Raw genomic sequence first — 72,089 nt, forward strand, 5'->3', positions numbered from 1 at the left:
TTGTTCAGTACCATTTGATACAGATTGTCAGTACAGATTGTTCAATACCATTTAATAAAGATTTGTCAGTACAGCTTCACATAATGTGACGAATTTTAAACACATACGCAGGAACTATAGAACATTAAAAAAGAATGAAAGGCTTGATTCTACAGCATGAGCCATGACATTCTGTTCTTTTCCCTTGCAACCATTTGCGAAATGTTGTTTCTTGTTGTGTTGAGCTGAGATGGAATGTGTTAATACATTAAAATTGTATTGGGGATTACTAAAAAATTCAGTGTTTGTTTTATTCAGACGAATTAATTCGACTGATGTTTGTCTAATAATGTAAAATAATGAAATAACAAATGAGCCATTCTATAGCGGCAACATGGGACGCTATTGTCATGATAAAGCTATATTTTGATGTACAAGATACCGTCATCTTCCATGAAACAAAACAAATCATAGAAAAAAGACAAAACTCCTTTATAAACGTCCCTCCACAACCGTTCGATTCTTTGGTTATGTGTACTCTTACCCGTTATCATTCCCGAAGGTCCCCTATTAGGATCATATAGTCAGCTACTCTGATATTTTCTAGGCCCTTGTCTGATCTTGTGAGAAAAGGTAACCCAAAGTGATTAACGCCAACAAGAAAGCATTCTAGGATTGTGTCAGATGTATTGTTGTCTGTACATTTTAAGAATGTTATCATTCGACTGAAACCATCAATTTCTCCTACTACCACAAGATGTCATTTGATGAGTTTGTGGTTTGTGTCTATATGCCATAGGTGATTGGCCCCACTTACATTGTATATTATTCGTTTCAGCTTATTTTTCGGTCTTTCTTTCGAGAACACCCTGATTATTCAACCGATGAATACTATCTCTGAATAGTCATCGAGGTATTTTACACCTTTAAGACCTAACATCCGTCTCAACATTTTTTCACCACAGTTTGGATAAGATGACATAATATCGTTCATTATGACATCTAATGCATTATCTGAATATCAGAAAATTCTCTTCTGCCTAGTCCATATAAGCGCATTCTCCGATTCACCGTACTCTGCGACGTTGAAAGAAGTTTTGCAATATCGGATATCAAGAAGCCGCTTTCAATCAGATTTTCCAAAGCATCTTTTGGTATATGGTATTTTGGCGCTCCGCTTTGCTTTCGTTCTTTATGTGGTTGCTGAGATCCATATTTGATACATTCGTTCCTCGGTCTAACCATATTACACGTGTTTAAAATTCCAAGTAACCGAAAGTCGGATGAAGAGTGCATACATATCATATCCGGGGTTATTTTCTCACTGTCAAAATTCTGTATCAAATGACACATATCAAGTTTATCCAAAACGCGCTCCATATTGTTCAAACTAAATAAAGACCTAATTTGAAATTGGGAAATTATATTTGTATAAAGAGAGAATATTAATTTGAATATTGCAGACTTTCACGTGAAAAGCATGAACAGGAAGCAAGTAAAACAGCACATACAACACCCCTCCCCCCTCTCTGTGGTTTACACGACAGTTCCACTCAAATAAACCGAGGATTGCACCATGGCGACGTACCTTTTTATTTATGTCCTGTTCCTCTAGTATTCCCTAAATAACATCACGGCTCCTAAGAATTAATCAAAGTACATTTACCAAACATATTAAATCTACGACTTTGTCTTTGTCGAATTTAGCTCTTCACTGACTGATAGCTACTTAAATTTACCAGTTGTACAATTCATTTTGAGTGAATAAGCCTTAACGTTATAAGAAGCTAAATTTACGTAAATTTTGTAAAAATGAACATATTTTTCATACGTTTTGAGTTTGTAATTCAATGATTATACTCATCACGGCGCAAAAGTGATTTGATGTGAGATGTTTGAAGTTGACGACAAAACAATTCAGTTAAAAATTCATGAATTGAACTTTTCTCTTTGAGTATGAAGCTAAATATAAAAAAAGAAAAGAAAGTATTCTTTTCATATCATTTACAGAATATTCCAAAAATATGATTCATAATTCCGTGATCTCATGTTGACAGTTCATACTACAAATTCAACACGATTCCGTCTCAGTTTTATACCATTCTTTTTTCGGTCATCATTTACCGGTCGAACTTGACAGTGTTGAATTGTCATCCGTATACATTAACCTTACATGTACATGAAATAGGACCACATTATTAATATTAGATTTCACGTTTAATAAAGTATTGTAGCGATGTAAAAACGTCACTTTACCTGCTCTACCTCAAGTTAAGAAAAAGAAAACTCAACTTTACATGTATCAGTTTCAACGGCATATACCACATTGTCAATGATTTGATCTGACAAATGGCCACAGCCTTGTATAAAATGAACTTGACAATTTGAAGTTTGCAAATAGCGTTTAGTACTTATAACGTATCGTTAATCTGATTCAACCGAATATCTCTATATTTCTATTTAACATCATGATATTTCAACTTTATACTTCAATGTATAATTTGGACTATTGTCATTCACCAGTATATGACAGCTACGGCGTTCCATATGATAAAAAGACAAAGTTGCGGTCTCGACGGGATGAATGGAATAATGATATACGAATTATTTTCGTATAAAACCTGGATGGGGTAAGGGTGAATCGATGTTAATTAGACACACATTGATGATAGACAAAACTATACCTTAATTATTGATGTAATATTGTAAAGAATAAAATGATAATAAAAATTAATTTTAATTTTGAAATATGCATAATCTGTGTTCATTATGCAAAAACGTAGGGGCCAATGTGAATGGAGAATGGGAAAGGGGTAATGAGTGATGGCTGTGGAAAGACTACCCCACAGAGGAGCTGTATCTACACTTTGTATCTCACTGGCCGGATCCACGGACCCCCTTCTGCTGGAAAAGTTTGTTTATTTTGTGTAAAACTTGAGGGAAATACATGTAATCAAATGATGGCATTAACCACCCCTTTAAAACTGTCTGTATCAGTTCCTGCAGAAATAAATGTACGTTATATATTTTAACGACAAATCATATTTAAGGTTGCACTATACAGATGAGATTGAGGTACACTGTATCATGCACAAAATTTTGTAAAACTTGACAATAAATGATGAAACTTGATGGAAATACTGATTCTGGGTAGAAGTAAAGCATTTGTACATAAATAGATGCATGCCGAATCGGGTTCTCCTTCCTGCACCAACTGACTGGTTTTTTTTTTAAACCGTAATGTTTATAAATTATACGGAACGTTATTAACCAACTACCCAAAATACGTTAAAATATGACAAAAACTGACCAATTAAACTGACCAACTGTAATGCATGTACAGTATCATGCGATACAAATGTACATGTACAAGTATATAAATTATCTTTTAATGACAAGTATGAAATACCATTTAAACATCAGTTGTCAATTACTACAGTAACACAATTTTGTTTTAATCACAGATTTATACTTCTGTTGGAAAAGCGACACATGTCATTTTATCGTCCGACTGTATTCATTTCATATACGAAATGACTAGAGATTTTTACCTCTCCAGTGACCAGTTCGGAGAAGGCGTTAAGTTTATGGTTAATAAATGTAGGTAAGAAGTACGTAATGTATTTGCGCATTTCTCGTGCATATGATTAACGTTAAACTACGATGTATAGGAAAACGCTTCTTGTGCTGTAAAGTAGAGGAAAATATAAAGATTCTCCGTTTGAATTATTTCTTCTCTCGAGATGGTAAAATTAAAAGTTTCAACATGCGAGTTTTAACGAACATGATCAAATCTTGATTTTATCATAGAGACTAGAAGAATAATTTAAATCAAAGATAGACTGAAGAAGATTAGTCAGAAATCTGCAAAAAACTCAGAAATGTGGAATGGCGAGTAAACTCTCGCAGAAATTTTATCACCAACCGCTTGTTCTATCGCCGGCTTGGACTGGGAGAAAAAAAAGGTGGGATGTGTTTTCCAACATGTAGTCCACATTTCTTTAACTTTATATGGTACCCTCAAGTACATATACATGTAGATGTAAACGGTTTTTGTGATAATGACTTATTGATATTGGATATGCATAAAAAGTGCTAAGATGTGAGTCATTTTCTCAAATTTCAAATGTTAAATATCAGCCTTCGTAAGTTCTGTAATACTTGATAACTGAAAAAAGCTACACACTTTTATTTCATACAGTTGCTTTATGGGTCTTTATGATGAAATGTATTATTATTCATTCCAATTTGTCTGGTCTTAAGATATAATTCACATCGAAAATCCAATAGTTCTTACTGTATTTCAATGTTATAAACTGAGTTATCTCCCTTAATTTTGAATTCTACAGTACTTTTTATATACATGTAATTTATATTTCCTTATACTAAAAGGGTTATATGAAAAGCCACGTGTTAATTTCTGTTTACCAGAACATTTTCAACAAGATATCAAAAATATCAAAATTGTAGGCTTTCAAAGCATGTATCACATTTTGCAAAATTCTTAGCTGTAGTGCTCCCTATTTACGCAGAATTAGAAAACAAATTTTCATTTAATACTGTATATAGAAATGTTTAAATATAGGATTTTAATATAGTGAAAAAAAAAACTATTACATTTTATTGTTAACGGTACACGGGGGGTAACTGTAATTTCCAGAGAAAATTTTGTCTGCAGATTCATTTGTCAAATTAAAATTGAGACCAGCGAGTCCAGCGTAAATTACTACGCATGTACATGTACCTCGTGTTGGGTTTGTCTTGGTGTTCTAATTTATCATACATTAATTTGAAACTTAAATTTCTGAAATAGAGATGTTTGAAATTTTAAAAGTTGTACTTGTAAAATAAATGTCTTCTTTTAAAATTTCGTTACAGGCACGCTTTGACCTCAGGATCATGTGATATTGGTTTGGACGACGACGACACTACCAAATGGGTAGTAGTTGGAGCTTTCGTAGCATTTGGGGTCTTATTTTTCACCGGTTTTATCCTGTTCTGTAAATTTATCAAGGGAGTAAGCGGCGGAGGACCATTCGGGCATAATCATACTGGTTGTGGAGGAGGTGACGGCGGAGGTGGTGGTGGCGGTGGCGGCGGCGGTGGGGATGGTGGCGGAGGTGGCGTGGGCGGCGAACTTTGATTTGGGATTAAATACTAAAAATGTCAATATATAGCGTAGGATCAAGGCTTCACACATTGACAGGCTATGATGGTGGTGACTGCTATATCGTAGTGAGGGATGAAATGAAAATTAAATAAAAGACACCCATTGATCAGGTCAGACTGGAAGGTTTAGGGCGGGAGGTTTTGATTGGGAGGTAGAAATGTAGTTGTTAAATCGTCCATTACCATGCTGGTTGGCGAGGGCATGACAGTGAACGAAACGGCGATTGGGGGATATATATTTTAAAGGAGTAGCACATGTGTAAAATAGATCTCCAAAATGTGCTTGACTCTTATCTTAGTAATATGATTTTACAAAAAAATATATATATAGATATATGCATAGAAGTCGTATAGATAAGTTAATAGATTTATATACATGTAAAGTGGCGAGGACGGTTCTAAAATACATGTACATGTACACTTCATTGTACATCTATCTGTAAATTGATTCTTGTGTAAATATAATTATACCTAGTAAGCTTAGTAATTGTCTGTTCATTAACATGTAATTACATTGTATTTACACATTAAAAACTAATCAGAATACATTTTTTAAAATTACTCTTCAATGTTTTTTTGGAAATAGTCTCATACTGTAAATTATTGCGATGTTTATGAATATTGCAAAACAGGCCAGTGAGGGCCACTTGAAAAGAATATATGATGTCGTATGTAGAAATTACGACCTACTATGCCGTAAATTGCGACATACGACGTCGTAATTACGGCATAACTTTATCGTTATTACCACATAACCTTTTTTCAAGTGGTCCTAACCGGCTTCCGTTGCCAAGTTCTCTCATGTACATTGACCATATAAAGTATCGATGGGCGTTGAATCAACGCGGATATCCATGCTACATGAACCTCAAAAATGTTTCAGTGAAAATGACACGTCGAGATTAGATATTGTTCTGGATGTGTAATGCATTTTCTTTATACAAATGTATGTATATGACTGATAATATTGCAATTCTAGTTTGTAAATTTACATGTAAATTTCATACTTGCACGACATTAATACACGTGTACTTAGTCTAATAAATGTTTCATTATGTTAAACTTTGTACATTTTGTTAAAAAAATATCAGTTGAACTCAAACTTATAACAAAGGCGGATCCAGAATTTTATTTGGGGGAATTCCAAAAAAAAACTTTGAATTCATTGAGATGTTTTAACGCTTATACCCTATCATAAATTGACTCATCGTTCGATCCCACGTACGCATCATTTCCGAACAAAGGTGCAGAGGTATTTTAACTCTAGAAACACCTTTCCGTATCCGCCTTCATGTGCTGAAAATATTTAAGGTAAATCGTCTTAATTTTTTGTTTGGTAGTTTACTTTTTGTAGCTCTTCATTTTCTTCTAGGTTTTGATGGATATTTGCATTGCATTTGTCTCTGTGGAAACTTCTGGTTCACGACATTAACATTACAATATTTTTTTTAATAAAAAACTGTCATCAAATCTGTGGCGTTTCCAGAGAGATGGAAATGTTTATATTGGATCAAATTTGGGCAAAATAAGCAAAATTATAGCCTGGTCCCCTTTTTTAAAAATTTCCGATTGGTCCCAACGTCATCAATTCAAAAATGTCAATAATATAAATCCTAAAATCAACAGCCTCTTATCTACCAAATACGAAGAAAGTTCAAGATTTAATTAGTAGTTTTTGTAAGAATCGTGCAAGTTTTGTAATATGTAATTCACCTGCAAATATGCTACATATTTTTTATTTTTGTCATTAAGTTGCTTTATAGGTCTATATGATGAAATGTACAATTATTCATTCAAATCTGTCTGCTCTTAGGAAATAATCCACATTGAAAATCCAACAGTTTCTATTGTTTTTAGTGTCATTATAGAGTTATCTCCTTTAATTTTGAATTTTACAGGACATTCTACATAACTTTTATCCCATAAGAACAAGGGTTCTATGAAAATCCACATTTTAATTTCTGTTTATTACTAGTATAACATTTTGAACAAAATATCAAAAATAAAAATTATGTAGGCTTTCCAACCATAAATCATATTTTGCATGATTCGTGTCTGGAGTGCTACTAAAAAGTGAATCCTTTGAACAAAAAAAAAAATCTCGAAAAAGGAAAACAAACTCGGCATCGATAACACAAATTGTTGAAAATACTTATTTTGAAAACTTGTCTTGTTCACCTATGCCATGATAGAATTCATACATACTCACCCCTTTTTTGTTCGAAGATTTTGTTCATTTCGGACCAAATTTGGGCAAAATTATAACCTAAAATCCTTTTTTTAATTTCTGGATCGGACTCTAGGACATAATTCAAAAATACTAATCGTATAAATATCAATATTTGCAAATTTCAGTAAGTCGTAAACGTGTTTCATGGAGTAATCTCTAATCAGCAGCATCAAGTACCAAATGCTTAGGATGTACAAGATTCAAAAGTAAATTGTTAACAAGAAGACTTGGTACCAAAAACTAAAACAATACCGACATAGGAAGCCAAATCACGTACCCATACAGTTCTATCAGAGAATGTCAAAGGAGCTTCATGTAATGGTTGTTTTCATGATCATATTTACGGAATGTAAGCCATTTTAGCAAGTTTTTCAAAGGGACATAACCCACCGACAACCTGCTCAGGGTAGTTAAGGTGGTCTCATTATCGTATTAATTTTCTGATAGACTTCTATAGTGAAGTGCATATTTTTAGGATTAAAAATATGTAAATTGATTGAATAAAACCTTCACTTATGTTGCATTTCTAAGGATATGTGAAAAAAATAATTTCCCGCAAAGAAAATAGGGTGAGTCCACGAAGATCGGACAGAAAAGTAGTCTTGAACTATGAATAGCCATTTTCCCTACTTTCACTTTCGTTTTGCACTCATCAAACCAACCATTCCAGTGGAACATGTTTATGTTATTATGTTAGATTTTCTTTTAAAAAAAGTTCTTTATCTTACAGTGTGATGTTTGCTCTATGTTATAAGTCATTGTTCATATCTTTTGACGAAACATTAGTTTGTAGAGAGGCAAAAAGAAAATGCACTATATTTTACAGCATCCATGTTTTGAAGTACACGAACTACACAAACCGAAACGTCCTGCGTGATAATCCCAAAAGATCCATATAACCAATACCTTAAAAATATTTGGCGTTAAAAGTACTTTTAGAAAAGTGCTATGCCCAGGATTATTAACAAGCTTTAATATTTCATTTTTTGATAAAATTCTTTGAAAAAATCGAAAATTTTGACTTCCCCGCTGTTCAATTCGCTCAGCAAACTTTATACTTGGTTGATATCCGTAGGCATAGCAGTTTTTTAATTGCCATATTATCGAGGATTATTGAAACATGAGGAAAGAGATAATCTGTAGGGCTTATTACCAAGGACTTTTTACTTTTATGCATCAAGGTGGCAAAAATCCGTCCTTTCATATTTTGCCAAGCGCACATGTGGTCAGTTTCTAACATCGGATCTCGATATGGAATAACTACGTTGTATGACATAGTAGCATATCCGGCGTATTTCTTCAATATGTTGAAATAAATGTTCACTTTTTTAAAATACCTAATTTTTAATATAAACTCATTAAAAAACGAAGGCAGAAATCAAAGTACTCATGTACTGAATCAATATGTCGCTTGTTTGAAAATTTACTTTAGAATAAAAAAAAGGATAAGATATACATAAGAAACCGGGATCAACGCATCAAAACACAAATTTGTTGTATTAATATATTAATAATATGATAAAAGCGAAATCTTTTAATGCTCCCGAAGAAACATTAATTAAAACAACTTTGATAATTTTTGTCAGCTCTGATTTGATATATTATACTTATAACTTTCAAATATGGTCAATATTGTAATGATATATATCCTAAAGCATTATACTAATCGGACATTGGATTATGGCACGATCATATTGAATATATCGTTAAAAAGCATATGAGCGACTAAACATAATTAGAAACTCAAATTCTCAGTCGATAGATATAATTTGTAGAGAATATATATGAGTTTTATTCCACCTATTTTGGAATATGGAGATGTAATCTGGGATTTTAACAACCAGTCCCTCATCGATAAAGTTTAAAACTTTCAACTGGACGTCGCAAGAATTGTAACTGGGGCTACAAAACTTACCTCAATCGATAGAATATACATGTATAAGGAGATGGTTGGGAAAAACTTTCCGTAAGACGAGAACGGCATAGATTACTATTACTTCAAAAGATTTTGACAAATAATACACCGGCTTATCTACGTAATATCATACCGAACTTATAAATCACAGATCGGCATACCCAAAAACACGCGTCAATCTCGGGATATAACTGAGATTCGTACTCACACAAATTTGTATTCAGAATATTTCGTACCGTCCGCCATTAAATTATGGAATAAATTGCCTCATTGTATACGTGATTCCAGATCTTTAAACGTGTTTAAAGATCACTTACGAAGCTTTAAAAAATGTCCTCTGCCTATTATCATAGCGGATCAAGAATTGGACAGATTTTATATAGTATACTGCGAATGAATTGTAGTTCTTTAAATGAACATCTTTTTTCCCGCAACCTTGTGAATTCACCGAATTGCGTTTGCGGAAGAAGTGAATCAATATCTCATTTCTTATTACATTGTGATAGATATCGAGAACTTTGCAATGAGACTCTATTTTCCATAAAGTTACTAGTTATGTTAAATACCGATATTTTACTATTTGGCTCTGATCAGTTGCCCGATGATCGAAATAAGCCAGTTTTTATCAAGGTGCAGAAATTTATTCTAAAGAGTAAGAGATTTATTAGCTGAATTGCAACTTGATTAATTTCATTTTCTTCCGAATTGAACTCTTCACCATTTCCTTTTACACAATTTGTTAACAGATTAGATTATGTTATCAAGAGCATGCAATCCTTGTATTACATTCCTGTCAATATCGCAGGTGATGGACATGTAAAAGCCTTGAAGCTTGTTTCAGATTCTGTCACATATATAATTGTTTATTATTAAATGACGTGATTTTTTTGCTAAATAAACATGTTTAAACTATGGTATGATGTGTCTATTGGCCGAAAAGTCAGGCATTCATAAGGAATTATTTGTTGGAATGGTCGGAAATGGCTTTGGGTCGAATTGTCCGGCACGGGTTTGCATTATTGTTTTTATAATATGCGAAACGTGTTAAAGATTTCTTTTATTCAATTTACTTTCGCTTCATTCTGTTTCATTTTGTATCGTTTAATTACGTTTTTGTTAGGAGTTGCTTCATTTTACCGCATTGTTTCGTTTCGATTCTTTTTTTTGGGATTATTTTCGTTTCATTTTGTTTCGTTTTCGTTTCGCAATTTTTTTATGACAGAGAATTATGTGTAATATTGATTACGTAATTTTCGTAAACATCTGGCGCCATACTGCAGGCTTTTATGACCAACCCTATCTTGGAAAAGCTATAATTCGATTTGTATTTAATTATCGTAACTAGCGATTATTTTCTGAGACTGGTTTCGCTCCCAATCACATATATACAAGTATACACAAATGAAGCTGCCATTATGCTGTTTTTCAGCTCCTGGAAATGAAGGTACAAACTGGATATTGATGCTATTTCTTGGCATAAGTATACAGAAACAAGTTGATAATACAACCATAAACGCTCCCTCCGGGAGCGTACTAACATTAAACCCACTGATTAAATTTCATCATGCTACTCAGCATAAATGACACTAATTTAGTCTTTAAAATAGTACGCAAAAGTTCACGTGGCATCGAAACAGTGCACAATTTTGTGTTTTGTTCAAAGTCGATAGTGTTTACATGGTACACTTTACACTCGTGGACAGCTACATTATCACATATAATACAAGTTACGTCTAGTTTTGAAATAACATAACGTTTCTTAAAATGAGGCCAAATAACGAAAGTAAACGACTGATGTAGTCATGTAAATACATGTAGATAGAATGAACAACTGGTACTGATAAGAGGTAAGACATCAAGTGCTTTTAATTGAAATCTTATTAATTCAAACCGAATAATATGCTATTCCAGGGGTGGACCCAGGTTTTTATATATGGCGGGGGCGGGGGGGGGGGGTGGGGGGGGGCGCACAGTTAAAATTTCTGAAATATTCTTTTAGAGTGGGTCCAATATAGATATCTTTTGTGGTAAAATTAGCGAGAAATTAAACTTTCAAGCTAAAACCGCCTAAACCTACCCTTGACAATCCATTCTTTGCAATTTTTTTTTGGGGGGGGGGCACGCCCGCCACGCCCCCGCCTGAATCCGCCCCTGTGCTATTCAGATTAACAGGTTTTTTGTTTATCTGGGTAAAACATGCGGAAACTAATTTGATATTTTTTTAAATATATGGATCTAAAAAAAAACTTTTTTATACTGAGCTTGGCAAAAAATGGGTTTTTCAAATATGTACATACATGTTTACATGTACATGTATTATAAACTGTGTCTTTATTATTTATTGTTATTTGTTTGAACTTACTTAACTTTGGAAATATTGGCACTGTAATAAACAAATTCACAGTAACCAGGCAGATTGTCAAATAATAGAATTAAAGCTGTAAACATCCTTGGCATTTGTTCTTTACATTAAGATAGTGAATTATAAATGTTGGTAGCAATGTGATAATCATCCAGGTAGTCATATACAACTATTAGTTAACTGGAGGATGTCGTCCAGCTTGTAACTGTTAGGTAACTGGAGACCATCATCCAGCTTGTAACAGTTAAGTAACTGGAGACCATCGTCCAGCTGGTAACTGTTAGGTAAGTGGAGGACATCGTCCAGCTTGTAACTGTTAGGTAAGTGAAGGACATCGTCCAGCTGGTAACTGTTAGGTAACCAGAGGACATCGTGCAGCTGGTATTTATTAGGTAACTGGAGGACACCGTTCAGCTTGTAGCATCAAATAAACTTCTAAGACCCGGTTAAGTTCGCTGTTTTATATAAAAAAAACTACAGACGTTTTATGTCCCTCAACACAATTTGTGTGACAGATACAATGCATGAAGTCTCTAACTCACAGTGAGCATAGGGTTTGTAAGTCTCGTTCTAGTTTCAGTTTTCCTTCCGGAATTTTAGATGTAGAACGTATTGAAATCCGAAGGCCGGTCTGCATTTTATTGTTCACTTCCGGGAAATGAAAAAGCTGTATCACTATGCAAAATCTTCTATTTCTATGTTTTTCTTAACATTTTTATTCAGTAGAACTAGATATTTGTCATTTTTTATCAGTATTTTTTCACAAAAATATATTTTGCTTTTAACATTGAACTCAATGCTATGTTAATGACGAATCTCTATGCATTTGAATGGGAGATGAGGACCCATTCTCATGAAATCACGGAGTCACGTGACGAGACTTACATACCCTATTGACAAGATATTTTCAGTTAGATTTTACCCTTTGAAACACCTTACGTCACATTCGTTTTTAGCGGAAGTTTATATTTCAAGAGATTCAGGTTTTGTGTACTGTATTTCTTTAAGTTTTTAAGCAATTGTATGGTGTTCTGTTTTTTATCCATTTGTATTTATAAGAGTTTGTCTCTTCATTTCCTGTTCTAATATATGCCCGCACTTTCTATGTGTGTTACATACTAATTGTTAGTCAGTCTGATATAAGCCCGGACTTTTTATGTGTGTTACATACTAAGTGTCACAGCCTGACTGATAAAAGCCAGGACTTTCCATGTGTGTTACTTATTCATTATTATAGTCTGGCTGATATTAACCCTGTCTTTCTATGTGTGTTACCATCTGTTATAACAGACTGACTGATATAAGCCTGGACTTTCTATGTGTGTTACATACTAATTGGTATAGTATGACTGATATAAGACTGGACTTTCTATGTGTGTTACCTACTAATTGTTACAATCTGACTGATATAAGCCAGGACTTTCAATTTGTGTTACCCTCTAATTATTACAGTCTGGCTGATATGAACCCGAATTTTGTATGTGTTACCTTCTGTTGTAACAGTCTGACTAATATAAGCCCGGCCTTTTCTATGTTTGTTACATACTAATGTTTACAGTCTGACTGATATACGACTGGACTTTCTATGTGTGTTACCTACTAATTGTTACAGTCTGACTTATATAAGCCTGGACTTTCTATGTGTATACATTAAAAGTTGTACTAACTTTTACTGTTTGGCTGATATAAGCCAGGACTTTCTATGTATTACGTACTAATAGTAACAGTCAGGACTTGTAATGTGTGTTACATGTACCAACTAATTTTTCAGTCTGCCTGATAATAGCCCGGGTTTTCTTTGTGTGTTACATACTAACTGTTACAGTTTGAATGGTATAAACCTCCAGGTCTTTTTATGTGTTACCTTTAAATTGCTACAGTCTGACTGATATAAGCCTGGACTTTCTGTGTGTTACATACTAATAGTTACAGTCTGACTGATATACGCCAGGATTTCTATGTGTGTTACATATCAACTGTTAGAGTCTGACTGATATTAACCTGGACTTTCTATGTGTTTCCATTAATTGTTACAATCTGACTGATATAAGCCGGTTACCGGCACTGTTATAAGCCATGACTTTCTGTGTGTTACCTACTAATTGTTACAGTCTGACTGATATAAGCCTGGACTATCTCTGTGTGTGTCATATTAAATGTTATTGTCGGACTGATATAAACCAGGAGTTTCTATGCGTGTTGTATATTATAATTACACTCTGACTGATATAAACCTGGACTATCTTTGTGTGTAACCTACTCTTAAAATCTGACTAATATAAGCCCGGCCTTTCTATGTGTGTTACCTTCTGATTGTTACAGTCCGACTGATATAAGCCTGTACTTTCTATGCATGTTACCTACTTATTTTCAGTCTGACTGATATAAGACTGGACTTTCTATGTTTGTTACCTTCTGATTATTACAGTCTGACTGATATAAGCCTGTACTTTCTATGCATGTTACCTACTAATTTTCAGTCTGACTGATATAAGACTGGACTTTCTATGTGTGTTAACTTCTGATTGTTACAGTCTGACTGATATTAGCCTGTATTTTCTATGAATGTTACCTACTAATTTCCAGTCTGATATAAGACTGGACTTTCTGTGTGTTACCTACTAATTATTGCAATCTGACTGACTGATATAAGCCCAGACTTTCTACATTGTATGTGTGTTACCTACTAATTTTTACAGTCTGACCAATACATGACGACCTTTTATGTGTTACATACTAATTGTTACAATCTGACTGGTATAAGCCCAGACTTTCTATGTGTGTTATATTCTTATTGTCAGGAAGACTGATATTAGACTGGAGTCAATGCTGTTGATGTTTTCAATGCTTTGTGTTTACAATTTAACCTGTTTCAACTGAAGCCTATTTGAACCTAAAAAAAACCGTTTTTTTTTCAGACAGGTATTTGGATTACTAAGTGTCTAAATACATTTTAACACGAGTGTCTGGTTTAGACAGGTTTCCTGATTATTTGAATTCAGTTTACATGGTTTAGACAGGTGTTTGGACTATTCTGGTTCTGTTTAAACACCAGAGGGAAAGCAGAGGTAGGTCAAAGGTAACATGGCAGCATACCACTTTGTCAAAAATAAGCTAACTTGATCACTCACGGTGAAGCTTACTGGAGATGGCCAAATGCCATATAGCGTTAAGGGCAGTAAGTATACCGGTAAAAACTGTTTTATACTTGATCCAATCAACAAACCTAACAGTTAAACGTGCTAGCCCATAGAAGTAACAAAAGAATGTAATCAAGTGACAAAAACCAGACATGGAAAACAGACAATCACAACAAAGAACATAAAGTAACTAAAATAATACACACTAAGTAACAAAAGTAAATAAGCAACTCGGACGCCACTAAAAACTTGAAGTATCGACCAGGTGCACAGGTAGGGTAGCAATCCTCTGCTTTTCTAGAAAAACCCTGCTGAATTGTTCATAAAAAGTCAAGTCCAGGGTAGATGAAAAAGGAAAGGAAAACTATGACACATTGAACAAATCAGTTTTCATGGTGCCAATGGATATATAGTACATGCAAAACTGCCAATCAGAAAACATTGATCCCATAATCACTCTTACTCAAGGCAAGGATATTGAATTTGCCCCTGAAGGCATACAAATACGAAAAAATGTATATAGTTTCATAAAATATTTTATTTTTTATACAACAGTAGTCAGTATTTAGAGCCAATTACAAAAGTTATTTAAGAATTGGCAATAATAAAAAATTTTGTCTATTGAAAAATAACATAAAGTTTCCATGTGCATATTGTTTACGAAGTGCAATAAACAAAATATGCACATGGGAAATTTATGTTATTTTTCCATAGACAAAGTTTTTATCATAGCCAATTCTTATAAATTAAATTTAAAGCATATTTTTATCTTTAAACATGAGAAAAATAGCTCTGAATATAACTGAATAGGGGCATTGTCAATATTTTTTTATCTATTGAGATATAACAAAATTATTTTAACCAATCAGATTACAGTATTTATCTCAAATTAATTTGTATAAAATTAATTTGAACTAGAAGTAAAATTCAGAATATTTGAAAAATTCAAGAGCAATAACTCTTCTCTTAAAATTTAAAGAAAATAACAATTAGACCAATGATTAAATGTCTTCACAAAGTTTTTGAATTAATAATTTTGAATGGAAACTTCATACATTATCAAATTTAAACTGCCATACCGGCATTTGTAAGTTATTGTCACAGTGACTTTAAATAGGAGTCCATGCAAAGAACCAGGCAGTTGGTGGCACATGACAAATTTTGTTTTCAATAAATTTTCTTCCATTACATGTCACAAATGTATCCTTTCTCAAAATAAACCAGTTAGTTAGATAAACTGCAATAGCTGAAGAGAAACAAATTACATGTACATAGAAAGCATTGAAATTTGTTAAAAAAAGTAGACAAATCTTTATTTCATGCAAAAATTGGTTCCTTTGTTAGGAATTTTTAAAGTCATTTCCTAAGCAATTCAGTGTAGATTTCAAAAAATCTCACGGACATTCATAGGATACAAACATTGAGCCACCAATATCATATGACATAAGATCTGCCTGGGTTTTACATAGTCAGCCTCTTATAACTTAAGGGGACGACATTTGATTCCGAAGGAAGGGGGGGGGGGTTGAGATGTCAGTTTTTGATAATAAACATGACCACTTCTACATAATGTACTAAGCTGAAAATAAGTTACCCAGCTTAATTGATAATGTAAATAAATATTCTGACTCAATCAATCTGGTTTATTGTAAGGACAAAAATATATATATTGGCCTTATTGAAAGGTACATGTATTAAATAATCTGTCCTTTGAGCTCATGAAATAAATAAGTTGCCCTGCAACCTTTTGCAAATAAATATTCTGACTACTCAAAATGTGCACCCAACCCCTTTCCAGAATCAAATGGTCATCCCCTAAACTTGTTTTCCATTACAATCACAAACAAAACTTTATGTATACAAATTAATGACCTTTATTTAATAAGTGTAATAGTTATTTCACTCTTTAAACATATCATAACAAATAACAATAAATAAAAAAGACACAGTTTATAATATATGTACATGTAAACATGTATGTACATATTTGAAAAACCCATTTATTGCCAAGCTCAGTATAAAAAAGTTCTTGCTATACAAAGTCCATCTACACAAAAAATCAATGAACATCATAGTCCAGCCTTTCATCTAAAAACTCAAAAAGCCACAACAGATGATTTCCATGAATTGGCAAAGTCTATCAAAATATATCCAGTGGTTAATAACAAAATTCATATTAAGTCCATCCATATAGATTAATTCATATCAGACTTGTGCATCATAAACATCATGTCTCATCTTTGATGATGATGAAAATGAAATATTAGGTTTGTCATTAGCATTATGAATATCCATATCTATCATGATGAAATGTGTTGGCCTCGTCCCCAATGGAAAAATCTAAATTTACCAAGTGTGTAAAATCCACCATCCAGCAGGCCTTGTCCATCAAGATAAATTAATATTGTCCTTGTCCATCAAGAGAAAAAAATTCCAAATCATTCTACATGCACCAATCAAACTACATGTACAATGTACATGTTATATTCTTGTTAGTCATAAAACTACTACATGTAACTGGCATTGTTCATCACACGCATCATTCAACACAAGATTTTCCTATTAAATTGTCAAATTTCATTAGATTTGAACTAATTATAAAATACAGGTATAAGTGTTAACATAATTACAGTGGCGGATCCAGGGTTTCAGGGTGTACCCCCCTTCCCATCCCCTGATCTTTTTTTTTAAATTCTTCCAATCTACGGACCTTAATGAGCAAATAATAACTCCCCTTTTCAATTTCTCTCCATCCGCCCCTGTTAGTGCTAAATATATAAAAAATAAATACACATACATACATGTACATTGTATATACTGACAACAACTGACAAAAAAAATCAACATTTTATATGTAAATCAATGAATTTGAGATATTTCTATATATTACTGAAGTTGCAAGTACATATGATCACTGTTGAGGGTAACTTAATGTCCTTAGTAGTATGTGTATCTTTCAATAATATACACTACATGCAATTCATATTTCAAGAAAAAAAAAAAAAAAAAAAAACAGAAATAAATCAATCTTTTAAAAAAAAAAATCCATTTTAGTCAAAGCAATGAAGACTTACATGTATAAGGAAATCACATGTTGCCAAAAAAATTCTATTAAATTAATTCAAATCATGACTGAAAAACGCTACATGTACACAAAAAATGTACATTACATGACTGTACTTCTTTTTATTATTGTTTTAAAGAAAGTTACTTTTAAAGACCTACATGTAAATACTGGGTATGAATAAATCACTAATACATGTACTTAATTTATACCACATTCATATTTTGATGTTGTACATGTATGGTGTTAGACATTTACACAAAGTAATACTAGTATTAGAATTTTTGATTCTATAAAAATATTTTAATGTGCTAATTTTTCACAGTCCTTTGCTTCAAAATTCTCAACAACTAGCTGGAACAATAGAGGACTGTGTAAGATTCAACTAGCCCAAAACAAGAAATGTACATATCATTTCAATAGCCCGGCTAAAAGCGATTTCAGTTTGTAAACAAGAAAAATCCATTTATTTAGAAACATGAAAATGCAAGTATATACAACAAAAAGCTAAAATTATTTTCAATGATGACACATCTACTAGATACATGTACATGTATTTGACAATCTTGATGAAGACCAACACTGATTGATCAAAAAATGTAAAATAATTTTTAAAAAATCATTTATTTCACACTGTACTCAATATGAAATTACTGTACTATTTCAAAGATTTGTTAGTAAGTTACTAATGATCAAATTTTTGTAATTTTGTTCCAGGATAAAAGTAGAAAATTCTGTCAGATATTGTTAAGATTTCTGAAAATGAAGTCAAAAATTAAAACATGATTCTTTTCTTTTAATCAAGTTAATTATCACATGAACAAATGTATGTTTATGTCTGACAATTAAGAAAAATGTAGAAATGTCTGATATTATTAAAATTTCTTTTGGAAAACAAACCTTACATGTAAAAAATAAAACATGTTTTCTTAACTTTAAATCAAATTAATCTCAATAATTTGTTTATCTCAGTGTTGGTGCTCCATCAAAAGTAAATATCCTGACCACCCTCGCCTGATCAACAACAGTGAGATGATGGTTCACTTTATCATAATGTACACACCGAGGGCCTAACAACCCATCATCTCCACTGACTACAACTTCATGTTTATCTCCATCCCTTGAAATTAGTAATAAATTATGTTTCCCATTATCACACACAAAAATATTGTTCCTTTCATCCATTGACAATCCTAGAAGCAGTGATATTCCACAAGGCCCTGACATCGTATTCTGACCCTTGAATGTGAAGATAACTCTGAGGTCAGAATCTAGGACAGTAACTGTGTTGTTGTTGTAGCTAGGACAGGTATAACATGTCATATTCTGTTGCCATCTGTGTCTATATATGAACCACCATAAACAGTCTGGTCATCATGGAGTTTGTCTATTTTTTTTGTATTTATATTAATTTTTCGGATCCCTACCTCAGGTACACAGAAGTATAAATGTCCATCACTATGTGTAATTCCAGTGACTTCACTCTTTATCTGAAGTGGTTTAATAATTTTACTCCTGTCTACATCTATGATGGAGATTGTTTCTGGGCCAGGATTAGAAACAGCAACATGGTTCTCATTGATGACTGTTACATCGCATACTGCTACTCCTCCTCCATTAAATCTGACTGATGATTTGTGTTGACCATTACTGTGTAGTATGTTTACTACACCTTTGTCCTCATCAGTCAACACCAGGAGTCCATTAGGCAGCGTACAACAACCACGACACCAACCTTGACGTACTGTAAACTGTTGTGTCAGTTGTCTGGGGAATCTTGTCTTCACCTCCGCCTGACCTATGTTTGGTTTGTTTATGTCTATATATGTTGTTTGTTTTTCTCTTGATACTTTAATGTCACACAGAGTTTTTATTCCAAAAATTGTGTCGTCTGCTGTGATGTTTTCATTCATTCTATGTCTTATTATCCATGGCTCCTTTTTCCGATAATTTGTGTAAGATTTCTTCTGATTCTTGAACTGCTCTCTCCATTTGTTTTGTTGCAATAAATGTTTGGAAATTTGATGCATGTTTCTTAATGAGTTCCTCCTGTCCCAATAATTCACCAAGTTTATTTTTATTTGATTCCAGGATTTTTGTGGTGGCTTTGATTTCATTTACATTTTCATTGACAACTGACTCTAAATCTGATAATGTTTTGTATTCTAGTTTCTTAATTCGATCAATAAGTCTTTGTGTTCTCTTTTTCACCTCTGTTGATAGTTTTTTCTTTTTTTCCTGTAGGTTTTTCATATTGTCTTCCCTATGACGGATCGCATTCACGAAGATTTCTTGAGTCGATTTCATATCTCTCCAAATATCTTCAAAAACTGCTGAAGATTTTACTTTATGGATGACATCGTCTATATCTAGGGTATCATCACATTTTTTATGTGACTTCAGCAAATACTTTTTGCAAATGGGGCAGTCATGAGACCTACAGTAATATTGATATTTTTGCTCGTGTTCTTTGCAGTCGAGTTGATTTTTGTGGATAAAAGATGGCAATTTTAGGTAATCTTCGTACGGTATGGTGCTATGGTCCTTTGTTGCTTTTTGTACTCTGTGGTGCTCACTACATGTTGAACATAGGGATTCCTCACATTGTGGACACCATTCTTCAGGATTGCTGGTCTTTTCTAGTAACAGGCAGATGCTGCAGCTTTCAGATGCCATTTTTCTGTAATATAAATAGAGAACTATAGGACTTAAATTCTTACTGCTTAAAATCAGTAACATATAGTTTAGTATAATCCCTTTTTGGATTTGGCATTGGTTATATTTTTTTGTATTGACGGTGGTGGTCAAATCCAAAATAAATATCTCCAGCACCGAATAAAAAAAAACATAAAACTTGTTACCAAATGTATTTTTTATTGACTTTTGAATGAGTTTAGACCTTTCATACAGTGCGTTAACCCTAACGGAGCATAGTGTGGGAGGTGTTAAATTATCATATCTAGGTTAATCTCATACTGATGATCAAAACACTAAGTCTCTAGACCTAATTTTGGTTAAGTACATGTATATCAAACCCCTGTTCTTCGTTACAAAAACTAATCCAAAGCTCCAAAGGTGTGATTACACAGGACTCTGGTTAAAATCAGTTACATACAGCTGAGCTGCGAAATGATCTATTATTTTGTGATTTGGCAGTGGGGATACATGTATTTTTTTTGGTTTTGTTTTGACGGCGGTGGATTAAGCTTATTACCAATTTTTTTTATCAACTTTAGAATGACTTTATATAAACCTTTCATCTTTCAACTACCATAGACTTTTTATGAGCAACTGGGTGGGTGTTTCTAGAAAAGCAGAGGACACTTAACCTACTTTGTATGTATTATTTTAGTTACATGTACTGCATGTTTTTTTGTGTATGTCTGTTTTCCATGTACATGTATTGTTTTTTGTCCCTGTATTACTTTCTTTTGATTACTGCTAGAATCTTGGTTCCCTTGATTACTATTCATACAGTGGGTTAACCCTCATGGTGCTGAGTGGTCAAAATACTAAGCCCCTTGACCTGACTTAGCAGTTACATACATCACAGTCGTTTGAATTTTAGTGACAAATAGCAATATTCGACTCTTTTCTTGCTATTTGTCACTAAAATTCAAATGAGTGTGCGCACATGTATATTAAGCCCGTTTTTCGTTAAAAAAAATCCAGTTGTGATTGCATAGGTTAAACCTACTCCAGCAATGCCAGAGGCCATCTGCCAAGCTATTTTCTGACGATGCCATTCGTTGGGGTATGGGGGAACGGAATTCCAACTTCTTAAGTTGTAGGAGTAAGGTTATACCTCTCGGGAATCTCAATTTAAGTACTGTCATGTCTAATCCCTTTTGGGATCGGTGGTGGTCAAAACAAAATAGATCTCCTGCACCGAATCCCAAAAGGGATTATTGTCATGTCTTAGTTTGGCACAACCGTATATATCAAGTTTGAAAATCAACACAGTTATTGAGGGACAATATGTTTGTATGACTTACAGACATGCAGCACAGTCAAGGATTTAAATCAGCGGTGGTCCTGCACCTTTCAGACCGACGCGGAGTTTCTGTTTCACTGATGATGACGTATGTTTGCGGGTCTCATTAATTGGCGACAAGAGGTGACAAAAAACGTCAAGAAACAACAAGTCAAATAGCGCAAAGAAAATTTTGTTTTCATTTAAATAGAGACATACCATTGTTTATTTATATGTTTGATTTAAAGCAAAAACAATAAAACAAAAAAACAAAAAAAAAACAAAAAAAACAAAAAAAAAAACAAAAAAAATAGGGATATATTGTTTTAAAAACCATGAAAAGAATATTTTTCAGGTAAAAATGTGTAGATAAAAGGTTGTTTGAAATATTCCAAAATGATAGTAGCATCCGGAAGATTTTTTTCATTAAAGAAAAATAATAAAAAAAAGAAACAGATAAATCAACAAAGTTATGGGAAAACTGACTTCAAAATATGTTAAGAAGATTCAATTCTCCCATTTTTTTTAAGAATAAGGCATATCGCTCAACTTGGTATTTTTTTTTTGCAGTTTTCAGATCTCTCTAGTTAATGACCCATTTTATCATATATTTTGAACTAATTTCTTCTATAACAATGCATGTTGCTATATTTTTTTCTTACATTAAAGAAAATATATAAACAGCTGCGCTTTAAAGCGCATGATACGCCCGTTGTCCTTATGTTTTTAATGAATTTATTTGATCAACTAGAACTGTGAATACCCCCGCCCCCAGAAAAGTAAATAAAAATGCTCCAAAAATTTGGCACTATCAAGGCTATCTCAATATTAACTAAGTTTGTTGTCTTGATTTTTCACCCATACATTTCTATCTTGTTTAAAACACACTTTTCTGACAAGGTTACCAAGTACCTTTTATATTTATTAGTCGATCATTAACAAATGGTCTGTTTTAAACAATTTCCAACGAATAATATTTCGTTGGCCGTTTCCGGTCTTTTTTAAAGAGTAAAACTTCATAACACGGAAACGTAAAATTTGACATTTATACAAAACGAAAGGGAGCCTACGTCAATAGCAAACTCCGAGGCAGCTCCAGTTCCGTACCGTTGACGTTCCTCCACTAATCACTGCATTCGGCTTTTTTCGTTTGTCGAACTTCGCCGAAGTGACCTCCAAGTTGAACTCGGGTTGCCAGTGAAGCCAACATGGCTGACGACGTTACAGGCAATACATCCTAGCTTTAATATTACGATTTTGATTGTATGCAAGAAATGTAAAGTGTTACGAATGTTTGACGGTGACGAATATTCGTTTTATAAAAATCTTTAAAAAAAATCAATTATACAGATAAGCGTTCTTGATTGAATACAGCACATGAAGCATCGTCTGCTCGACTCTAATGCAATAAATAGTAGTCCCGCCAGTGTTAAATTCAATGCCAATTTATAATTCAGTTTTTTGTCATTTAATTTTATTATATTTTTTCTTCGTATGACAGATATTATGCAGCAGGCGGGTAGCTATTATTTACTTGATTGTAAGTATATAAGCTTGTATGGTAGACTGATTTTTATAAGAAAATATGGCCTAGTGAGAACCTGTTGAAAGTCTTTAATTTTTTTTTACTTTGTTCTGCCAAGTTTATAATATGGCTAAAAATTATTGCAAAACCTTTGATATGAACATACTTGTATTGATTTCTACAAAATGTAAATCAGTGGCAGATCTAAAGGGTAGCAACTGGCCCCCTATCATTTTAGCAAGCATGAAATCAAGCTTCGCTCTGCATTGAATTAAATTTACATCCATCTATTAGAAGTCCTGGATCCACCCTTGTTTATTTACTATTGATAATGAACTTAAAAGTAAATTGTGTCTTGACAGATTGTCCTAATTTTGACTAGAAAGTCATGTAAGAGTATGTAGTTGGTCACAACCTTGAATAGCAGCATGTGACCAATTTTTGTAATGTTTCTCTGTTTTAGATACTATAGGAGACAGGAGTGATGAATATTTCTTGAATGACTTCATAATAGACATCAATTTGTAAGCTAAATTTACATGTTCATATCAAAATAATGAAGTAAATGTTCAAAGCTGAATATACAGAATTAGTTTGATTTGTTTGTACAATGTGTTATGTTTCTTAGATGTTACTCTTCTTAAACGAAGGAAATAAAGACATATACAAATGTATTCACGTATATTGTCTGTTGATCTGCAGTCCACTATTAACATACTCCTAAATGAAAGTAAGATTTTGATTACAAGTGAATTCTTCGCTTCTGAAATAGAATTCTTTACAATTGAAGGAAGAATGATTCAAATTTCTCAACTGTTTTATCATTTATCTTGATTTGAACCAAGTTAAATATTTTTTTCGATTGCTTCAACTCAAAAGAATACAACAGCGAATATTTCCTTTTTACATCAGCCTGCATTCGACATGCAAAGTAAAGAGGGTTGAACAGGTCTTGTATTTCGAAATATTTGTAGAACAGTCTTATAATATTACACTTTGAAAGCTTTAAGAGCAGAATGTGTACAATATTGAAATTAATATAGTAATGTAAGTGTACATTTTTTTGTAGGTTTCAAGGATCTAAAGGTAACACAAAGAATGGAATGATGATTGAATTAGCTGTTGAGTTATTTCGTTTTGACACCAATTGACATTTCAATGTTGTTTTTTTTTTGTGAATGCAATGCTTATGTTATGTTAATGAATGAAATGGATGTAAATTTAGTTTTCTTTGTGAAGGCAATTGCCATACTTTACAGATTAATTGTAAAATGAAGAAAGTCAAAGTGTAATTAAATCAGGACTTAATATTTACTTGAATCTTTAAATTCTGATTGCCATTAGACCACATAATATGAATTTTACTAGAATCAAAGTGGGGCCTAATTCCTAAATAAATGGTTCCAGTAACAATCTCTAAAATCACTAACGTTGGGCTTTACACATCAAGGTTTAGACAAGAAAAAAACCATGAAATAAACTCAAAAACAAACTCATTAGTCTTAAAACATAATTCTCTAATAACACATTTGAATTTGGGAATGCATTGTAATGCCCTTTCTACATTTTTACTCAAATCGCCTGCACTGAGTCAAGTTTCCTAGACCAGACTAATTGACCAGCTTACGGAGGTAGACCTAGGTTAAGGGACATAACTCATGAAATCAGTAATATGTTTGTATCACATTCAATTTCACTAAAATCTTTCAAGCTTTCATTTGAAACAGAATGAAATCAGTCCAAGTTACTTTGACGCTTACGTGAGATTGTTATGAAACGGTGAATAGAATCGTTCCTATGATTTTTAAGAGATGTGTCCTTTACCCTAGGTCTACCTCCATAAAATATAGATCCAATTTAAGTCAAGTTATTGTCTGCACAGTTTCTGGCCCATCACAATATTTCCTTCCAAGACTGTTATATAAATAATTCTATAGAATGCTTACCAGTACATGTTTCAGGTCCACAAAATCAATACCAACCTTTCTTGTTTGAACAAATATTCAAGTAATTGCACGAAGACAAAGTATCCACAGATGACGAAAGTGCTATACCATCAGAAATGCAATTTTTCTCCCCATCATATAAAAAGTATATGAGCAATCTTGCTCTACTGAAAACTGGGAGCATAGACCCTGTACACTAACGTCATCACTATATGTAATCCATCATTTTCGGTTTCTGTAATTAAATTCTACAGAAAATATGGTGTAACAGTCTCACAAAATAAATTAAGAAATCCATATGAATGTTAAAAATTTATATTCTTGATTTTATAGCATTACAAAAAACTTAAGTAGCACCCCAGCTAAGGATCATGCAAAATGTGATTCATAGGTAAAAAGCTTACATTTTTATTTTTGATATTTTGTTTGAAATGTCATAGTAAACAGAAATTAGCATGTGGTTTTTCATATATTCTGTGCTCTTAGGAGATAAAAATTATATAGAATGCACTGTAGATTTCAAAATTAAGGGAGATAACTCTGTAAATGACGCTGAAATACAATAGAACCTACTGAATTTCCAATGTCGATTAACTCCTAAGAGCAGGCAGATTTTAATGAATAATTACACATTTCATAGTATAGACCCATAAAACAACTTCATTACAAAAATAAAAATATGTAGCCTTTTTTGGGGTGTATCACATTTTTCAGATTTTGCATGACTCTTACAAAGACAGCTTCTTAACATTTAACCCGATGGTCAAGGTCATCTGCAAGAAAAAAAATGGCCCTACATTAATAATTATAAAACCGAAAACAGGTCTTAACCTGCATCATAGTCATATATTTTTCTGCACGTTAATACAATGTATAAACACTATGCAAGTTAAAGAAAACTGTGTGTTACAAATCATGTTAAGTATCTACAACAACATTTATTGTATAAAAAAATAGCTAACTTCATGAGGTAAAACTCAAAATATTATTCATACTACAAAGGCGTTTCACAGTGCATGGGAAATTATAAATTGTACAGCACACTTTAATTACATGTAACAGGTCATACAAAATAACCTGCAGCCATTTTCACAAATAATTGTAAGTGTGGAATCAATTGTAAGTTTTAACATCACAATACATTCCTTCATTTTTCTCTCAGAACTTACCATTGATTTTACACATACTCATTTTTGTGAAATTGACAGCTGCTTTGGAACAACTTACACTTATATTGTAAGATTCATCACCATCTTTTGATAAATACAGGCTTTTCCCTTTTTGACTGCTGACAAACCTATGCACTTTGGAATAATACACAGAATGGCTGGACATAGATAATTCAAATTAAAACTCATTTCTATCTAGACATATTAAAAAAGTAACTTGTTTTTGCTGTGCATTTTTCATTTATTATGCAGATAGTGCCAAACTGAACAAAGTTGGGGTAGTGATTTGAGATGTCATCACACATTAATCCTCTATTCAAATAACTGTGCTGATCAATAGAAGAAAAATATTCAACCATACACAATACTGTTAAAGTACTTGTATTTGTGGTTTCCAATTTTCATGGTTCAGGGGAAAATGATAAGTTCATAAATCATTGATTTCATGGATTTGAGAATTGTCAATGGAAAATGTCCTTTTTGTTGGGAACCAAAACCATGAAAATTGGTACCCCACGAACAATAATACTTTCACGGTAGTTGATTTAAGCTGTGAGAATGAGCTGACCACATCAAGAGAAACTCATGTGTTTATTTTGTTGACATTGAACTAGAGGTCTGCACGACACAAATGCTTCCACTTGCAGTACAATTTTTTGAAGTTCAATGGGCATTATTACATACAAAAAAAATAAATAAACCAGAACAGAACTCAACATAAGCGTGTTTAGACACAATATAGTATAAAATTTGAAAATTCGGACCAAAAAACAAAAGTAAAATTAACTTTTGCTAGAGTTAAATAGTTAAATTCTACAAAAAGCTATTTTTCTTTAAAATCCACAACAGTTGAAGCAATAAACCCCTAAAAATCAATACCAATAAAAATGTTATATGAATAAAAAGTATAAGTAAACAAGTTAACCCATGTACACCACATTTTTAAGAAAAACCCTTTTGTTAATAGTTTTGCAATCAATGCATGATAAAAACACAGATCTTGAACTCAGTTCATTTGGGACAAGTAAATAAACAGTATTGATTTTTAGTAAAGGTAAGTAAATTCACTGAAATTTCCTAAGTCTAAGGGATGTGACTTCGGAAAAAACATTCAATGGTGACCAAAGTGAAACGTAATCTTCAACTTCTCATAGCAAGGCTACATACAAAATATACAATCAACTGATAAAAGCACTACAAAAAAGTGTAGAAAACTGAAATTTTCTAAGTCCAAGGGCTGTAACTTCTGTAAAAATCATTCAAAGGTAACCAAAGTTGACCTTAATCTGTAACTCTTCATAATAAGGCCACACACCAAAAACAAACTTATTTGGTAAACGCATAACAAAAAAAGTGCGGAAAACATGAACGAACGGATACACAGCATTTGGGACCCCTCGAGACGCGTCTTGTTAAACAATAACTGCTTTCTATCAATATAGCACAAATAATAAATTCAGATGAAATAGAAAAAAAATTGTCTGTTTAAAGAGTGCCAAGCAAAGAACTTTGCGTTTGATCCTTAAAACTAAAATAAAAAAAAAATTAAAAAATGTAAATTTCATAGTAAGAAAAACACATGCAGGTATATTTATAAGAAATTTGATTATAAAGAATGCAAAATCTGACCAAAAACCTACAAAAACTATATGACCCTCTGTCATATACAGAGCTTTTCAAACATGAAAAAACCTATACTCAAGTTATCATAAATATAAAAAAGTTGACAGATAGCAATAATGACGAAGACGTGATATTACCTTATTTTTTCATCTTTGTCATAAAAAAAAATTTGCTTGTGATTTTTAACAAACAACACTAACTTGTGAAATACTGTGGTTCATATTAATTAAGACTTACCAATAAAAAATCTATTTAGAATACTAAAAATTAATATACATACCTGGAATTGGTATTCAACATAATAACCTACAAATTGATTTGATGTTGCCTAAGACAAAAATTATAACAATTTGTTCAAATTACCAATTTATTAGACAGGTAATAAATCAAATATAATCATACTATACAAGCAAATGAAAATCAATTTGTCAAAAAGTGACATTGAAGTACAACACATAATAATAATAGCAATATTAAGTTGTATATGAATTTTGATACATCTGTTGGGGAACTATGACTCCCATCTTATACCCCCAATCATAAGTAAAATATCAGGCAAGTCCAAATTTTCTTTTTAAATGAATAAATTCAATGCTGTTGCTACTTTTTTGTTCATGGGTACATTTAAACTGTAACAAATACTTATGTTCATTGGGCCTATTGTTGCAGCTGTGACACTGATGTAGATAAGCTGCAGATATCACAAGTACAGGTAAGTTTACAAATAGAACAACACTCGCATCCTTTCATACCAGAAGACTTTTTAAATCCAAATACATTTAACATATTCTCCCTTAGACAAGTCTTACAATTACAATAACTAATCAATTCTGGTGTAATGCCAGGTAAGTTTTTAGAAACATCACCTTTCCCATAATACAATATGGCCATTCCTGCCTGTCCTCGTCGACCACATCTCCCAATTTCTTGAAGATATTGAGAAAAATTGTTACTTCCTTTTGTAGTTTTCTCAAAAACAAAAGACACACTTAGTTAATTTTAATATCCCAAATAGGAATATCCATTTCAATTTTAGGATCAACTAAAGTTTAAATGTGAATCAAAACCACGAAACTACAAAATTGGAGGCACAAATACCAAAAGACAGAAAATAAGAAAACTGTAAACAAATAGAGGCTCCGTTGATGGTCTCCATTTAACCATACTTTTCAGATGATATACCATTATAAATTAAAGCATACATAGATGAAAAGTATCAGTTGATGGAGTGTTGCAATGTACATAGTGCTATTAATACTCTTTTTCAATAAAATACACTTTCAATAAGATGAAAATGTAGATTCTTCCAAACAACAAACATCAAACACTTTAAAACTTTGATTTACTCACCATTTTTCAAAAACATGACACTCGTCAATGAAGACAGCTTTAACATTCCTTACAAAACCAGCACACTGTAGCAATTTTATACCATTTGGATTTGAAAAAAGTGATTCAGGGTGACAGTAAATTACCCTGAATTTGCCATACATCATACCCTGAACATCACAGTTACAGACATTGTCACAAACATTGCAACTGACACTGCCAACCATGTCAATTTTACAAGCTGGAATACATCTAAAACATATAATTAAAATAATATGAGTCAAATTGCAAATTTTATTTACATGTCTATGTAATTGATACAAACCCAACTTGAATTACTGGACACATATCAAAACATTCTGTTTTGCTACATGTACATGCAACTTGTTCCTACTCTACATCATACTAGGATACATCTATGCAGATAACATAATTTGGTTGACTGATGATTGTAGTGTAGTGTGTTACTTGCAATTCAATACTGTGTAGACATTTATACATGTACCTAGCAACATGTGAGCTCTATGTTTATTACTGTATGAATCTTAATTTCCCTTCAGATTCCCAATTATAATTATGAAAAGAGATGTATAATACTAAAAAGAAATAACAGGCGAAATAGTTAAAAATTACGATTCAATAAAAACAACTTTTCTATTTCTTTATCGTTCTAAAAAAAAAAAACCATCCATTTGTGATACTTGGATACACATACAATGTACATTTGTAAGTTATAAGTCATAAAAAATGTGTTAATTTTCAAATCATTGATACTTAAGTTCTGTCATGGGTTGGAGTCAAATATTATAGTAATATTATACTATTGTGTAAGGTTTTCCATAGCTTAGTTATTGGTCTGAGGCTAGTATTATTGGAATGAGACGTAGACTAAGTTCAATATGGTAAGCTGAGGACCAATAACTCATCCAATATGGATGACCTTATGCAATTATACCTTTACAGACTAATTAGTCCAATACGTCATATTGTCCTAAGCGAATATGGCTAAATCAAGTATTGGCCACTTTTATTTTTTGTATTAAATTGTCTGTTTTGATCATATTTAGGCTAATATTTGAACGTTAATCAATTACACATATTATTAAATAATCTGTAAAATCAGCCCTAACATGCTAACATGGATCTGATAAATAAGTTTCAAGTTACTCATAATGACTTCTGGACCACTACAGCCTATCTGGAATCAATACATTGTTCAATACAGAATTGGTCTATGACACTTCATTACAATGATTAAGATAATAGGAAATAGGCAGCATTCATTTCTAGTGAGCATGAGACAGTCAAAATTTACTTGATATGGGGTCACTTTAAAATCTACAAAATACAATGTACAAATAACAATATGAAACTTTCTTTTCTCCACTGTTCAGTTGATATCCTCTGGGTGTTCAAGAACCAAACCAATCTTGGAAAAATATTGTCATGATTGAGTTGTCATCAAAACAAAGCTTTCAAAGATAGGAAAGGCAATCATTGAGTTCGTTGTGCTGAAATTCTGTCATGTACATTTGTTTTTACATCCAAAGTTACATTTTGTATGTGTAAAATATTCCCACCATCCATTGGGGACTGTAATATTTCCGGATTCTGTACAAATTATGAATCATGGAAATATTAGCTGAAAAAATGATCAGACCCACTAAAGGAATGTGATAGGGGCTAACATGGGGTAAAAGTCTACTAGGTTGTCATACTCCAAAATAAGTGAACTTGTAGCCTTAAGTTTAAACACCTCAACAGCATGCAGAGCATTTTTAATAATGTATATTTAGCTATATTTAAATTCAAACTTTTTCTAATAATTTACAAAAATGACATTTATTAAATTCTTTGCTTTGATGTAATTTTCACAAATTATGTTACAACTGAATAAATATTGACAGATTGTAATGATCATGAATACGAGGAACAGTAACATGAAGATAAAAACAATAGTCTTTTTCACTTACTTGAAAAACAAAATTGATTTCCAATACACTTCACAGCGCATTCAACATTAAACAGTTAAAACTTTAAACCAAAAGTTTATACATGTATTATCGAATGGGAAAAAGTGCTCTCATTTCCAGGGGCAGATTCAGGCAAGGGCAGCATGGGTGGTTAGGGGTAGATTTTGGTGGTTTTAGGATGAAGCTTAAATTTCTCGCTAATTTTACCACTAAAGTAAAAGATATCTAGATTGCATCCACTCTAGAGGAATATTTCAAGAGTTTAACCTAAAAAAATTTGAACTGTACACTCTACTCCCATCTAAAATCCTGGATCCACCCCTGATTTCATATAGAAGTGGCACATTTTAAGCTGATTTGAGCTTGATTGGGAGGGGGGTTAACTGAACTGGTAAAAGGGTACAGCCTACAGCCTGTACAGGTGTGTGGCCCGAAAAATTTTTACCCCCCCCAAGTGGGTTGCCCTTGTTATAGGGGTCTGTATTAGGTAATGAGCATTCCCACAGTTTATCTAGTTTCGTATGTACATATGTAATACAAGGTTTTCAACATTACCTTGTTTTTAAAGATGCTAACTGGTCATTTTGTATGATGTTCAGGGGTGTAACAACCAAAGAAGCAGCATTGGAATCACTAACTACAAATGGAAAAGCCTGATAAATCAGACTTTTCCCATACCCAACAGGTAAATTTAAAATCAAATCCCCCTCTTCTTCGAGAAGATACTGAAGTGCATCCCTCTGTAATTCTTTCAGATGCACACCGAAGTGGCGGAAAACAACTTCATCCATTTTAACCTTGAGACCGACGTACTAAGTCGTGAATGTGAAACAAGTCACACAAAATGTAGTTCTTTATTCGCTACGACAATATTACACTAAAACATAAAAATACATATCAAGACAAAGCATTTCAAATCAACAAAGTACCAAAAATATTTTGATACAAGATGGTACACAAGTTCATCCGATTTGTTCTGCGTAGGAAAACGTGTTCGATTTGAACACAAATTTCTTCAAGCCGGTGGCAGTGGTATTCTGGAAGGGCAAAAGTAGTGCAGGCCTGGAAGAGACCAATGCTCCGGACTTTGCGTCAATAGAAATGCACAATTCACCAAAGTTTCAATTAAGTTGGTGAAAGCGTTTTCGAGCTATTGTCCGAAAACTTGAAAAACTCCCTTTTAAAGTAAAAAAATCATAAGACGGGAACGAAAAATCTGAAATTAATAAAATTCGAAAGGGAACTTATGTCAATAGATATGAATGATTCACCAAAGTTTCATAAAAGTTGGTGAAAGTTCTTTTGAGTTATTGTCTGAAAACTTGAAAATACCCCCTTTTTTCAAGGAAAAAAATTCATAACAAGGAAACGAAAAATCTGAAATTTATAAAAATCGAAAAGGAGCTTACGTCAATAAATATGAACAATTCGCCAACGTTTCATTAAGTTTGTGAAAGCGTTTTTACTCGGAAGTCACGTCAGTGGTTTGAGAATGACAAAAGGGCTTCCGGCAGATAACTTCAAGGACGGAAATGCTTTCTTCAAATTAATGCGTGATTTTCTTTTAAACTTAGAATATTTTACCGATATCCCAAATGAATGATATTTTAAACATTTTAAGTGTTAATTTTAAGCTAAATATTGTCGCTGGTAAATCGAGACGCCAAGCTATTTTTGCGCTTGGCCGCGTAGTAATTTCAAAGAAGATAGTTAAGCCAATAAAATTTAATTGGAGTTATCTCTCTTTGGGTGGTGTTGGATTTTAACTACGCTCCGTGAATGGTATTATAATCATTAAAATCATAATCATAAATCATTTTATCAAGAAGGGTCACAATCAACATCATCAGCTGCCTTTTTTCAAGTATAGGTTTCAAGAACGTAAACAAATGCAAAAATCTTATTTTCACGATATTAGTGTACATCTTTGTTTTGTTTTGCTGCAGGTTGCAAGGGAAATATGGATTCAACACCAAAACATTCTCAAACCTGAGTCCATGTCATGACCAGCACTCTAGTACATTGCTTAAAAAATAAACATAGGGAAACTATCTTGCAGGTTGCACGCCAAGCGACTACCGAGTTTCAGCACTTCCGGTGCTTTGATTGAGTTGTTGTCCGAAGTGTGGACGACGGACGGACGAACAACGGTATACCATAATACGTCCCATCTTTGATGGGCGTATATAAATCACCTTTTCTTTGAATCATACCACTGAATGTTGAATCCAATTTCCTTTTGTCACTTTTTCCATTGTAATATCACATAAAACATTTTCCCCTATTTTTATCAATTTGAAAGAGCAATCAAGGGAACCATCGTTATAGCGGTAATCAAAAGAATGTAATCTAGGAAAAAAGACCAGACATGAAAAACAGGTCAAATTGAAAAAAAAAAAGTTTTTTTTTAAATCTTAAATTTGTATCAGTTGACTCCCATTTTGTTTTCTAAATTTTTCTAAAAATAATTAACTCATTTGTTTCTACAATTATCTGATATTTCCTATGTCACTTTATTTTGCCTTTAACTGAAATAAATCTTGTCGCTTTTCTGGACATCTTGACCTCTCGTCCCTACTTGGCACCTCTTGTCACTAATTAATGAGGCCGAACATCAGCTTCAAATTTTCAGTTCTAGAAAACTTAAACTATAAATTTCTGTGTGAAACAATTTGTTATAGTTTGCCAAACAATGTGATATTGGTGTTATCCCACTTGTCCTGCATTTGTTAATTACAGGTAAAATATAGGTGAAAATTTGTACAACTTTGAACAACTTTATTCAGAAAAACACTCAGCCGTAGTTCATGCTACGGAACAGGAGCGAATATATATATACAGTTTACAATGGAAACGAAATGAGTAGACAACAGACAATATTTTTAAATACACAAAAACAAAATACACTAATTCATTGTCACACAAATGTATTGAAATTCAAAAGTACATTTAGCCTTATCATCACCGGAAATTATACCACGTGGTTTGTATTTTACAACACGTTTATAAGAGAAAGTCAAACTCTCATATAGGTTTAACTGATTAATGTGACAATATGTGTACTAGTATACAATTTAAAAAAATATATGTATATATGGGATTACTGTGTGCCTACAAAAGTTTTGCAACTTTTGCGATGAAGATAGAAAGGTTAGTCAATAAATTTGTGTTACAATACATTATCATTCCATACAATTTATTAACATTCGGATTGGCTGTATAGTAACCTGGAATATACTTATTTCTAAGTTCGGTTACAAGATCATGATTGCACAAAGCAACATAATGAAACTCATCCCCCAGACCTGTTCGACATAAAGTGCAGACCCGTTCATGTTGTGGTGTTCCGTACCATCTTCCTGTTTCCATAGGAAATTTTATATTGCATGTTTGAAGTTTACATATAAATGTTCTGTGATATTTTTTGAGTCTCAGTAAGTATGGCTCGAGACGAAACTCAATTTTAAACTTCGAATAAAAATTTCCTCTGGACGAAGCATCAATATCAGAATACCATTTCTGTATGAACTGGTCTTGTAAGATCTGTTTCACATGAAGTTTAAGAAAATTGATATTAACATTCCCTTGTATATTCCAAATTTCACTACAACCAATATCATCAAAAATTGATTTTATGTAACATATCCATTTGAAAGATCGATCACCGTTTTCATACATATTGAACATAAGATTATACAATTTACCAGATAATTTATACATATAACATATCATTTTAAGCTTGATGCTGATTTCAATAGGGTATCGTCCTAACTCTCCATACACCATAAAATTTGGAGTAGATGAACGGAGATTTAGGATTTTCTTGCAAAATTGAAGTTGAATTTTTTCTATATTTGACTTATTTTCAAAGCCCCATATTTCTGAAGAATAGGTTAAAATAGGGGCTACTAATGAGTCAAATAATTTCAATTGCAAATCTATGGGAATACTTATGTTATTTACCTTGTAATAAAGAGCATAAAGAGCTTTTTGTGCCTGCTCTACGTGTTTGTTTCTGGACTTATAAAAATTACCATTATAATTGAATATAAGACCCAGATAAGTGGGAGGTATGTAGTTATTAATTACCAGTTAATTGCTTGTTTATCGCAACAAATGATCAAAAGGAGCTATCTATAGTCTGTTTTAAATTGTGTGAAAAGGTAGCCACATTCAAAAGGTAAAGTCTGTAAAATATATAAATAAAAGTCAAAAACTTCCTTTAAAATTTATATATTTTGCATTTTGGTTTACGTTTTGTATGGAGTTACCATTATAATGCTATTTTTTTCTTTGTAAACATGTAGGTTGCAAAAAATTACGCAAAATATATCTAAATATTTTATTTCGTACATAAATATAACAATGAAAATAACAAATGTTTACATTTGCACTACAAATATCATTTATAAGTACTAATACATCACATTGTTTTCATGAAATGTTCATTGTCACACAAAATGTTCATTATCACCTAACCAAGATGTATCAGACGAGAGGCGGCGTCAGCATACTGCACTACTGTCATCTCATTGTTGTGAAGTCTTTGTTTGAATTGTTGTAGTCTGGTGTCTATATTGCGGTACTTTCTGCGTTTTCGTGCTGGTAGTCCTCCAGTGGCAATCTGAATGATGTTTACTTCATTGACAGCTTGAATCTGTTTGATGTGTTTGATGAACAAGTAGATGTTTGGATGAGCAGTTTGTATCTGTTTCTTTATCTTTGAGTGCCATCCTTCCAAGTGATTTGTTGTTCTTGGTCCATCATGACTGAAGTGGTTCCATATGTGGCGGTCTGACTCTACCCATTGTTTGGTTACATAGTCGGTAAACGGAGTCGTGTCCATGTTCACATCGGCATTGTCTAGCTTGTTCAAGGCATTGAAACATACATCTTCTACACTTTCTTGCGGTACAAGTGGTAATACAGCTGCTCTGCGTACTAGTGTTGTGATAGCGTCAATGTCTCTGTATGCAATCTGTAGGCCAGTGTGTTGAGTCTTTCTCCAGATACATTGTGTAAAGTGGAAAAAAACAACCTCTTAGTGTAGCACCAGGAAATACAGTCTTAGAGGCATTAATAGTTGCAGTTTCAAAATCCACCACTAGAGTTGTTGGTTGAAGCTGAAGTCCAATCTCTGTACATTTGGCTTTCACAATGTTGAAGAATCTGGTGTAACTTTTGATCATATATATATAATATCTTATAACATTTATTTATGTAATAATTTTTTTTATTTTGATATTTACAGTAAGTTTTTTAAATAACAAAAATAAATTATTATACATTATTTTTTTGTACATTAGTTAATACATTTTTTTTTAAATTATTAAATATCATTTTGCCTTTTTTGTTGTACTTTAGATACAGATTTATTGCCAATTAATGGAAAAGACTATAACACTACCAACACTTTATAAAAACATAATTATCTAATTAGTCCAAAAAAATTGCAGGACAAGTGGGATGCATGTTTTTTTACAAATGTAGGACAACGGGGTATATTGAGTCACGATCGATAATATAGCTACTTGTTGCAGTTTGTGTTAATGCATCCAGGTACAATTATAACACAGTGTGTCAGAAGTACCTGTAAAGTCCGAAACGCACTCAAAATAACATCAAACGAAACGAAAAACGAAATCAAAAGAAACAAAATATAATTTTTAAACGCAAAATAAACCACTTTGTTACAAAAGGCTAGCATAACCCCAAAAGCAATCCTGACGTATCATCCACTGTATCATGTATTTTTATGACGGTTACCGTCTCGTAACATCGGAAGCTCGGAGATGGCAAATAAAAATGAAAGTCTGCATAGACGACGGCATGGACATTTTGATAATGCGTTTTTCGGGCATTGTGTCATTTGTTTGTCTGGTGTTATTGCTTTTTGCAATATTAATCATTCGATTTGGCTATTTCGGTCATAATTGTAGGAATTATATCACAGGGGCTTCCTCCCACTATCAAATATGCAGCCCGACTGTATATTTTAAGAAGTATTTGGTGGTGATACCTGTGTTTATTTATTAGGTTGTTTGCAGGGCATCAATAAGAAATAATTATGTTTGATTTTACTCCAGGGGACGAGTTGAAGCGAGTTACACCAAAATCTAGGATCCCCCTTTTCTTGTTATATACTATTCAGACTGCATATGAGTTAGTGGGAGCAAGTCCCTGTGATAATATTATAATACTTTTATATCGTTTATATTAATGTATGTGTCTCTTGTACTAGGTCCCTAGAAACTGAGCGCTTTCAAATGACACATAGGTGTCTATGAAATAACTTGTAGCACTTGAGTATGAACCTTAATTTTCAACTGAGAAATGTAGATTGTTGAGTGTAACACGTGTAACACGTCGATAAACATAATTGTGACCTGAAAATTTAAAAACTGGGAATGGTCAACTAGTAGTTTATAATTCAATTATGCATCATATCGGAGATTTTTAATGTCCATCGTAATCAGAATGGTGAATTTAAAAATAAAACGATGAGTTTAATATTATTTATAACAATAAGCTTATGTTAAGATACGTTTGAATTCGATTCCCGTACTTTCCTTTTATTCCATACTTTTGCAATACGACGATTTTTTGGGGCGTAAAAACGATCGATATAAATTGATTCAGTACATGAGTACTTTGATTCTACACCATGAATCACCTCTACCATTGGCAGTGTCTGAATTCCACGTGGACTGGTACTTGAATATACATGTATTAATACTTGTTATATATGGATGTAACGTGTGTACATGTGGCTGACCTCATTTTGTATTGATATTTAAAAAAAAAAACAACAAAAAACAAACTAGTCTTAGACTTAAAGTTTGACCTTTGACATATTTATCAACAATTATGAAATAATAAATTATGGACAATATAGGAAGATGGTACAATGAACTGAAGTGAAAGCTGAATGGAAAAGTAAATCTTACCCTTTACTGGTCAGTATTCCCAATTAGTACGAAATTAACTTCTATGAACGTCAGCGAGGAAAACGCCCTGTTGGTATGGTATGGAATGTTATCTTTTTACTTACTGATAGAACTCCCAGATTATACACGATTGATTGACTTTTAAGTGGTATTATTTAAACAGTTAAATAAGTGTGAATGTTTTAATATCGTGAAATTCTTAATAGCATAGCGTTATCTTTGGAATGCCAACGGGGTCAAAATTCTTAATCCGTAAACTGTTGATTTGTAACTTCTTGATTTGTAAATTGTCAATGTGAAATTCGTAAATTATCAATTTGTAACTTGTGTGTAACTTTCCATTTTGTACATTGCAAATCTGTATATACAACTTTGAAAATCTTCATTTACAACTTCTCACTTCGTGATGCGTTTTCCGAGACTTGTAAATCATCAAATATTCTTAATTTGTAACTCGTCATTTTAAACTTATTTTGGAATCGTGGACAAATCGTCCTTCGTCATTCTTCATTTGACAATGTAATAAACCACGTAAGATTGACATTTGGTAGTTCGTAATCTGAAGTTTTGTGACGTGAAACATGTCGATTCGTGAAATGTTACATTATGCTTAGTTGCATTATATGTGGACGATCATTATGACGACAGATGGCGCTCGGGATTGGAAGACAAAATGCGGCGCTGCTGTCCGGAACGGAAATTGAACCGGTTAGTCTTAAAACAGGACGACCATTTTTTGATACTTTATTGGCTTTAACTTTAGTTTCACTCAGTGTAATTCAAAAATTTAAAGTGATTTCTAAAGAATAATAAAAGTGCTTTAAAATGGTTATAAGTTGTTTTTTTTTTTTTTTTTTTTTTTTTTTTTTTTTAAATATCAAAACAATAAAGCGAAAATCTTGACAGGACGAACATTTTTTTTGACAAGAAAATTGCGATAAAAAGGGCGACACACCGATGAATAAAGTTCATCATTGATCAAATGTGTTACGTCTGTCAAATTATGTTTAGTTAATCTTAAAACTTATAGTAATAGGCACATTTTGATATAAAAACTATTTCATTTTCAGTCAGTTAGGTGGGAAAACCGTGACAGGACGGACTTATTCTGTTACGTGATTTGTGTCGTTTTTTTACGGGAGTGCGGTAACAATACATAAAATATCTGGAATTTATGTAATGTCTGTCAAAAATATTCATCATATTTTTAAAGCTTATACTTTATTTTACATTTTGATGTGTAGATATTTGAAATTGAATTAGAGATAAATTGAAAATCTTGACATGACGAACTTATTTCGGGAAAATCTTCATTGTCAATTGTGTTTTAACTGTTGTGGGTTGGGAAACATTACATTTGCGAACTTTTTAGTCCTTCGTTTGCGAACCATTGTAAACTTAACATTTGTGAACCAAATGATATAAAATATAAAATTTTGTATAGACTTTTAGTCCATGGGCTGGGAGAGTCCACCGTGTACCCCCCACTTATCAACTTCATGGTGATTTTTAGATACCTTTATACTTCCCATTACCGACTCAATTTGTCGCCAAAGAATATTCTCCGATTCTTTTTCAGTATCAGCCTGTATTTGTACCCCACTGGGTCAAAAAGCCAAGTTTTTGTGACTCAGTTGTTTGATCGTCTAAGTCTTCCTAGGATAGCACGTGTGAACAAACTAAACATGTTTAGGTATTATCATGTAACCCAATGTCGCAGCTTTCAAGTGATACCCATACAGTTGCGGTAAAATGAAAATATGTACCCCTACACCACCGAAAAATCGATTAAATGGGTATATTTGTCAATGTCAAAACCCCCAGAGTATTTATGCTTCAGTAAAATATGGCTTATTTGGTATTTTCTGTCTAGCATTATCATAATTTATAATTCCGGAGTACTTTTGGTGAATTTTGCCGATTTTTGTAGTCAGAGTTTATCCAAAAATAAAAGAAAATGGGATTTTCGAATTTTCCGTAAAAGTCAGATAACTTCTACTCTTTAAGTTATTGCTCAACTGAAACGTCCCAAATTTGGTATCATTCGATAGATAATTTTATTTTCCACATAAATAAACCACAAAAAAACTAATTTTCAAGATTTGTTTTCTTCAAAAAATGGTAAAATTATTACCCCTACCCCTAGAAAACTGGTCACAGTATCAAACAGAATTCACATTCACACCATACCAAGAGTGTAATACTCATATTTTAAGCATTCATAATTAAGACGCGTATTTATTGAACAATCTTTTTGACTGTTATTTTGTTGGGGAGAACTCGCTCATGGTAGAGTCTGGTGGAGTGGTGGTGTTATGTCTAGCATACATGTAGTTTTGTTTTGTGTTCGTGGCCCATCGGACACTGCATGCTCTCGAGGCTGGCCAGGTAAATAAAGGTATCAAGTTGTTTACTCTTTATTAAAGATCTAGAATTCGCCGATTCAAGAGTTTAGCCTACAACACCAGGGGCGGATTAAGGCCGGGCGTAGCGGGCGTGCGCCCCCTAAAACTTGCAAAGCATGGGTTGTCAGGGGTAGATTTAGGCGGTGTTATGTTGAAACTTTAATATCTCGCTAGTTTTACCACAAAAGATATCTACATTGTACCCACTCCTGAAGAATATTTCATAGAATTAACCTCAAAAATTTTAACTGTGCGCCCCTAATCTAAAATCCTGGATCCGCCCCTGAACATAGATAAGAAAAAGAATTGAATATCTTGTTCCTATTATAAAAGCACAGCAATTTCAGTTTTTCGATATATATTCGATAAGGATGGATCCAGGATTTCAAGTTGGTTGGGGGGGGGGGGGGGGGTGCGTACTTGTAATTAGAATTAAAGACCAAGCGAAGCGAGGCAAGCAAAAATAATTTCATGCGAAAAAAAAGTTTACTCTTCTTTAGTGGGCCTACGGCTGATGCGCATTTTCCTATTGCGTATATATAGGATTTTTATTGTCGACATAAAATAATTCAAAATTGATTTTCACAGTCGGATTTCAAAAAGATTTCTTGACATATGCACTAAGGGCGGAATTCGTGTTAAAACTTTGTTCTTTCATTTTTGTGCAGACAAAACTGTAGGTATAACCAAGGAAAGTTGAATCATAAATGGTTTTCGATATCTGGAATTTTAACGGCTTGGATTTTAGTCTTCAATTTTTAAGATTTTGAAAGGGGCGAATTGCACACTTTCGCCAGTATTTTCACGAAAATGACAAAAGTATCCAACGAAAGGTTGTTTCTAACCCCACTGCATATACTGGGACCAATATTACATGTTTTTGCCTACGCTTTTTCGCCCTTTCCATTGGGGATTTTAATTGAGTCCAAGTTTGCCGTTCTCACATTCATATCAAAGAAGCCAAAAAGGTTTCAGATATGAAAAAGAACAAGTTACTATGCCCCAATTCACCTGCCTCTCGAAAGGCCCCACACCCCTGATCAAAATATACCCGAAAACATGAATAGTACTGTAGGCATCCTCACTAAGGCCTAGAAAATTTATTTGTCAGTTTAATGTTTCACTGGAAGAAAAAATAGGGTAGATATAGGTAGATTAAATTATGGACACTTATGGTAGGATGTCTCGACTTTAATAGTGCTCAACTGAAAATTGACAACTTAGCATCATTTCATAAAAAAAAATGTGCTTGAGTAGAGAAAAAATAGCACAGGTAGGGTAACCTTTAAAAGACGTATGTTTTCTGTGGTCTAAGAGAACAACCCATTACGCAAGCTTAACCCTGATAATGTCGTCCTCTAGAAAGAATCAGACATTATTTAATTTCCCTTAATGCTGCATTGCCTTCCAATTTGATATCAAAATTTCATTAAGGGGTTTAGAAAAAAATTGCTCTTATGCATGTAAAACCGTTATGGTAGATTATCTCCCTTTGCAGGTTTGAAGAATTATTTTCTTCTTATACACTTCTATTTAAGATCTGTTATCCAGACTATAATGCCTAACTTCATTAGAAATGTTTTTGAAATCCATTGACTACTTGAGAAATTTTACTTGTGGTGCTTACAACCGGAAGTTGGACAGACATTGGATAATTAATAATCTACAGAAAAGCAACTTAAACCAATCATAATTTAATGAGATGACTTCATTATGGTTGCCTTGTAAGATAAGTTACTTTCATAAAATTATATAAAATTTTTTTTCAATAAAAGTTCAGTCTTTTAATACTTTTCCATTGTTCTAACAATCCAATGGTTCCAGCTTATTTTGATCCTTATGACTGCTGTCAACCTACAAATAAATAGCAGTGCACTCATTAAACTAGGATTTAAATAGTTCAGTTATTATAATACAAATTTATGATACATATACATACACTCTCTAAAGTAAGATACAAATATCCTTTTGTACTCTTTATATCCTAAAACCCTGTAACGATATTTTTGTTTTTCTCTCAACATTATATAGATTAAATTGTATTTCAATATAGATGAACAACACATGAACATGAATACACAATATTTGTTTACTTAACAGTGAGAAATGATGAGCCTTTGGCAGGCATTTATAACAGGAAAAACCAATTGACTTTTGAAATACAAACACACCAATATATATATATATATAGCAAATGATGTGAACAAACATTGATATAATGTGCTAAACAAAATAAACCTTGAACTCAAATTATGTCCCTTTGCAATATAAGCCACATCCTTGATTTGATGATGCAATTTAAAATCTCAGTGTTAAACTAAAAGTTAAATATTGTTGTCAAGTTAGCCTATATTCTAGATACTAAGTTTTAGGCAATCAATAAAAAAAAGCAGAAAGTGGAAAAGTCAGAAGTAATTGTATACACTATACACTAAAACTGGAAACACAATTTTAATATGTAGGGTTTGAAAAAAATTTATTCTGCATAAAAACAAAATTTTTATCACTTCTGCATCTGAATTTGCAAACACAGTGTAAGTATGCACTTAATTCAAAAGGGAGGCATACACATACATGTACAGTGTATTCAGTGAATCATATTATAGTATAAAAATATATGTCTAAATATTTTACTGAAGTAGCATAATATACCTTAAATTAGGGAATATTGAGATTTTTTTATTTTGCAAAAATGTGACTAGAACATTCAGGTACTAAATCTATGACTTACATGTTGTATTTATCATAAAGCGTTCTCTACAAGGGTAATAATGCTGCTTGGTTTTCAGACCAATGTAACTGGTATCTATGGAAACTTTAAATAATCTGCTGAAAAAAACATACAAAGAATATTTTAGAAATACAGTTAGATTCAGCATATTGAAGATTTCAAAGAACTCAATGTGTTAGAAATCAAAACAAAGTTTGATTTTATCTCTTTAACATATATGAGAACCAAATTAAAAACAGGGTCTCAATTTTTAATTTGAAAAACAGGCTATAAACCTGTCTATCATAGAGTGTAAAACTTTTTGCAGGCTACAGATTGAAAATACTTTCCACTAAACATTTTATATTTTATAGCGAAAGCTATATTTTTATATAGCCTAGCTGGCCGAGTGGTCTAGGGCGCTGGACTTCGTGCATATTCAACTATCGTGAGGCCTTTACTGCCTTTCCTCACTACTAAAACAAAATATGTTATCGTCCTTGCGGACAAAGCTTCAAAAACATTGTATTTGTTAGTAAAGCCCATTACCTCTATCATTATCCTCTATTATTATGGACTTGGACATTAATAGCAACATCTTAGGTAATGCTACAAAAGGACCGTACTACTTTTGACAAAGATGGAAATACTAAACAACAATAAGCCCTTCATGTCTTCTCTCAACATCAAAACAAAATGTGAGGACTTACCATTCATGTTCTTCTATTTGGTGTTTTCATCTTAAATTAAAAAAAAGGAAATACCTTTTACAGTCAGTGATATGCAATATCCATTTTATAAAGATCAATTCTATGTATTGTTTCTATCCAGACGTAATGTTTACATTTTTACGTTTTGTACATATAAAATGTAAACTATTTTCTTTTTCTCAAAACCGATCCTTATGTGCAGAAGATTAATGGTACAGAAAAGCCCAACGAACAAACGATGCTTAGCCATATACACATCTGTATTAAACTTAAATCCATCTTAAATATTGTAGAAAACCATGCATTCATGACTGTCCATTCCTTTATATTACTCTTTCATATACTCAGTTGGAATACCGACTCAAGAGCTTTATACATCATTGTCACTCTACAACAGCGGAGCTCCTAGTTACAGATACATAGGAATTTTAATGGATACATCTACCCTAAAACCTGAGATAAAGGACCCTAAAGAAATTATGAAGTCAGCCTCATAGTTTGACCTTCACTTAGAAACCGATTTAAAATGAAAACCCATGACTTAACTATACAACAAAAGCGATGATTTTCAACTTTCCATCATCTGTGGCGATATGCCTGCATCACCTGGGTATTAGTTTTTATTACAACTCATAAATAAAGTCAGAACTTGCCGAAAATATGCAGACCCCTTGTTTCATGCTTACAATTACCTTCTTGAACAGTATAATGTAGCTACAAAATTACAGTTTTCACTACAAAAAGTTTCTTTGTCGTCCTCATAAACTCTTGGATCGTTTTGTATATCCATCTTACCGTGAAAACTGATTTTTGCCCGTTTACATCATTTCTCTTTCGTCTGCCCTGGACAATACATTTAATTAGTAACTTGGCGGGAGTTTCGATAAGAACAGAAATAACTTACTCTACCTGTGCACCTTATCTATGCTCATAGATTTAGTGGAGCCCAAGCTCATTTACTTTCGTTTATACGTATTATTTTGGTTATTAAATGTTCTTTATTGTATGTGTATATCGTCCCTGCCTTGTCCTCATCCTTGGGGAATGTATTCTTTTGATTTCCAATCGAGTCATAGTTCCCTCGGTTACTCTTTTTTCTCCAATCTAAGTCAACCGAATCAAAAACACTTACTATAGAGTATGTGAGTCTTGTCACGTGACTGATGTTTCATGAGAATGGGTCCTTGTCTACATTCAAATGTAAGGAGAGTCGTCATTAACGTATCATTAGGTTCAATATTAAAAGCACAATATCTTTTTGTGGAAAAATACTGATAAAAAAATGACAAATATCTACTATTACAGGACAAAAATGATGAGAAAAGCATAAAATAGAAGATTTTGCATTGTGATGCAGCGTATTGATTTATCGGAAGTAAGCAATAAAATACAATTCGGTCTTCGGATTTCAATACGTTTTATATCGAAGATTTCGGAAGGGAAACTGAAACTAGAACGAGACTTACAAACACTATTGCAAAGTGTCAATTTCAGGTACAATTTATTTAATTTGTGCAACTTCATGGAAACTGCGACTGATTAAGTGGACTGTAACATTTCTGAACAATGAATAAATGACTTAAGTGAAACATATGCAGCTTGATTTATTAAAAGACTGCTACTCAACTGTTAAACGGTTTTTCTTTTTTTTTCTTTTTTTTTTTTTTTTTTGTAAAGATTAATTTTCTGTATTTGATGATGCCTTCTTTTTTGTTGACATGTTAAGTCTTTGTAAGAGTTATCCATTTGGTTATGGTACCAAAGAGACATGTAACTATATTTATTTTATTAATTATATGTAACATTATATGTTCTACATGAACAAATATATTATCTAGAATCTTGGTTTCCTTGATTTCTCTTTTCTTTCACCTAGAATCAGTTTGGAATGTCTAGAGATGAAAACAATGACGTTGCTATCTAGATTTTGTACATTTCTTCATGAACTGTTCTATGACCAATCAGCTAGTGGCTGTATGACCTTGACCAATTATATAAAGGTATGAGTAATAAAACATGATACAATTGATACAGTTAATATTCTGTAGAAAAGTAGCCTTAGAAAAAGTAGTCATAATGTATAATGTTCAGGTTACTGAACGACAACAAAGTCAGACCCCTTTATCTTATACATAAGCGACCAACAACTAGCCCAGTCCTTTAACCAAAGATTGAAATGATAGTCCCAGATTTTCATCAAGGCCTTTGTAGATCGGGGACTTTCAAATCCAGAAATTGTAGCCAGGTCTTCAATCCATACTAACCAATTAGTTCTATCAACAGCCCAAGAAACACCACGAGATACCATTTCTTTTATCTCCTCGACTGGTGGCAGTTTAGCAGTGCCATCCAAAACGGCGCGAATAAATAATGCCTGATAGTCACTAGCTGGGAAGTAAGGAATTTCTCTGGGCAAACCCATGAAAAATAGAGTAGAATAATCAACAGGCATCACACTCTGGTATAGGTTGCTGACGATGTTATCTTCTCTCAGTTTAATCATTCCTTTAGGGAGAAATGAAAAGTCGTATTTATACCCTGTACAATAAACAACAGAATCAATTTGAATTTCCTCTCCATTTTCCAGAATGACAGAATTTTCTGTAAATCTTTTCAAAGTCGATACTTTTTCTGTTATTCTGTTTGGAAGACTTGTCGTTAATGGTTCTCCTCGGTGGCACACATATACCTAAGATAAAAGGTTATATTATTTTCAATTTTGTGTGAGGGCTATAGTTAAACAATTTTTAAAAACCTGAAACTGCATGTCAAAAAACAATCTTTTGATTTATTTACTGCCTCAATAGTTCTCTGTTCTTACTAGTATATTTATTGTCATTTTTCTATGGCTTTCTGAAGTCAGTATATTTGAATACATTTCTAAAATACTCTCATTGTTTCACTCAGTGTAATCTGCTGCCCATTTCATAGTATGAAATAACAATCCATTTCATGTCGGTTTCCATGCAAATACATCTGACATTTAGTATCTAAACCAACACTAACAAATAGTATGATGATTGAAAAGTATATAAATCAAAACATTCCTTTGTTGCTTAAGTCATAATGCCTTTACTTGAATAATATTTCGAAGTGTATAGATGCGCATACTATGGCCAAACAAAACAAAACGATCTATTCATTTGACATGTATAGATTGAAATAGGTTTGACAAAGACTGGTCAATACACAGTTAGTATTTCAGTTTTGTCAACGTACTATTGTTTCATGTACATTGATTTCGTTGTTTATATACTTATCAACTCCTTTTTAAATTTTAGAAAAAAAAGATTATTATGATCTTTATAAAATTTTAAGTCAAATATTTGAAAGCAATTTCAATTAGATATCAATTATACAATAGTAAAATGTACCCCTTCTTGTTCAAGGCGGAAGACCGAGGGTAAGGCACACCATTCTTACAAATCATTGGAGGATTTGTATTCAGCATTTCCATCAATCTCATGTAAGCGTCAAAGTAACTTGGTTTCAAATGAAAGCTTAATAGGCTTTGGTGAAGTTGAATATGATACAAACATATCACTGATTTCAAGAGGTATTCCCTTACTCCAGGTATGCCTCCTTAATTTGATAAAATTATTTAGTCTTACTGGGCATTCACAACCACACGGAATGTGTAACCAAGGAAATCAGACTCCGTGCAAATTTTCGGTCATGAAGAAAAGCATAATATCATTTTACTTAAGTTCCTTACTAACATATTGTTACCCGGTCATTATGAAGATTTAACCAAAAAAAACCAGTCAGTATTACCGTCATAAAATTGATAGAATACCTGCTTTGCATGTTTAGCCAGGTCAGCGGCTATATCTATCGCTGAGTACCTCTGACCTAATACAGCTACAGTTTGCCCTGCGTAAAATTCTGGATGCCGATACCGGATGCTATGAATCACGTGGCCAGAAAATAAATTCTCTCCTTCCACCTGAGGATAATTTGGGATAGAACAATTCCTGTAATGCATAAAATGTTAATGAATAAACACCAAAATAATTATATAGTAACACTCTGTTGCTCTATAATGATATACACCTACTTTTAGCTGTTGCAGATTTACATGGTTTGAAAGAGAACATGCATTCTTTCACAAGAAAATTTGGCACAGGAAGATCGAACATTTCTTGGCAATGTATGATAATTGATCGAGAAAACGGGTGATTGATTAAAGAAAAAAGAGTCAATTGGCAGCTTTTTGTGGTTTCATACATTGTAGGTGAAATGTAATATTTCTCTAACTCGGTGGAACTTCGTGAATTTGACCTTCGAGTGTCTTGTTCCGCACTATATTAGATTCTTATATAGTCAGGATACCTTAAAGTTTTAAGTATTAGTCTGTGTAAGAATCATGCACATTCTGTAAAATGTGATACACCTAAAAAAGACTACATATTTTTATTCTTGTTATTAACTTGCTTTATAGATCTATATGATGGAATATACAATTATTTATTCCAATCTGTCTGCTCATAGGAAATAATTTATATTGAAAATTAAATAGACGAACAAGAGTTATATGAAATGCCACGTGTTACTTCCTGTTTACTATGACATTTTAAACAACATATCAAAAATAAAAATGTGTAGGCTTTCCAACCAGGAATCACATTTTGCATGATTCTTATGTGGAGTTCTACTTAAGGTATAACTATAGAAGAAAAGTTTTCCATTTGTTTACTGCAACATACTTTTAAGATTAGAATAAAGTAACCCAGAAGACACAAAATAAACAGAGAACAATAGGTTCTTACATGAGTGAAGACTAAAAATAGAGAAGTCTTTCACGGCTTTGAGAAATTCTAGGATTTTCCTAGAGTGGATCGTAGCAGACGGATTAAAAAGATCAAAATTTTCTCAAACGCGCATGACCTCGTCCTACACGGGTCGTTTCAACTCGCAAAGGCCGATGTCCGGTAGAATGCGTGTTTTTTGCATTTCTTTACATCTACAATTTTTATTTGCAGACATAAATATATTAGTTATATTTTCATATCATATTTTCTAATGTTCCGCCGCAGTAAAACATAATTTTATAGTCTCCAAAATTCCAAAAGTGAAGCACGTTTAGATAGCTTAAGATATACATGGAACTACGGTACGCTCGTAACGGACTGACCTAGTGATTAAACCTGCATACGTTTCTTGCAGAATACTACTAACATGATTAACTGCGTAAAGAATCTAAAACAAACAGCTCGCTGTTTCTAATTTGTCAACATGTAAAAAAGAGGGCACTAATATACCTGAATAAATTAATTTCAGAAGTCTATTTGAAATAACCTCAGTTTCCGTGGTGCACGCTTAAAGATAGTCATACCTTAAATGGAAAACTTACACAAATGATTTTGAAATATCTGGTCAAAACAAGTGTTCAATGATATAAATGTTTAGATATTTTATATTTTTTTTAATGCAACATATTATGAGACAGTTAGATAATGTTATTATTATAACGTTTTTTGTTGTTGTATGCCTGTTTAATTTGTTCTAAAACGTTTGCTTAGATATCCATCATCCCTTAGGAACCCCAGCCCTAGGACGTTAGTACAATTGACAATTCGTTTCTGCTGATAGGTTAACCTAACAAATCAACCTTTCGATTGGTCGGAATATACATACCCATTACCGACAATAACAGCGTCGAATTCTTCTGAATGAGTGTCGGATCGTTTTCTTACATCACCATACGTAACCAGCCATTTTGTTGTGTTGTCGTTCGGGTTTAAGGGCTTCACCTCAATCACCTCTGTACAAAACTGAAAAAAAAACAAAACTCTACAGGAGGAATACATTTGAAATATTAGTAGTAAAGTTTGAATGTTATGATTAAAAATGATTCTATCATAGGACACTTTAGCATCATATGGGCAATAAATGTATAAATAGACATTTATACAACCTTGACTATATTTTTTAGTATTTTATTACTGTTATTTGACAGTTTATGACATTCGGCGATTATTATAATTTACAACTGTACAAATCACCTGACAAGAGTGTGTTAATACAATTTGTAATACAATTCTGAATGATCAATATACTAATTATTGTGGGTCAAAATACGCGCAAATTTGATAGGAAAAATATTAGCATACATTGTAATTAATATTTCTTATCTAACCATTCATTATAACATACGCTGGATTGTGATAAGCTGTTGGAAGGTGGGTGCTGAATGTGTGACGGTACCAAGTGCAACCTATATATGTGATGGGTAATTAACATTAATACAATGTTCTAATGTTCATTTTGTACCTCATACATCCTAGATATGGATTATATCTAATTTCTTGATTATGTCAGTGTTGCTGTCCAATGTCGATTATACTTAAAGTTCGAGATAATGGCATCCGGAAAACTCAAGAACACACAGTTTGTTTTGAACATGATTATTTTTTTTTTTTTGGAATATTTGAACCAATTACCATTAAAATGCTTTACGTATTTACTGAAATGATCGAATAAATCAGACCTAAAATTCTGATTGGAGGAGGGATTAGAGGGAAACAAATTTAAGGTTATTTCTTATGAAATAGACAAAAACACTGTTTTTTAAATACGGAAGGAGCTCACAAAAGAATACACCCGCTTTTCTCCACATATGAGCTATAAAGACAAGATATGAACAACGAAGTCAGAAAGGAAGTAAATGTATAGTTTTATATCGGAACCCACACTACACACTATATAAAGTTACTGTCTTAATATAAAGTGCTTAGTAATTGCAAAGTAAACTGCAACGGAAAGGCCCGGACGGACGATCAACCGAATGGACGGACATCAATATCTATATATACCCGTAAATTTTCAAAGCTGAATACATTTATCATTTGTATACATGCTACAGTACAGTGATGCCGTACCTTGATGTATTGTCTAAGATCACATCTATCTACAATGTGGTTAATATAGGCTAATATATCTCTGTGTGAAGGGAAAGATTTAAAGCTATCAGTAGGGAATCCTGTTAGCTCCATCAGCTGTTTCGGTATATTAGTCCTACAAAGAGTAAAATAACACCTTTTATTTACTGGCGTATCAGAAATTGTTTTCAAATACGAAATGGAGAGCTGATATCTATATCTTATCACCATTATAATTATAGTTTCTATTATTAATGTTATCTTTTATTTATTTTTTTCAAAGATTTTTCTAGCAATCAGAAAGCCGAATAATTTTTGAAAATGGATAATTTTTAATATAAATCGTATTTAGAATAACAAGTACTGTATTATAGGCCAGTACATAATTATATATTTTTATAGACCGTCTCTTTTCACGAGATTGACTGCCTCGCATGAGCTTGTAAAGCAAACAGCGAGTGAAAATGACAAAAATGATAATTTGTATCAGTATTTTATTAATGATGATGATTTTTTTTACATACTTAAAATAAAGCTATCTATCTGGGAGACTCATCACAAAACAATTCGTAAAATATTGTCATCGGCTCCTAGTTTGATATTGAGCCAAGTAACACATTAATCAACCTCTGAAAAACGCTTATTGATGCGATCGTAGTTTATTGAGTAATCAACCGAAAGTAATGTAAATTGTTATTATTTAATATTCGCCAGTTTTTTCTGTTATATTTGTTAATGCCAATGTATTTGTTAATCGACAGTTACCTCAGGTTACTGTAGACTGCTGATGTAACTGGTTTGCCAAAATCAGTCTTCTTCGTTTGGTCTGTATAAAGCCAAAGCCCACCGACATCATAATTCCTTTCAAAACACACCATTTGGAACTTTTCATCTTCAGACAACCGCCTTAGTGCCGCTATCCCCATGATACCAGCTCCCAGAATAGCAACCTTTTTTGGGCTTGTTAACATTTTCAAATTATCGATGTTTTTTTTCCTAAAATGAAATCACTTAAGGAATTAATTATCATTTTATCACTATTTTACCACAGACTGGCCATTTATGTTGCACTGTTTTACCCAGAGCGATACCAAGGGGATAGATAACGACAAATGATACTGATAAACTGAGTTTCAGAGATGTATAGGTTTTTTAAGTCTCGTTATAGTTTCACTTCCCCTTCCGGAATTTCCGATGTAGAACGTATTGAAAGCCGGAGACCGATCTGTACTTTAATATTTACTTTCGGGAAATAGAAACGCTGCATCACAATGCAAATTCTTCTATTTTATGTTTTCCTTAACATTTTTATCATACAGAACTAGGTATTTTACATTTTTTTATCAGTTTGTTTTACACATAAGGATATTTTGCTTTTAATATTGAATCCAATTGTATGTTAATGTAGAATTTTCATGCATTTGAATGGTAGATTAGGATCCATTAGATTACAGTACATTCTATATAATTTTTTATCTCCTTAGAACAAGGGTTATATGAAAAGCAAAAAAGGATAGTTTCTGTTTATTATAACATTTGAACAAGATATCAAAATATAAAAATATGTAGAAGTCCCAAACGTGAATTACATTTTGCATGATTCTTAGCTGGAGTGCTACTGAAATACTCACGTGGATAAAGAAATGGAATACATTCTGTACTTGATAATTTTATAAACTAGTATTTAAATCTAAAATAACTCGCTTGAATAGCGTTAAGGGACATGTTTAAGTTAAACAAGCACTATCCGTCTGCCTTCCTAATGTATCTGTATCTGAGGACGATTCATGAGGCGATACGCATTATATAATCTTGACTTTTATAGATGAGCAAACACTGCACAACATATTTTAATATACATTTCTTTGTAGATCTGACAATTCGAGACTGTCCCTAGCAAAATCCCGGTTTTATACATTAATATATATAACTTTGCCAAGTTTTAACAAGCTGGTATTGATTTTCAGATCAGTCAAAAGAATGTTTTGATAGGTGTGAAAAAACCCCCAATAAAATCGCATATCTTATAGTTAAATTAAACTTACTTCACTGAAAACACTTGTAAACGATTTTAGTCAAATCAATTTTAATGTGGAATGTATTATGCCTTTTTCAAATAAAACATGTTTAACCGTAGTGTATAAAAAATAATTATTGATGCGACAAATACTCCTCTTAACGGCCGATCAATACATTTACCATAGGGATAACTTTTGATGTTGCTCTTTAAAAAAAAATAAATGTTTTTTTTATAGAAATGGAACAAACAAATCTTACTAAATAAGACAATTTGTTATTTTTTTTTAATACCGTTCAAATTCTGGTTCCCTTGATTTCCTTTTCGTATCATTTGAATGATTTTAAGATTTGACGTTCAATTTTTCCGTTGAAATTAATAGCAAAGAAATTAGTGGCGAAACTATGCGCCACACGAAAAAAATATATAACTTACCTGAATATAAATGATCACTATAATTTATCGTGCTCCATGCAACGTATTTATAGTAAACCGCATCTCAATACATAACATATAGTAATTGACTGACGATAAAGTTAAATCCAGCCAATTAAATTTCTTTTGAGAAAGTATGATTGGACGGTTTGGTTCACTTCAGTTTAGTGGTCGTCATCATGAAATCGTGGACCATTATGCTTAATCCATCTGCACCATGAGAATCGATTTATTTGCAGTGTGGTATATTTCCTTTTTTCTTGTGTTTACACCAGAATTTACTTTGTATGAGCATCTCGGTGGGTGTTCCCTAGAAAAGCAACGCTTATCTTATATTCTATTGATTTCTGTTCGAATTTTGGTTCCCGTGATTACTCCGTAACATGGATGAAAATCAAACACTAGAAACATACTTCAAATTGATGAAGGTAATTATGTATGAGTTATAAACGGGGTTTACACTCACCGTAATCAAATCGATTTTTTCGGCGACAAAAACTTTCTCGATTTTTGCAAGCCTATCAAATCGAAAATCAATACCCTGCAAAAAGGTGGGGTGGTAGTTCCTGATCAGACATGGTACTGCAATTGATTTTTTTCTTCATAAATATACGCGAAAAATATTGTATCCACGAACTTTTTCATTCTTTAAAACCGCAAATGTTTACTGGAGCGAGAAATAGTTGGTTTACAGTAATACATATTTTAGTGCATTAGGCTTTTTGCCAAGTGAAATTTATATTAAATAAAACTTTTATTTCAATTCCTGTTATAATGTAAAATAATAGAAATTTGGAAACACCTTAAGAAAGTAAAAACAGTGGAAAAATAATAGGCGACGATTAAAAATTACAAGTTCTTTTCCTACTTCTTTGTCCGAGCATTTTGTATAGTGCACCATCGTAACTGAACGAAAGCTCCATGCACGGTGAGTATCAATAACCGAAAGGTAAGAAAATAATGTAAATGGAGCATACTGTACAATATATTCAAAACGGTTTTCAATTTTTATTTAGCTAATGAGAATCATGGGAAATTTTTTAACGATGTTTTTAAAAACAGTGAATCTATATTCGGTATGTAGTTAAGTTGAAGTAATTTTATTAGTGATTTGGTAGTAAAGTTCATACAGAACCTTCTGGAAGAGTAATCAAGGGAACCAAGATTCTAGCGGAAACCATAAGAAGGTTATCCAGGGACAAAGACCAGATATGAAAAACAGATTCACACAACAAAGAACATAAAGTAACCAAAATAATACGTACGAAGCGACAAAAGTAACTGAACACCAAAAACTCGGAGCATGGACCAGGTGCACCGGGTGAAATAAGCGTCCTATGCCTTTCTAGAAATCTAGAAAAAAAGGTATTTGAGTGGACGATGCAATAGAATGTGGCACAAAAAGGGATATCGTCCTCAAATATAAATTATTCTGTATCCAAAAGACTTTTGTTGCCACTTGGAGAGAGATTATATAAAACATTCTGAAACATTCTAGACAACACAATGAAGGTACAAAACTACGTGCTTTTTCATAATCAATAAATTACTATGCAAACTACTTAAAACGATCTTGCTTTATTTATATTTGACATATTTTATTTTATTCTTAACATCTAACCTTAAGATTTCACCGAATATAAGTTATCCTAAAAGTCACATATCTTAATATTATGAATTATTCAGGCCCTGAATGCAGACCATATTCGAGGTTTTGGTTGACATATTTCTAGTTTACAGTGACCGCGTTTCATTTTTCAAAAACAAGGTACATTGACCAAAATGTAGGACAAATCTGTCATACAGTTGTTTGTGTGTCTCCAGATGGGAATCTTAGCACACTCACGTCTGGTATGGTTGTTGTGTACGTCTGTTTTCCATGACTGATCTTTGTCCCTAGATTGCATTCTTTTGATTACCGCTATAACCTTGGTTTCCTTGATTACTCTTTGTTTTTATCATAGCTAGGTCTCAAATTCTTAAAAATAGTAACTGTAAATTAGTGCTGTGAAAGTCATCAAAAATATTTTTTTACCTTTTGGTAGAAAAAATGTTTCAGCTATTTTTTTATACTTATCTTTTTGTTTTGAAGAGATACCTTTATACTTAAAGGTTCCAATTAAAAATGATTAAGGGTAACACAGGGTCATAAATAACAAATTTCGTTAAAACCAATTTATTCAAAGAACGTCAGAAGAGGCTTTAGATTTGGATTGGCACCAATAGCTTATTTCACTTTTCTGTTAGTAGATACGCAATTTGTACTGAATCCGCTTTCCTACTTTGAAATAATTGTCATTTCAAACATTAATGTGTCTTATTGTTTGATATCAAATCTTTACCTCATTCCATGACACAAGTACGTGAAACTGTATTATTTCTTCATGATCTATATGTCCCCCAGTTTTATAGCACTAATACATGGAATACTATAATTTCATTATTATCTGCTTTCATTAATGTTTCAATATGGTTTTGTAAGTCTCGTTTCAGTTTCCCTTCCGGAATTTCTGATTTTGAACGTATTGAAATCCGAAGACCAATCTCCATTTTATTGTTTACTTCCGGGAAATCGAAACGCTGCAATCACAATGCAAAATCTTCTATTTTATGCTTTTCTTAACATTTTTATTATGTAGAACTAGATATTTGTCATTTTTAATCAGTATGTATACACACAAAAAAATTTGCTTTTAATACTGAACCCATTGATGTGTTAATGACGAATCTCCATGCATTTGAATTGGTAGATGAGGACCCATTCTCTTAAAAAACTTACATACCCTATTATCTTCCATAGTGTTATGTATATTTTGGTTCCTTGATGTGCTCATACAAAATGGCATCAATATATTACGCAATGCGAGTGTAGTATTTTGATAAAAATAGCTTTTCTATAAATCGTATGTTAATGTTACAATTCTGAATTTAGGCCGATATTTGTTTTGGCTGCAATATATAAATAACATATAGCTAAGAGGGCGATAGAGTTGTTTGTTACACCGAGAAAATCGTTGTCGTCTGAGGCGTAGCCGAGTGTGTCAATGCATTTCAAGAGATAACAAACTTTCTATCGATCTCTAAGCTATATATTATTTATTTTATTATACTGAATGTTCCATTTTCATTCATTTCAAAGTAAGTCCTTACAATCAGTTTTGTATGTTTGTCTTTTTTCTTTATTTTCTTCTTTATAATTGTTTTATTTTCCTTCAAGTTTGCATTCATTTGAAACTGTATCGGTGGTGGACCATTTTCCTGCTCACAAACATAAGTGTCAATAAAATAGGTTTTTGTGTATATAATTATTTAATCCAACTGTCACGTGAGTTTTTACGAGGCATAATTAAAAACAAATAAACATACGAACAAAAAACAAAAATAAAGGTCGTCAAGAATGAAGTGTATTCACATGTTACAGCAATGACATACATTCTCATTTTAAAACTTTCATTTCCAGTTCCAGCCTCGGTTACTTTTTAATTTGACAATACAGTAAGAAATGTTTGGGTACAGATTCGTAGTAGATTTAGTAAAATAAATACGTCTATTAATCGATGTTATATCAGTTATTAATATGGACTTCTCCTTTAAACGCAAAACTCGCTAAATTTGAACTGGTACCTATTTTGTTTTCCGGAACCAGATTAGTTTTCTACGCAAGGGTGATAGACAAAACACTATCACCCTCTGAGCCATGTGATAGACCAGAAAATTACCCTCGTAGTGAACCAATCCAAGTTCAGCAAATTGACATAAGGTATAATAATTACAAATATCAAATAAATATACGTTTGACATTTTATTATAATTACCAATGCCTACATTTGATTATTTTTTGTTATGATAACCCTACGTGTGCCATTTTGTTTTTGTTTTTTTTAATTTTAACCCTTCGTGTTCATTTTATTTTTACAACCTTTGCCTATATACGTCATTGTGTTATGATAACATATGCAAATAAATGCCATTGTGCTGTAATAATCTATGCCGAAGTTTGCGTTTGTGCTGTTCTGACATATGCTGAAGAGTGCAATTTTGTTACTATAATGTTATCATACCAAATTTCTAAGTTGTGCCTTTGTGTTATCAAAGCAAAAGGAATTGTTGCATACACAGGCAAAATTATTTCACATGATTTTCACATGAATTTCACATAATTTTCACCTGAATTGAGCAAGTAAACTAAGTGACAGAGTTCACGTGGAATTCGGGTGAATGGAGCCTTCACGTGAAATTCACACGAAATGTTCACATGAAATTCGTGTTAAGTGAATTTCACATGAAAATCATGGGAATTTCATGGGAATTTCACATGAATTTCATGTGAAGCTCGATTCACATTAATTTCATGTGAAAAAATATTTGCCTGTGTATGTTATCTGTAAAAGAAGTACAGATCCGTAATGTAGTGTTTATTTGTTTCAAATAATCGCGAGGTTTATTTTTCATTTTTAAAGTGATAAAAATGTAGACATAATCGAGGGGATATAAAACTGAAATTATTTTCAAACAAAAGTTTTACGTCTTACTGTGATGTAAAAAAATGCAGTTATAATAAAATATTCAATGTCGGATTATTCAATGATATAACGTCATCTTGTATGGGGACAGCACTTAGTTAGGCTTGTTTTCCATTAACCGGTAAGAACCAACTTTCTCTATTTCTACTTCAACTGAGACGAACCATAGGATACGAACCATTCATGGAACACGAATCTATGGTTCAAGTGGAACCAACCGTATAAGGAAAGTACCCCAAGTCTTTTATTAGCTGTTTATCCATGGTTTTCGTCGTGCACAAAAACGACGAAGTAATATAAAAGGTGCAAAAAGAAGAAATACTGGAAAAGACAACAAGACACACCAAAAAAAAAAAAAAGAAACACGCAAAGACCAATACAAGAACACACAAGAACTTAACAAATTAACACATTATCCGAACATCACGATTCATGTAAAAACCTCGGTAGAACTCTCGGGTGCTCTGGACAAATGAGCATGATATTAGAAAGACATCCATTGCGGTGCTTTTGTTTTCATTTCTAGTTCGGTGAAGAGGCAAATTATTCAGGATAATGGGGTCGCCGATCATTTTCAAAATGGATTATATAGATTTGAATTGAGGTCATAGTGATGACTGTAAAAACAATATCTGATAAATCAAGTTGACTTTGGTTTCAAAAGGCGTACAAAAAGAAGACATTCATCGTTTTTTAACTGTGATTCGAAAAATAACCGTGCTTAAGTAGTCTTTTCTGGTCTTTATCACACATTAAGGGTGCCTTTTTATATGGTATCCTTTTGAGTGTATATGTACACGATGATTCAGAAATGTTAAGAACCTAATAAGGTTAAAATATTTGGTTGATAAAGATATGAATAGATAATTTATTTGATATAACTTGTTTTGACATCATTAATACTTAAAGTTGCGTGTTCTCTAAACATTATTCAATAATGATTAATATAAATTCAGCAGACTGCGTGTAAACTTTATCTTTTTAACTGATCGGTAGGCTGATAAATTCAAAAGTCGTTTTAACTGGTTTAATTTATAATTGCAATACTATCCCCGTTTAAGAGGTCCAGAGAGGAAACAAATTCAATACACATACATATGGAAATGAAGTACAATATAAGTAGTTTTCTTAGAGTATCTTAAAGTATCCGACCCATAATATACCACGTGAATGCAAATTTAGGGAAGTCGATGTTTTGCGCATATCTCGTTCGCTCCCCTCATTTGTAATGAAACTACAGATTAGTCTTAAATAGATATTTCTTGGTTTAAATCACACTATGATGTGGAAAACTGTAAGATATTGGCGATTTATAAATTTATGAAATAAAACTGACGTTGGGATAAAAGAGGGTTGTTCTCCACAAACATCAACCCTGAAAATGAATTTAAGTATATGGAAAGGCTAGAAACTGTTGAAATTGATCAACATTGTGTAAGTGGAGGTCATTTTTGTTCAGAAGGTTCGACAGGATGTCTCTTTGTCACGGGATAAAAAAACTTCTGGGTACATCTAAAATCAATGCAAGACGTTTTGGCCAAACTACCACCTCGTCCACAGTCACACATAGCCATAGTTATCTAAAAGTATATTTCTTTCATCTGTGGCAACATCCCTTCAGCGCATGCGTATGGAGTGTTCATATCACAGCTCATACGTTATGCCAGAGATTGCGTAGAAAAGAGACATAGAAAATAATAGCAGTGATAAGACCTATACTGCTACCACTCTCTCCAAAGAAGAGATTGTGGAAAACCATAAATCTGTGCTATCCTCTTTTGGTCGATGATTTGATTTACCGTCTATGTACTGGATTCCTAAACTTCACAAGAATCCATACAAACAACGTTTCATAGCTGGATCTGCAAAATGTACCACCAAACCTCTTTCAAAACTTTTAACTTCTATACTCACAACTGTGAAAGAGGGTCTGCAGTCCTACCACAACACTTGATACTCTCGTAGTGGTATTAATTCAATGTGGATCCTGAAAAATTCGAAAGATCTCTTGGAGACAATCAGTTCAAGACTATTATCTAGATATAATAGCATTAAAACCCCATACTCAGTTAAAATCCCGACTTAAAACATTATACATCGTTGTTTTTCCAAAAAAACATGGTACACCTAGATACAAATATATAGTTCTTGGTAGAGATCCCTCATACTTTGTAAGAAATAATTCCAAATCATCTTCCAAACAGACAGAGGAAGATGTTTACAAAATTTTTAATCGACAACATATTTGTCCAGTGTGGTGGACGTGTTTTTCAACAAACGGTCGGCATTCCAAAGGGAACAAATTGTGCTCCTTTATTTGTTGACCTATTTCTTCACTCTTATGAGGCTGACTTTATAGATGATTTGATCAGAAAGACAGAATATCGCTTGGCTAGATCTTTTAATCTCAGTTTCCGCTCTATAGATGACGTATTATCTTTAAACAATCCTAATTTCGGGGATTGGATACATCGCATCTACCCAAAAGAACTTGAGATAAAGTATACTACAGACACTGTGAAGTCAGCCTCATATCTTGATCTACACTTAGAAATCGATGGTAAAGGAAAACTATTGACCAAACTTTACGACAAACATGATGAATTTTCATTCAGAATTGTCAACTTTCCTTTCATCTGTGGCAACATCCCTTCGGCTCCTGCGTATGGAGTGTTCATATCACAACTCATACGTTATGCCAGAGCTTGCATATAACTATGCAGACTTTCTTGTATCGCGCTAGAACTCTAACAAAGAGGCTTCTGGATTAGGGTTATGTTGCTACAAGATTGAAGTCATCACTTAAGAAGTTTTATGGTCGTCTTCATGAACTCGTGGATCGTTATGGTGTATCCATCAGCACCATGAAAACTGATTTATTCAACGGGTCATAGTTTTCCTTTCCTCGTTTGCCTACCCCGGACTTGACTTTTTTATGAGCAACAAGCGGGTGTTTCTAGAAAACCAGAGGACGCTTACCCTACCCGTGGTCAATGCTCCCATTGAATATAGTCCGAGTTGCACATTTACTTTTGTTACTTTGTATGTGTATTTTCCCGCATTTCGCTAGAATAGCGGGAAAATATTGTATTGTCAATTCGAGGTTAATCACATGATATGTGGCCGGACCAATGGTAATTGATTTTCTGGTGGGTTTGTGTTGTCATTCTCTAGCCACCTTTCGCAGTGACTAGTTCAAATTTCGATAGTTTTATATAGAGGTATAACTTTACTTGTAAAATAAAGTTCACACATATCAAGATGTCAGTTCAGGTTTTCACGCTGAACTCCTAGACGGTCTGTCGTAAGGTAATTTTTGCCATGAAAACACCGGTTTCAGGGGACATTTTTTTTTCCTAAAAAGGTTTTATCTCTGGTTGTTCCTGGGCGTGCTTTGGCCGTTGGAATTGGGTTGGAGAACTTTATTATTTTTTTTACATAAGTATATTAGATATTAATGATGTGACTGTTATTATATTAATACAATTCGGCGTCCATCTTGTACGGTTGGCTGGTCGGCAAATTAATATTGTTCTAATTTGTTTTTTAGCCCATTTATATATACGAGTATGACTTTACATTTAAAGTGTTAAAGACGTATTGCTTTGAAACAATAATAATAATTGGTTTTAAAAGTGCAATTGCATAAGTAGAACGCAAAAAAAATGGATAAAGAATTGGTGAAAAACCAATAATTACTAAATTGCTTAAAACTATTGAGAGAGAAAACACCAGTTTATATTTAAGAAACAACAGAGATAATTTAGTTGAAAGCTATAAGGGTGGCAAGATCCAAAAAATGCTATTACTTTATTAGGACTCATATACTTTATATTATTTATAATATACCTGAATTACTTGCAATTTTGCTCTATGTAGTTATTATTCCATTTGTTTCTAGAAAAGCAGAGGAAGCTATCCTACCCGTGCACCTGCTCCATGCTCCCAGTTTTTAGTGGAGTCCGAGTTGCTCATTTGTTTTTGTTACTTTGTATGTATGATTTTAGATACTTTATGTTCTTTGTTATGTCTGTTTTCCATGTCTGGTCTTTGTCCCAGGACCGCTATAACCTTGGTTCCCTTTTTACCCCTTCGATAAACAGCAATACAATTTTTTTCGTAATAAACTTTAAGCAAAGATCGAATTAAGAAAACTGTCAATTTATTCGAATTTTTGATTCAATAATATTGATTAAGTTTATGTATAATATGTCCGGGTTATTTCATAAATAAATTTTCAAAATTCCCCTTGTAAGTTTAAAGAATGTGACTTCTGTAAAAACAAAATTATTTTTTTTAAATGAATTTTTAAATTTATTATTTCTAGCATAGAACTGAAGTTAAATTTAATTACAGGTCTATGTCTAATGATATTTCTAATTTTCTACTTAAGGAGGTAAACCTAGGGTACGGGACATAACTCTTTAAATCAGTGATATGTTTATATCATATTCAATTTCACCAAAGCCTTTAAAGCTTCCACTCGAAACAGAATGAAATCAGTCCAAGTTACTTAGATGCTTACATGAGATTGTTGTAAAATGGTAAATACAAATGTTTCAATGATTTGAAAGAGTTGTGTCCCATGCCCTAGGTCTACCGCCTTAAATGAAGCTTGAAAATTAATGAAATTAATCTAATATGACGTCCATAACAAGCTTTTGAGACCACAACTGTAGCATGAGCAGCACAAGACTTAATGGGCGTGGCTTGTCTGTGTGTAAATTAATGTCCACCTAAATCTTATAAATAGACACACGTAACATTCCGATGTGTATGAGCTGTTTTCATTCATTTCAGTAGCATGAATAAACAACAATTTCATATTTAATAAAAATATTAAACGTTATGAAATTTTATATTATACTCCGTAAAAATCACTTACACATATATTCGATAGCATTTGACACGTGCACCTGCGCCAGCATGTATGAAAATAAATAATAGCAATCGTCAATGAATGAAACATTGTACCTATTCATGTGTGAACACTGTGACCTTATAATGCAAACGACTATCACCAGATCTAACATCGTTCTACCATAATTTGCCCTTTCCTTCATTATAAAAATAAAATTAAAGCAAAGTTTCATTATCAACCATTTCATCTGACATAGATAGCGTAAAATGTACCAATTATGGACAAATATGGCGGTTACCGTAATAGGTCACGAAAATGTAAAAAGTACCATAATTGTCATTTGATTCTGGAGCCTTTTAATTTTTGATTTGATATTTACATAAACAGTATCTTGTGTTATGGTTGTGAAATATGGGGTTTCTCTAAAACTCAAAACGTTGAAAAGAAACAGATTTTTGTAAAAAGCTGTTGGGTGTAAGGCAGTGTACAAGCAATGTAATTATGAACATGGAAGGTATCCTCTAATTTTCATAAGAATGTATAGAATATTGAAATAGTGGTTAGATTCTTGTCTGTTAATAACTGTATTCTTAAAGGCTATTATATTGACCAGTTCATGTATTTTAGTGACAATATGAATAGTAACCTAGGTACCTATTGTTAAAAATGGGTTTGAATGATTTATATATAATGAATATATGATCAGGCAAAACAATTTTCGGACGAACAGCTGATTACTTCAACTTAGTGTTCTCTGTATTAATACATTGGCAACAGTGTTTGCATTCAAAGCTACTTAACAAAACATGCAAATTTTAAAGTGTATTTAACCAGGTTGAGGTTGTCATCACATAATTTATTTGTTGAAGTATGGCGTTACCCTGGTGTAAAAAGATCAGATAGGAAATGTGCATTCTGCAAATTTCAGTTTGTACTAGATACATAACATGAACATTTGGATTGTAAATAGCCACTTGTGACAATAATACCAAAGATTGTTTTCTTTCTTGTTGATAACTCCCCTTAGGTTCAGTGAGATTATGTCTTTTCTATTGTTTTTAAAAGGGTATAAAACTTGAATTAATCCATGGACAAAGACCAGACATGAAAAACAGACACCCACAACAAAGTACATGAAAATCATACCTACAAAGTAAAAAAATAAAAATGAGCATTTCAGACTCCATTAAAAACTGTGATCATGGACCAGGTGCACCGGTAGGGTAAGCGTCCTCTGCTTTTATGTATACTGTAAACGTAATTTTTCAACATGTACATGTGTATCATAATATAAAACTACTTTTCAAGAAACTAAAACACAACAAACAGTAAGATCTTATAACTTAAATCAATGTGACTGAAATCTAGTACATAATGTATTTATCAACTTATTGACTACATATACTGAATACAAACAAGAAACTTATCATGTCTGGAGATTTGTTACTGTCATTTATTTTTCAGCACTTGAATATATTGAATATGTATGTATATAAATGCTTAACGAAGTAAAACAAACTACATGAATGTTAATTACAAATTGCCCAAAATATTTTTTTAAAGATGTACCCGTAAAAACACCCATTGGAATACATACAATTTTTGTATCTTAATTTAAGGAATTTATAGGTAGGCTTGGTTTTTTTCTTAAATAATCCCATGCATGTACAAATTGTACATGCATTATATATGGTCTGAATCAATAATCAGTCAAAAGCTCACTTATTGATGGAAATATGAAATGATATATTCAAATATAACAAAGATTGTGTGACAATTTCATTTAATTTCATTTACCTATAGCAGTTTTCTGAGAGAGTAATCAAGGGAACCAAGATTATAACGATAATCAAAAGAATGTAATCCAGGGACAAAGACCAGACATGGAAAACAGACATACACAACAAAGAACATAAAGTAATTTAAAAAAATACTTACAAAGTAACAAAATCAAATGAACAACTCGGATTCCACTAAAAACTGGGAGCATGGACCAGGTGCACTGATAGGATAAGCATCCTCTGCTTTTCTAGAAACACCCGCCGAGGTGTTGGCGTTAGACCGACACACTGCATGATCAATACACATGTGTATTCATACTTATCAAAAAGGGAGGATATAAAAAAATATTGAAATAGACCTACACTGGCTGTTATACTGCCTGTTGGGGATGTATTTTCATTCTAAATTTCCATTTTTAAAGCTGGTTTTGCAAATTTGGAAAAACCCACACATACATGTACCAATTTTTAAAACATTTTTTTCATTTTGATTTTATTTTACAAGTTATATTAACTCACACAAATTCACAGTTTACAATATATTTAGTTGCAGAGTTTACAGTGTAGTATGCTTCATTTGCATCAAGTTCACAAAAAATCCCATCCATTTTTTCATTTTCCTTGGTTTACTACACTATGTTTTTTTTTTTTGCTTTACTGGAAGTCTCCATCATCTTTATAGGGCACTTAGATATATGTAAGAGACTCTTCGTTTTCCTGCACAGAAATCCAATCATTTGTGCAAAATGTATGTCTCCCACACTAGTTTGGTTAACTGCTACTGTTTACATTGAGACTAACTTTTTATATACATGTATGAGTAGGGTGAAGCATAATGCCCAGTTTGCTGTATACATGTATATGTCATTTTAGGGGCTAGTCCAATGTATACTTTTGTTCTGGAATTCTTGAACCACACAATGTAGGCCCATGTTTACATTTTTCTCTAATTTGTTTTGTAATTTGTAATTTAATTTGTAAAATTTACGGTTGATTTGCTACAAAGTATAATACATTGTAGCTTATCATGACAGCTGATTATAAACAGATTGTATAATTAAAACCTATAAAGAGATAAACTTATGGTTCATGTCCTGAAATAAAATAAGTCAAGTGGATAACGACTTATCTTGAATATTATGATGGAATTTTAAATCATTATAAATCGTGCAATAATTTTCACATGAACCAGCTTTAAGTGGCATTTTCCCTTCAATATGATATTTCCCATTTAAAATCACCTCTCCTTAGTATATATAGCTTTCTGAAGTACTAAATCACTGAAGAAATTATGTGAAAGTGCAATTGAGTGCAAAGTTGTCATGAATATGTTTCATGACCTACATTTTTACATGTAGACAAACAACCCCTATTGCTCGCAGGAGTATGGCAGTTCATAGATTTGATTCCTGGCTCAGACACACCAGAATATGAAATAGGTAGTCACTGCTACTCCGTCAAGCATGTTCCAAAAAGGAGATTGAACTATGAATGATTGACTGAGAAACAGAATAACAGAGTGGGCTAACATGTCTACCTGCAGGCTGTTGCTACTTTCAGCTCTTCCAAGCTAATCGTGTCATCAAGCCCCATTCAGGGCCAATCGGATTGGTCGAACATTCTCTTTCTGAGATGCATGAATTAAAGGAGGATAATTAATCACAATCAATTTCTCAATCAACCAAAACATAGAAATGGACACGTGCATATGAAAAGCAAACAATCAACTTCAATATGACTTGACTACACAAGACCCATTTCAGACGGAGCCTCATCCTCTAAGTACTACCACTCTTTGTGGTAATGAGGCACGTGCTTTAATGTAATGTTTTGTAGCCCACCATGGCATGACCATGTAGAATAAAATTTGCTGTATAAGATTTTGACTTTGAATAGCATACATTTTCAAACAGTAATTTATACAGGATGAAGTCCTCATAGTGGTACCCAATAACAGTAGAATCGGACACTAGGTCATTGACTTTGGCGCCTCCAATTAGCGCGACGCTCAGATAGCTGCAAAATCATGGCTACTACCGTGTTTTATATTTTGTGTTTTGAACAGTCGCAAATAGTAAATATAAAAATGAATAAATAAGCAACCTCGATGGCAACATGCTCGCAGCTAGGGGCTACGACAGATACAATTCAGCTCACATATTATCAAAGGTTTATCAAATTGTGAAGAAAAATAAAGATTGAAGATGATGTTAAACTGTAAAAGGCATGCATTTCTATTAAATTCAATACATTCTACTTCGTGCTCTTACAGGTTTCACTTGCTTCATATTATACATGTATTTTTAATCTAACTTACCATTATCAACTCCTACAATGTGCCAGTGGTAGAACAAGTTTTCCCTGGTCTCATTTCTCCTTCAATGCAGTAGATGCAGAAACATTTTACAGAGTAATTATACATTGTATTCCAAAGTAGTCTTTAGGTTTATGGCTGATCTTAAGACCAACAACATCTTTGTTAGGACAAATCGTAAGAAGTAGGAAAAGGCCTTCATGCATGGATGGACTAGGAATGATTGACACTTTCTTATATGCTCGAGAGTGTCTGTCCTGCGTGTTGAAATTGTTTTTGCTCCCTGATATGCGAATCAAGATATTTTACACAAAGTCCAAAATATGAACGTCTTAGCGTAATGGGGCTACCATTTTGCATTGAACTGTTTTACCTCACAATGTAAGAGTGTAAAGTGTTGGTACCAAAAAGGGAAAACGGTTTATTTTCTACCATATAGAGAGTTTAACGGTAATTAGTCAGCACAACAAAAATAAAATACTAGGTATAGCTTTATCTAAATAATTTGCTGACACTCATGACCAGAAATGATTGTTACAAAAAAGTAGTTAGATCGGAAATAATTTGCTACATAGTTATTGCAACGTTAATTTAGGGCTATTTCAAGTTATTTTTATAACATATTATAACATATTTTAAACCCAAATATGCAAATTAGCACATAGAGATAAAAAGTTTGTTCACCCAAATCACAAGATTTTTCTGAAAATAATCCATCCATTCTATGCTTCCTTTCATGGTAAAGAGTAATCAAGGGAACCAAGGTTATAGCGGTAATCAAAAGAATGTAATCCAGGGACAAAGACCAGACACGGAAAACAGACATACACAACAAAGAACATAAAGTAACTAAAATCATACATACAAAGTAACAAAAGTAAATGAGTAACTCGGACTCCACTAAAAACTGGGAGCATGGACCAGGTGAACCGGTAGGGTAAGCGTCCTCTGCTTTTCTAGAAACACCCGCCGAGTTGCTCATAAAAAGTCAAGTCCGGGGTAGACAAACGAGGAAAGGAAAACTATGACCCGTTGAATAAATCAGTTTTAATGGAGCTGATGGATACACCATAACGATCCACGAGTTCATGATAACGGCCATAAAACTTCTGTAGTGATGACTTCAATCTTGTAGCAACATAACTCTGTTCCAGAAGCCTATTTGTTAGAGTTCTAGCGCGATACAAAAGTCTGGGTAGTTTCGGCAAGCTCTGGCATAACGTATGAGTTGTGATATGAACACTCCATACGCAGAAGCCGAAGGGATGTTGCCACAGATGAAAGGAAAGTTGATACTAATTGAACCACAGCTAATATTTTGCATCGTTTCCTTAGCAAAATGTCAATTATTCTTTCAAATAAATGTAACGCAAAATAGATTTTATCATTGCTTTTCACATATATGTTGCTAGCTTGTGAAAATAACAAACACAAACCTAAAATTTTGTCATTTAATTTTGTCAGTTTTCGATCGATGTTTTTCACTGCTTTTTATGCTATTCAAAACTTCTTTTAAAATTATAGCAAAGTAACAGAAGACAGTACGGCAGAAAATTTCACTTATTCCAAACACATGTACATTTAAAATCTATCACAATTTTTTGGATTTGCGAATACAGCAGTAATAAGTATTATTCTATATTGCCTGGTTTTCTCCTCGTAGAATGACAATTGTATGATTGGGTGTTAAAACCTGTGGCCGACACGACTATGGTCGAGAAGGACTATGGCGGAAAGATACTGTAGTTGGAGGGAAAAAGACTTGGTTTCGATCAATTGTGCTAGTATTGGTGGATGAACATAGGCACAGCTGATATTTTATTTTTCACTGTTGGTAATTTTTCTCCGTTTTCGAATTTAAACATGGAAATTGTTGGAAGGGACTCAGTGCTGTGAGACGGCAAGGCCAGAAGGTCAAGGAGGAAAACATTTGCATGCAGAATGACCGGGATATGCCCAACCATAAGCCTAATGAGGTGGAAATCCCATCAAGCCGGAGGGGCCCTTCCAAGAAAGTTTGAACCGTAGGGCGGATCTGCACAGGAATAAAAAGGGAGGGGCAGGAAGAGATACGGGATGGCTGTACGATGGGAGAAATGTCAAGATGACACATATAGGGAAGGTAGGGGATATGTGGTTAGAGGTCGGCCTCAGGGTGGAAGATATTATAGAGATGAATTATACAGATCTAGTGAGACCCTACTCAGGTCGGACAAGCACGGCACCTCAGAGTAAAGATGTTGAGGGAGAGGATAATAGGGGAAGAGGAACCTGCAAGAGTGTCACAATCCCAAAGGCCCTGAAATAAAATAGAAAATCTAATTATCAGGTCTTTCATGCAACATTTTCCCGGTACTCAGAGGTAAATGACTGGTCATTCCTGTAGTGCATGGGTCAGCTGAGCTGGACCCTTGAATAGAGGGCCAGTAAATACTACGCACATCTGGTGGCGCGACACCAAAACATGGCCTATGTTTATTTAGTTTGGACGATAGAGAAAAAAATTGTTTTCAACGAGCTCCCAGAGACAGCTGAAGTGCAATTTAGCAATGCCCGAAAAGGCCCTGTGGAATTCCTCGAAGACTGGGCAGACGGAGTATTTACTCTTGCCACAAAGGCATTCAGGTCCATCCCAGAACTCCATATGTATCAGAAGGAGGTGTGCTTCAAATATTCGCCCCACCAGTATAGAAGAACTGCAGAAGGGGGAAAGCAAATCATGCTCATTGAAAACATTAGATGGGCCGCCTGGAATGGAGTCTTGAGGGGATAATTGAAAAGTTTATGAGACATCATTAGTATGGCTAGTCCACCGAGGCCCATGTGCTTCCCCAAGCCCTAAAGGAAGCAAGTGTTTTTACTGCCAGCAGGAAGGCCACTTTAAGAGGGAATGTTCAAATAAAAAGCCTGAATCCCCAAAGCTGAATATTATTAGTTTCTCAGACAAGCCAATAAACAGCAATGGGTCGGTTCACGAAGCCTGATCCCGACCCCAGAACCAAAGGGTTTCACCTGTAGAAATGAAGTTAGGTCTTACAGTATACAGAAGGGGCAGGGGTGGATTCTAAAGAAGTAAACCCAGCCTGAAGCTAATTTATACAACCGTCGGTGACAAATGTCTTCAGAAAGGCTTGGAGCCCATGAGGGTAGTCACCAAGTTAACTACCACTCAAAGCCGAGACAAATTCGCTTGGTTGAATTGCACTTAATAGTTTCTCGAAAAAGGGCCAAGTCCCTGACATAAGTTAAAAAAAGCCCAACTTATTGCACAGCAAGAGGTTCCACGGAGAGCTGCCGCAAGCTTGTTATGACAGGCCTTCGTCATCACAGTCTGTTATCAAAACGAGGTGTGCGGGTGTCTCGCTCTGTCAGTTCTAAAGTAGATGGAACACTCAGCTCTACTTTAACCGTAGGTGACCAAGGACACAAGCATTTAACCAGCCCAATGCAGGGTATTTCCGATCATTTGTACAGGTACAGCGGGTACAAAGAAATATTTCCAGGGGACCTAACTAGTGCCACCTCAATTTGAGAAAAAGGGTATGTTTCTGATTTGAAAGAAAACAGTAAGTCAGATCAGGAAGTATGAAATTAACAGCAAATAATGGTGTCAACGACTGCAACTGGATGAAGTGGGGCAAAGATAAGGAGCATAAGGGAACCCCCCAACTCCCCAGAACACGGAGGAGGTCTTCATAAGCCCAAAAGGGGAAAGGGAGTAGGTCATGAAACTGTATGGAACAGGGCAGACACACCTTGAAATTGAAGAGGTGTGGGATGGAAGCAGGAGGAGTCTGTGGTGAACCTTGTAGGAAACAGAGGGGAGACTATACCACTCCGATATATACATGGAGGGAATGTGTTAAGAATCCCAGTTTAAATTCAGGGACTGAGGGTGACAGCCATAGTGGACACTGCTCCGGAAGTCACTTATAATGAAGTAGAAAAGCATTTCATTTGAGCAACAGCATGTAGGGACATTTTCCCATTTCTTTTAGGCAAACCCTATTATGAAAGTTTGAGAAAAGATCTTGAAGCCACTAAGATAGATGAACACAAATGTGATCCCCCAATGCAACCAGATACGAATTTTCAGAATAATTTGATTAGGGACGGGTCCAATGAAAAAAGACTCATAGCCATCAAATGTGATGAAGACACAGAATATTCCCCAATACATTCAATATTCCCATTCACAACAATGAACGGCCTCATGGACGGGTCCCATGATAAGGGCCTTATGTCCATCAAACGTGATGAACACACAGGAGACCTCCAAAATTGCCGCTAGGTTTGCTTAATCAGGGATGGGTGGTATCCAGGGAAAAAGGTCTAAAGCAGAGCACACTGGGGGACCCCCAAATATCACATGAGATGCACAATCAGAAAGATGAGGCGATAAACACTCTCCAAAAATCAAGTAAAGTGCCACTTGTTTCCGACAATATATTAAAATTTCTTGTACATGTAATTTTCAGCATACTGAGAAAGTTACTATTACTGTTCCAAGCTTTGAAATTGGGTTTTACCATACATGTTAACGTTCCTGGAGTTAATATTTAGGTCAGAAAATAATAACTGGTGTGATATTGAAACTTGAAAAGCCGCATCAAGTAGGCAAATAAGGTACAAATGTAAGGATCCCTATTGTATGTGGGTGCAATCCTGGTTAAAACGAGTCACTCAGTCCTGCAATACTAGGTCCATTGGGCAATACAACTGCCCTAAGTTTTCAAACTGAGGCATTTACTTAGAGCCCCAAGCAATTGTAAATAACCGCATCATTGTAAATAAAATGCATTGTTTTGTTTCGTTTTTGTTTTTTTTGCATTCTGGTTGACTCACATTTTCTCCAATAGTCCGACCCCAGAACTTTTATGATAAAAGGAGGGATAGTGTTGTGTTACTTGGAAAATTAATGTAAGCATGTATCATATGCACACCTTGTTTTGAAATTTACGATATAATACCCACCAAAATATGTTTTTTTAATATGATGTTTTCTTTCACATTTTTCGTCTTTTAGATATTTTCATTGTCACACATATACAGTGTTCATGTCAATTTGTTTTCCTTATGGATTGGCAACTGTACACAGAAGAAAATAG

At 33.2% G+C, this 72,089-nt stretch overlaps 3 protein-coding genes and 1 long non-coding RNA gene across 8 annotated transcripts; 1 reads left to right on the forward strand and 3 right to left on the reverse strand.

Annotated features, from left to right (window-relative positions):
- The first annotated feature begins 11,782 nt into the window (after window positions 1-11,782).
- On the forward strand, window positions 11,783-24,671 carry LOC148600192 (uncharacterized). Its single transcript, XR_015918149.1, has 5 exons — window positions 11,783-11,939; window positions 14,574-14,723; window positions 23,334-23,372; window positions 23,821-23,881; window positions 24,427-24,671. It is a non-coding gene; the product is annotated as an uncharacterized LOC148600192 (long non-coding RNA).
- LOC148600193 (uncharacterized) lies at window positions 18,304-38,457 on the reverse strand. 2 transcript variants are annotated; one of them, XM_088559243.1, is made up of 2 exons: window positions 38,345-38,457; window positions 18,304-20,539 (listed from the first exon to the last, which is right to left on the reverse strand). In XM_088559243.1, exon 2 carries the CDS (start codon window positions 20,533-20,535, stop codon window positions 19,774-19,776), a length of 762 nt encoding a protein of 253 aa, XP_088415369.1. In that variant the 5' UTR covers window positions 20,536-20,539; window positions 38,345-38,457; the 3' UTR covers window positions 18,304-19,773. The 2 variants fall into 2 exon arrangements, with proteins under 2 accessions (XP_088415369.1, XP_088415368.1); XM_088559242.1 differs by lacking the exon at window positions 38,345-38,457 and adding an exon at window positions 21,855-21,963.
- LOC148600194 (uncharacterized) lies at window positions 28,607-32,188 on the reverse strand. Its single transcript, XM_088558120.1, has 3 exons — window positions 31,953-32,188; window positions 29,446-29,676; window positions 28,607-29,083 (listed from the first exon to the last, which is right to left on the reverse strand). The coding sequence occupies exons 1-3, from the start codon at window positions 32,186-32,188 to the stop codon at window positions 28,753-28,755; spliced, it is 798 nt and encodes a 265-aa protein (XP_088414246.1). The 3' UTR covers window positions 28,607-28,752.
- Window positions 38,458-42,446: 3,989 nt separating the features above from the next.
- Window positions 42,447-53,635, reverse strand: LOC148600195 (uncharacterized). 4 transcript variants are annotated; one of them, XM_088557998.1, is made up of 8 exons: window positions 53,503-53,635; window positions 51,816-52,046; window positions 51,051-51,186; window positions 49,807-49,943; window positions 47,966-48,143; window positions 46,434-46,858; window positions 43,481-43,578; window positions 42,447-42,603 (listed from the first exon to the last, which is right to left on the reverse strand). In XM_088557998.1, the coding sequence occupies exons 2-8, from the start codon at window positions 52,019-52,021 to the stop codon at window positions 42,599-42,601; spliced, it is 1,185 nt and encodes a 394-aa protein (XP_088414124.1). In that variant the 5' UTR covers window positions 52,022-52,046; window positions 53,503-53,635; the 3' UTR covers window positions 42,447-42,598. The 4 variants fall into 4 exon arrangements, with proteins under 4 accessions (XP_088414124.1, XP_088414125.1, XP_088414126.1 ...); XM_088557999.1 differs by lacking the exon at window positions 42,447-42,603 and adding an exon at window positions 44,170-44,199 and having other exon boundaries at window positions 43,487-43,578; window positions 53,503-53,634; XM_088558000.1 differs by lacking the exons at window positions 42,447-42,603; window positions 43,481-43,578 and adding an exon at window positions 44,225-45,357 and having other exon boundaries at window positions 53,503-53,634.
- Window positions 53,636-72,089: the final 18,454 nt, after the last annotated feature.

This window comes from Perna viridis, chromosome 13 (assembly GCF_037379345.1).
Source record: "Perna viridis isolate PV_CMFRI_1.1 ecotype Kerala chromosome 13, ASM3737934v1, whole genome shotgun sequence".
NCBI lineage: Eukaryota > Metazoa > Mollusca > Bivalvia > Mytilida > Mytilidae > Perna > Perna viridis.

Excerpts from the sequence above, each read along its gene's own strand:
- LOC148600193 (XM_088559243.1), bottom strand. The coding sequence starts at position 20,535 with ATGGCATCTGAAAGCTGCAGCATCTGCCTGTTACTAGAAAAGACCAGC.
- LOC148600194 (XM_088558120.1), bottom strand. The coding sequence starts at position 32,188 with ATGGATGAAGTTGTTTTCCGCCACTTCGGTGTGCATCTGAAAGAATTA. Across the intron at positions 29,677-31,952 it reads TTAGCATCTTTAAAAACAAG|ATGTATTCCAGCTTGTAAAA; the intron begins GTAATGTTGAAA and ends TATATGTTTTAG. Across the intron at positions 29,084-29,445 it reads TGTCATGTTTTTGAAAAATG|TGTGTCTTTTGTTTTTGAGA; the intron begins GTGAGTAAATCA and ends AAATTAACTAAG.
- LOC148600195 (XM_088557997.1), bottom strand. The coding sequence starts at position 52,021 with ATGTTAACAAGCCCAAAAAAGGTTGCTATTCTGGGAGCTGGTATCATG. Across the intron at positions 51,187-51,815 it reads GCAGTCTACAGTAACCTGAG|GACTAATATACCGAAACAGC; the intron begins GTAACTGTCGAT and ends TACTCTTTGTAG. Across the intron at positions 49,944-51,050 it reads ATCTTAGACAATACATCAAG|TTTTGTACAGAGGTGATTGA; the intron begins GTACGGCATCAC and ends TTTTTTTTTCAG.